We start from the raw sequence: 70513 nt of genomic DNA, 5'->3' as shown, positions 1-70513 counted from the left end.
TACACATTACCAAGTACAGCTGCATACCACCTGGGTGACTCTTACGCATTATCAAGTCCAGCTGTAGCATGAGGTACAACCTTGGCTATCTCTGGAACACAGCTTCTTTGTGCTCACAGAAAACATTTCCCTGACTGAGCAGTGGTGGTGCACGCCTTTAATCCCAGCACTTGGGAGGTAGAGGCAGGCGGATTTCTGAGTTCAAGGCCAGCTTGGTCTACAGAGTGAGATCCAGGACAGCCAGGGCTACATAGAGAAATCCTGTCTCGAAAAACCTATATATATATATCAGATGATTTCACTTTAGTTATGCTGGTCTCTTCTTAGCCACCACTAAGCTCCAGCTAACCAGTATCCATTGTCCCAGTCCCTTGTATCCTTGACTCTAAAGTCAGAGTCATATGTCCAAAGCTGCTGAATTCTGCTATTTGCTAGGGCTGTATCATGACCCCATTCTATTACATTATCACCAGCTTTCTGTTTTTCCCTTTTCTTCACTGCCTAAACTTGGCTGTCCTGGAATTTGCTCTATAGACTGACCTTGAACTCAGAGATCTGCAAGGCTTTGTCACCCGGATTCTGGGATTAAAGGCGTGTACCACCACACCTAGACTTAAGCTTTTCTTCACCTAGGATTTCCTCTGTCCCAGGCCAACCTTGAACTCAGAGATCTGCTTGCCTTTGGATCCTGGGATTGAATATATGTACCACCATACTTAGGCCAAAGTTTTTTCATGGCCACTGTGCCTCAAGATTTGAATCAACAGCCTGTGTCTTCTAAAGATCTAAATCACAAGTGTGCACTCCCTTTCTGAATTGTAGTTCATACCAGATTAAAAGTCTAAATGAAAATGATAACCAGGTAATAATACCTAACCTGACATAACTATTTCTTGTTCAACTGTAAACACAAGCAATAAGCTTAGCTGGGTGGGATCTTGCCCAGAGGCCACCACTCCCTTAATCTGTTTATCTCCTTTAGCACAGGATTCAACTCCATTTTACTTCCTGGTGCCCCTTTATTACTTGAACCATATGTTTTGTATTTTTCCTTTCTAAGCTTGCTGCACTTAATCAAAATGCTTTTCATGAGAGCAAACCAGAAGACAAAGTCTATCCTGGGTTTTTCTGAGACTTCCTCTGTCAATGCAATTAATTAAAATCTCCTTACCTTAGCCTCAGGTAAACTCTTCAGACGAGGGCCAAAAGCAGCCACATTCTTCACTAAAATAGTGAAGAACAGTCTCTAGGCCACATACTAAAATCCCATTCCTCTGAAACCTCTAGAGCTAGAGCCCCACAGTTCCAAACACCCTCAGGAACACTGTCTTCCATGCTTCTATTAGTATGGCCCATGAAGGCCCACTTAAAGCATTCAACTTCTTCCCAAATTTAAAGTCCCAAAATATACATTTCCCAAATAAAAACATGGTCAGGACATGGACTATCACAGCAATAACTCAATGCCTGATACCAGCTTCTGTCTTAGCTAGGGTTTCCATTTCTGTGAAGAGACACCATGACCAAGGCAACTCTTATAAAGGACAACATTTGACTGGTGCTGGCTTACAGGTTTAGAGATTCAGTTCATTATCCTCAAGGCAGGAGCATGGCAGTGTCTGGGCAAGCATGGAACAAGAGGAACTGAGAGTTCTGCATCTTGTTCCAAAGGGAGCCAGGAGAAGACTGTCTTCCAGGCAGCTAGGAAGAGAGTCTCAAATACAACATTTACAGTGACACACCTACTCCACCAAGGCCACACCTCCTAATAGTGGTACCCCCTGTGCCAAGCTTATTCAAATCACCACTGAAGTGGAAATTTCTGGTTTCTTTGGAGACCCAGTTGTGTCATGTGATGTTTTTCTGGAAACTGTCTTATGAGAAGATGTTTTTGCTGAAGCAGACACATGGGAGGATGTTTTGCTGAATAGACATTGGAATTTTTCTGGAAGCAGCCTGGAAAGGTGGCATGTGATATTTTGCTAGAGTGGAAGCTTGAGAGAACACGTGATGTTTGGAAAGGGTATAAATATAGCCCAACAGACAGTGGACAATGTTGTGTGGTATTGGTATGCCTTACCATTTTTTGCTTGTCATGGTTTGTTGTGACTTCATAGAAAGAAACATACCAAAGACCTTCTGGTGCTCCAGCAGCTTCTTGCAGCTTCCTCAGACTTGGGACGATTGTCCTTATAGTTTCTGCTGGACCGACCTGACCGTTGCTGATTCCTGAAAGATGTTTGCAAGTAGATCATGCTGCCGCTGTGGATTCATGTGAACTGAACTGCTGACATCCTGACAACACAGACTGGATTCACTCCAAACAACTATTTCTAACCAAGCCACATCCTCCTTTATTCGATCAACCTTTCCTTTCTACTATCTCTGGTGGGTGGGGGGCTAGAAGGGAGGTTAAAGTATTTAAAAACCCTTATTAGAAGTAGGTTTCAAAAAATCTAAGCCTACACACCATACCTTGTGTGTGTATGTATTCGAGTGTGTGTGTGCGTGTGTATGTGTGTGTGTGTATGAAATTGCATTTATAGATATTAATTTTATCCAGGTAGTCATGAAACATGCCTTTAATCCCACCATTTGGGAGGCAGAGGCAGGCAGATCTCTGTAACTTCAAGGGCATTCTAGTCTACAGAGCTAGTTCCAGTATAGTCAGGGCTACACAAAGAAACCTTGTCTCGAAAAGACAAACAAAACAAAAAGTCTTCTGTAGTAGCCTTTAATTTAGAGCTTTTATTTTTTAAACTTAATTAAAATTTGCATTATTACATTATTTTTTGAATTTATTTTTAATTAATTAATCACTTAATTTTATTTTATTTATTTATTTATTTATTTATTTTTTATTTTTTTGGAGACAGAGTTTCTCAGTGTTATAGCTCTACAAGTCCTGGAACCTGCTTTGTAGACAAGGCTGGCCTTGAACTCACAGAGATCTGCCTGTCTCTGCTTCCAGAGTGCCAGGACTAAAGGCATGTACCTCCATGTCCAGCGAATTTTTTTAATTTTGAGTTTATAAATTTCATTGAATTTATGACTTTATTAAATTAAGCATGTACATGTCTGGGTATGTGCACAAGCGTTTAGGTATCCTCAGACACTAGAGGCGCTGGATTCCTTGGAAATGGCTGCCTGGTGTGCATGCTGGGAGCCAGCCTAAATCCTCTAGAAGAGCAGCACTTCTGAGTCCTCTCTTTACGCCCCTAATTTACTTTATTATTGGTAGTAGTAGTGGTGTTGCTGCATGTGTGGAATCATGTGTGCATGCGTGTTTGTATGTATGTGGGGTGTGTGTGTGTGTAAAACCTAGGGCTTCCCACAAGCTAGGCAAGTGCTATATCAACTAGTTATGACTTCAGTCCCATGCTGAGCTTAATCTTTTCTAAATTCTTTATTCCTCATGTAATCAGCATAAAACTGAAAATGTACACATTGATTTTTCATATTGATAGGCCATGTGGGGGGAGAAGGAAAATGCCAGTTCAAAGATGGTGGATGTAGGAGTGCTGAGCTTTCAAAGGAGCCTCGAGATGGCCCACATCTGTAATCTTAGCACCAGGAGGCAGAGACAAGTAGAGCTACAGGAGTTCAAGGCCAGCCTGCTCCACAGGCTAGGCCTACAGCCAAAGTCCTATCTCAGATCTGTCAAAACAAAACAATAGCAAAAAGATTGCCTTCAAATGTTAATAAAAGGTGAATAGGCCTTGCAAGATGGTAGGCTCCTATAGTCACAAAACAAGAGAACCTGAGGCAGCAGTATTCAAGGCTCGCCTGGGAGCCACAGTGAGGCTGGCTTAAGATAGAAATGGGAGCCAAGGGGAGTCTGTATTGAAGGACCTCCAGATAAGAGCACTTGCGGTTTCTATGGAGGACTGCAGGTCAGTTCCTGGAGATCAGCAAATGCAGCCTGTGGAGACCAATACCTTTTGGTTTCCAGGGATATTTATACATGTGCACCAAAAATACATCTAAAACAAAACACATACTGAAAGGCAGTGTTTCCCAACTGTAGTCCCAGCTTTTGAGATGCAGAAGCAGGAGGATAGTGAGGTTAAGGCTGGCCTGAGAGCTACAGATAAACTCCATGTTAAAAAAAAAAAGTCAGGCGGTGGTGGCGCATGCCTGTAATCCCAGCACTTGGGAGGCAGAGGCAGGTGGATTTCTGAGTTGGAGGCCAGCCTGGTCTACAGAGTGAGATCCTGGACAGCCAGGGTTACACAGAGAAATCCTGTCTCAAAAAACAAAACAAAGATAGATAGATAGATAGATAGATAGATAGATAGATAGATAGATAGATAGATAGGTAGATAGGTAGATAGATAGATAATAAGAAATAAAAATCAAACGGGTGAGATACGGTGTCAAGTCAAGGGAGTGGAGGCTGTGTGCCTGACGCCTGCACAGCACGCACACTTGGATCAGAGTAAACAGAGCTAGAACCCTGCAATCTCCATTTCTCCTACAAACTCTCAAGACAATTCAAATTCTGAGTAGAGCCTGAAATAAAGACATTTCTGGAGGTGCCTAAAATAAAATTCTCATAGTAGGAAGGCCTCTGTATTATAGTCCTAGAAACAGGAATTTATTTTTGTCCCCCTTGTGTTAGATGTTACTTAGCAATCCTTTTCCTCCAGTACCCTGATGCTATGTAACTGGAATTGATGAGTAAAGATATTTCTCCCATCCAAGTGTTAACTAGGCTTGACCCTACTTAGCTTCTAAGTACAAGGGTATGACCATATATGATCAAAGTTACTTCTACGGTGCTTTTTACTTGTTTGTGTGTGGGTTTTTTGTTTTGTTTTGTTGAGATAGGTTTTCTCTGTGTAGCCCTGGCTGTCCTCCTGGAACTCTCTCTGTAGACCAGGCTGGCCACACATGTGCCACTACTGCCCAGCTTTGTGTGTGTGTGTGTGTGTGTGTGTGTGTGTGTGTGTGTGTGTTTAAGACAGAGTCTCAGCCAGGCAGTGGTGGCACATACCTTTAATCCCAGCACTTGGGAGGCAGAGGCAGGCAGATTTCTGAGTCTGAGGCTAGTTTGTTCTATAGAGTGAATTCCAGGACAGTCAGGGCTATAGAGAGAAAATGTCTCGAAAAACCAAAAAAGAAAGAAAGAAAGAAAGAAAGAAAGAAAGAAAGAAAGAAAGAAAGAAAGAAAGAAAGAAAGAAAGAAAGGAAGGAAGGAAGGAAGGAAGGAAGGAAGGAAGGAAGGAAGGAAGGAAGGAAGGAAGGAAGGAAGGAAGGAAGGGAGAGAGAGAGAGAGAGAGAGAGAGAGAGAGAGAGAGAGAGAGAGAGAGAGAGAGAGAGAGAGAGAAAGAAAGAAGAAAAAGAAAAAGACAGGGTCTCCTTAGGTAGCAACCACCTACCACAGGTCTAGGATGACTGCTACGTGCCATCTTGCCAGGGTATTAGGTACTTACACTCTGCTCTGTTCAAACTGTTGGGTATCTTGATATTTTATATGTGTGTTGAGGATTTGAACTCTGGTCCTGACTGCCCAGCAGGCCAAACCATCCCCTATCTCTTTGCTTGTCATTTCTTGAGCTTCCTATAACTCTTTATTCAGAGTTCATTGAGATACATTGTACACTTTATGGTACCTTATCCTCAATTTCAAAGACACATTTTAAGTATAACATTATTCTAAATTATAGTTGATCTACAAAATCAGAAGTGGATTATCATTAGGACTGAAAATTTCAAAACCTGTTAGTGAATTAGTGAGGGTGCAGTAATGAATCAAATATATCACGACACACCACTATAGTTTCTGTCTTGGAACACGGGCCTATAATCATAGCTCCTTGGGAAGCTGAGGAAGGAGGACCACAGGTTCCAAGGCTTTCCTGGGCTACTTAGAGAGACTCTAAAAATGACTTTTTTTTCTGGGGTACTTTTCGGGGTAGTTCACTTGCCTAGCATATGTGAAGCCCTGGGTTCAATCCCAATACATAAAGAGAAAAAAAGAAAAACCCCACAACAAACAACTTTGTGTCTGTACCATAGTTTCAGCCCCCACCCTCAATTTTGTCTTAAATTTGTTTGTTTGTTTGTTTGTTTGTTTAGTGTATAGGCACACATGGCTCCTGTGCGGAGGTCACAGGACAACTCTGGCTTCTCTTCTTCCACCATGTGGCTCCCAGATTTATCCAGTTTGACAGGAAGCACTTTCACCCAGTGAGTTAACTGGCTGACTCCCCAGTTTCTCTCTTGATATACAGATGAGTAAGTCGCTGGAATGGCTCTAGGGACACAGGCTGCGGAAGGTTCCACCTCATAAGACATGGCTGCTCCGGCATTCTGTGGCATCCATCTTGGCGTGCACTGGTGATCTCAGGCCCTGAAATGGCAGCCTCACAGCCACGCCAGACTCTACCGGTTAGAACTCAAAAACAGGATCCCATCTAGCTGCAAGGGTAGCTGGGAAGCGTGGTCAAGCTTCCTCTATTCACGAAGAAGAGAAAATGGATTTTGGTGAGTAATTAGCACCTTGTCATGATTTGTATTCAAGCATCTGAGAAGGGCTAAATCCTAACACATTGAGTTCTTGGTTGTACAGAACATTTTGTATTATCAGTAAGCAGGACCATTAGTGTCACTTCTCTGGAAAGAAGTTATTGGCACTGACAAAGAACATCATTCATGCAATAGTTGTGCCACTGTGGTATCTTGAAAGAAATGTCCCCCTTAGGCTCAGGTATTTGAACACGTGGTTTCCAGCTGGTGGCGACGTTAAGGAGCCTTAGAGCATGGAGCCTCCCTAAGGAAGTTTGTCACTGGGAACAGGCCTTGAGAATTTATAGCCTCACATAATTTCTGTTTCTAGCTGTCTGCTTCCTGTGTGTAACTAAGATGTAATCCCTTAGCTTCCTGCTTTGGCCCACCTGCAGTCGGGCCTCCCCTGCCATTACGAACTCTGCCTCTGGAACAGTAAGCTGGAATAAACTTTATCTACAAGTTGGTTTGGTTGTGGTGCTTTATCACAGCAACTAAAAATAACTAATACAGCCATACTTTAGCAAATACAATAGTATTGAATTCCTACAACACCCCCCCCCCCCCCCCCGCCCCCACAGGGTTTCTCTGTATAGCCTTGGCTGTCCTGGAACTCACTCTGTAGACCAGGCTGGCCTTGAACTCTTGAACTCAGAAATCCTCCTGCCTCTGCCTCCCAGAGTGCTGGGATTACAAGCATGTGCCACTACTGCCTGGGCCCCTACAACACCTTTTTAACCTTAAAAAAAAAAATCAAACTTATTTGGGCTCTGTGTGTGTGTGTGTGTGTGTGTGTTTTCTAGCTGAAGTACAATGTATTATAACTGATCTGGAATGGAATGGTGTATGAGGAAGTATATTTCAGCTTTGATATTGATTTCTTTTTCAGTCATAGGGGCCAGGCAAGTACTCTACCACTGATCTCTATCACTGGGTTTCTTGAGCTCACCCTGAAGCCCCAACAAACTTTGAATTTTTTATCCTCTTCTCTCAGACTCCCAAGAAGCTGAGAGTCCCAGCCTGCAGCACCAGCTCAGCTAGTAGCCATACATTTCGACAAGCACAAGCGCCGGGCCGTGGTGGCTCACGCCTGTAATCCCAGCACTCTGGGAGGCAGAGGCAGGCGGATTTCTGAGTTCGAGGCCAGCCTGGTCTACCGAGTGAGTTCCAGGACAGCCAGGGCTACACAGAGAAACCCTGTCTCGAAAAAACCAAATCAAAAAAAAAAAAACAAAAACAACAACAAAAAAAAAAAACAAAAAAAAGCACAAGCTAGGTTAACTTTTTGTCCACAGGAATCCCAGTCCTACAGATGTGTCTGTGGGTTTTGCATTCATATTGCCATTAGTATTTTCTATTTTTTCCATATTGGTCTTTAAGGTATCTATATCCTGCCACGAGCCCAGGGACCACTTGTCTACTTCCAGAGATCTTCACTGCAATGTTCATATTCCTCGGCTTTAGTCTGCACCGGAGTCTGAACCCTGCCTACAGCAGCAGACTGAAGTTTGTTATCTGAGCCACCCAGTATCCACAGGTCTGTGCAGTCAGACGGGAATGCAATAGGTTGAGTATTCTTGTCTTTAGATTACCCTTCAGAACATTCTAATTTAAGACTAACTACTGGGTTGCTGATGGTGACTAATCCCAGCACTGGGGAGGTGGAGGCATTTGGATCTCTGTTAGAGGCCAGTCTAGCCTACAAAGCAAGTTCTAGAACAGCCGGGGCTCAACATAGAGAAACCCTGTTTTGAAAAGACCAAAACAAACAATGACAAAAAAGATCAACTATCTGGACTGGACTAGAGATGATGGTTTCTTGCCAAGTCTTAAGGTTCTTGTTGGCTTTACCTTCATAAAAACTCACTGCCAATCGCTGTGATGTATTGTTTATTCTGAGGTAGGAAAGAGGGGGCTCCAAAGAGCACTAGGGTTTCAGATGTTAACTCTGCTTCAGGTCAATGCCAACATGTGATGAGGCCCTTATTCCAGTAAGTGCAGCAAACAGGAGAAACGGGAATACAAGAGTCCTAACCTTCCACACAGGCTGGGGCACTGGGGGCAGGATGATCTGAACCTCAAGGTCAGCTACTCACTCAGTGAACAAGGCAGCCTGTTCTGCATGACCCTCCCGACCTTTACTCTGGAGACAGAGCATTCCTTTTCTGTTTGGTTTCCTTCAGCCATTATGAACGTGCCTGGCCATCCACGTACTAGCCCCACATCTCGTCCCACGCGTTTCCCAGTCACACATGCTCTTCTTCAGCCACACCAGCGCTGCGCACACTGATCTAGACACAAAGATTCCATCCGGCTGAGTGAAATGTATTTGTCGACCTTTCTAAATTTAACTTTAAGTACAAGTGCAAGTGACCTGATCCTCAAATGCAAGAGGCGTGTAAACTGCATTCGGATCAATTAGCCAGGCTAGCAGAGACTTGGTGTCCTTCTGCTGGGCAGGAGCCCTCAAGGTCCTGACAGGGTCATCTCATCTGGTCATATGGAAATGATTTCTACACTTTTCTATTCAGGTCGGTGAGATCAATCAGTGGGCAGAATTGCCACCAGGTTTGATGGCCTGAGTTCCATGCCCAGGAGCCACACGGTAGAGGAGAGAACTCACTCTTTTGGGCTGCCCTCTGACATCCACCCACAAAAGTATACATTTTAAAAGACAAAAACAAACAAACAAACAAACAAACCAAAAACCCACAAGTTTATATTCGAGTTACAATCATCTAGAGTGTCCAGAGAAGGCTTAAGGCACTTGCAATATTCTTCAGAGATGGCCCAACATTTCAAATGAAATATAAGTGCTGGAGCGTTGGTGGCTCAACTGGGTAAGAATACTGACTGTGGATTCGAAGGACACCCTGGTTCAAATCCCATCAACAGCTTGATGGTCTATAGCTGTCCAAATTGTAGTTGGGGCTGCAGAGATGGTTCAGTGGTTAAGGGCACTGACTGCTCTTCCAAAGGTCCTGAGTTCAAATCCCAGAAACCACATGGTGGCTCACAACCATCCATATCTGACACCCTCTTCTGGACTGTCTAAAGACAGCTACTTACATATAATAAACAAATCTTTAAAAAAGAAATAAAAAAGAAAATATACTACAAGTTTATTAATTTATCCAAGTGCATTCAGCAGACTTCTAACTCCAGGAGAGTAGTGCAGTGTACACCTTTGAGTAAGTTCAAATAATAGTTGCTATTAGAGAGCAGAGAGTCAGAGGGGCAGATGCTATGGAAGCTAATGAAGAACACTAGCAAATAAAAATGTGCTAAAAGCTCTTATAAAGTTTTATTTGGATCCCCATATTAATATATTTCATTTTATTATTGAGACAAAGTCTGGAACTCACTATGTATACCAGGTCTCGAACTCAGAAATCTGCCTCTTCAGTGTTGGGATTAAAGGTATGCACTACCACACCCATCTCTTAATGTATTTTAACAATTTTTCTATAGTGGTGAGCTTCAATTCCATGTTGATTAAAAACAAATTAATAACTCAAAATTATATTCTTTTTGGTTTCTCATGACAGTACTTCTCTGTGTATTAGCCCTGGCTGTCCTGGAACTCACATGGTAGACCAGGCTAGCCTCAAACACAGAGATCCTCATGTCTCCCAAGTGAGATTAAAGGCCATTTTTTCTATATTCTTTATCTGAATTGCCTTTAGTTAATTATTGTTAATTGACTTCACATTCCATCGTCTTTTTTCATATTTGTTTTACACATATGAATGGGTACTCTGTGTCTAGGAGTTAGATGGCTATGAGTCACTGTGTGAGTGCTGGGGACAGAACCCAGTCCTTTATAAGAGCAATAAATGCTCTTAACCACTAGGCCACCCCTCCAGTCCTTCCATTGTCTTTTTTGCTATAGTTTTCTTGAATGTTTCAATGTAGCCCAGCCTCAAACTCCCAAGGCAGCAAAGGATGACCCTGAACTTCTGACCCTCCTGCTCATACCTTATGAGTACTGGGGTTGTAGGTACGCATCACTTCGCCCACTTTCTAAGATTTATCCCTATTGGTGTTTTGTCTGCATATATGTATGTGTGCCACATGTGCCTGGTACCCACAGAAATGAGGACAGGGGGTCAAATCCCCTGGGACTGGAGTTACAGATGGTTGTGGGCCACCACACAGGTGCTGGCAACCTGACTCAGGTTCTATGCAAGAACTGTAGTTGCTGTAGGCTGTTGAGCCACGTCTCCTGTCTTTTTTTTTTTTTTATAGCCATATTTTATTTCAAAAAAATTTCGTATATATGGGTGTTTTACGTGGATGTTTGTGTACCATGTGTGTTCCTGATGCCCTTAGAGGTCAGAAGGCACCAGATCCCCTGGAACTGGAGTTCTAGATAGTTGTAAATGCCAGGTGGGTGCTGGGAACTGAACCCAAGTCTCGCAAGAGCAACTAGAGTTCTCAATTGCCGAGCGATTTCTCCAGCCCTACTTAATTTTTCTTTTGTTTTGTTTTTTGAGTCAGGGTTTCTCTGTGTGGCCCTAGCTGTCCTGGAATTCACTGTGGACCAGGCTGACCTCAAACTCAGAAATCTGCCTGCCTCTGCCTCCCAAGTGCTGGGATTAAATGTACTACCACTGCCCAGCTCCTCCTTAACTTTTAATATAGGGTCCTAGGCAGCCCAGTCTGCTCCTGCTTCCATGCTGGACCAACAAGAACTATCATGCCTGACTTATTGAAACAGTTTTACCCAGTAGCCCAGGCTGCCTCAAACCAATTGCATTACAGGCAGGAGTCACCATGTTTTTGGTTTTTTTTTTTTTTTTTTAATGACCTGTAGTAACTACTTTTAGTTAGTACTTTTTCTCCATGACCAACTAATTAACAAGATAAATATTCAATAATTAAAGCTCTTTTTAAAAAAGTCACCCAGGCTAACCAGATGGCTCAATGTGTAAAGGTGCCAAGTTTGATGACCTGATTTCAATCTCTGGGCCCCACAAGGTAGGAGGGCTGACTCCTGAAAGTTGTTCTTTGGTCTTCAGACATGTGAAGTAGCACATGCCCCCAGCAACACACAAAAATAAATGTAATGTACCTGTAAAAAAAAAAAAAAAAATCCGCCGGGCGGCGGTGGCGGCGGCAGCAGCAGCGCATGCCTTTAATCCCAGCACTTAGGAGGCAGAGGCAGGCAGATTTCTGAGTTCGAGGCCAGCCTGGTCTACAGAGTGAGTTCCAGGACAGTCAGGGCTATACAGAGAAACCCTGTCTCAAAAAAAAACAAAAAACAAAAAACAAAAAAACAAAAACAAAAATCCAATGCTTCATTAAGCAATAGAAAACTATGAGTAACTTTTTCAGATTTTTGACTTGAACATTCCTTTGCTATTCAAATCAAAATGCAGACATCCTCACATTGTTACCGTGGGTTTCAAAAGAATAATCTACATTTCTAAAAGCTATTTATATGTAAGGACAGAAGAGCACACAGGCAAGCTGGAGCCTTTCCATGTCATTGTCTCTGGGATCCAGGCCGCCGAGCCCCAGGGTAGACGGAAGAGGGTTATGGCTAGGTTCCAGTCTAGATGCTTCAAGCTGCAGAACACGAAAAGTTAAACTGGGCATACATTAGCTTGACTAATAAAAACCAAAGGGCCACCATCTTCAGAGACTGAACAACCCCCCCCCCCCCCCCCCCCCCAGTTCAAACAGCAGCAGTGGTGTGGGTATTTCTAAAACAGGACTTCTCATCATGTGGGACATAGTTGAGCAGGCTCAGCAGTGAACAGCACTCGCTGCTCTTGCAGAGGACATGAGCGCCTGTTCCAGAACCTATATGTTCATTCACAAGTTCCTAGAACTCCCGGCTCCAGAGGGACCCGACGTTCTCGGCTAGCTTCCTTGGGCAACTGCGCACGCGCACACACTACACATACATAAAACCTTCAGGACACACAGAGGCTAAGGACACCCATTGTTTTTGTCTTTGAGAACAGGCTGCTCATTAGTTTGGGATGGTTCTTGGTAGCCCTTGAAGGTGCCCTTCTTTCCTGAAGCCCACTCCTTTCTGTGGAGGCTCAAAACTTGATTTGTATCTCATTAATACCCAGCTGGAATCATACCCTGCTGCAGACTGCCTATTCCTCATCACCTAAGGCCTGTGGCAGGTTCAGTCTGTAATGAGGAACTGCACCAGTTCCAGGTCCATATAAAAATTCTTACCACTTTCCTGAAATACAGATAAACTGGGAGCAGTACCTACTGCTAAAATACACAATAAAAGCATAATTTAATAAGCCTGTAAATAATTACACACATTCATATATATACACGTCTTACAGGGCAAACGGCCTTTCTTCCTGTTTCCTAATAAAACCACCAAAGTCCTATTAAATCTTTCTTAAACTACAAGAGGAACTTCCTTCCTTCGATGTGTCCTGGCAATTGGGAAATTCTCAAAGTGCTTCTATACTTCGGCTTCTATACTGACTGATGTCCCGTGAAAGCCATCTTTCGGTTTTGTGACACTAAATGCAAAAGCTGTTTTTCAAAATTTGTAAAAGGAAGATGCTCCAAAAATAAGTTATATTTAATACTTTCAGTGATTAGATCACTGTTTTGTTTTGTTTTTTTCCTATTCTAATTAGTCTCTAGTACTCTGGTTTCTCTTCATATGAAACTTCCACCTCTTCCTAATTTTGTTTCTGTATATTCTGTTTAGGGGAGGTATATGGGGGGTTGGGATCCCAAGTAATTTTCTTCTGTCCCTGTCTATTGGCTTCTACCTAGCAGAGGTAGAATGGACACGCCCTTCCCTCACTGGAGCTTGAGTTAGTCTTGGAGAGGGCTCTCACAGCACTGCAGATAGGTCCTCAACATGCTTCAGTGTGGAAGAAGCAAACTAGCATTTACCATCCAAAAGAACTTCAAGACTCCTGCTATATAGATTTTGTACACTATAATCCCTTAAAATATTTGTGATGAAAAGCTATTATTTCTTTAGAAACATTATCATATCCAGAAACATGAACCAACACGTTGGCAAAAAGGTAATTTGGAGTTCTTTGTGTTTTTAAAAGGAAACAATACAATTGAAAAAATTCTAGTTACGTAGCCTTTGTAAAAATTAACAAAAACCAATGGGTAAGAAATGTTAAATGAACAAAGTAAAGAAATTACATATTTACCTAGATGACATGGCTTTATTTTGTACTTCCAGCTACTTAGAATAAATATTTATCAACTTTCAAATCCATTTACTGTTTGATCTACAAGAACTAACTAAATAAAATGCTCAGTTCTAATGTATCAAAAAAGATAGAATTACTTTAGGGATGTTTGCGAAAGAGTGTAGATTAAGACACGCAGAAAAAGATAAAGATACTATGATAAAGTTGTGAGGATGAAATTAAACATGTATGCCGTAATTTGTCCATAGCCAGACATCCACGTAGTACATGGGATCCTAGCGCTGCCCATAAGAAGTTGGTAATCCAGTGGGAACTAGGGCTGTAAATGTTTCTTTAAAAACGTAACATGGTCGAACAAAAACAAAACTCAAAGCAACTGGAAGACCTGGAGTAAGTGCCCCAGTTAGCGAGTCCTTGGCAACTCAGAGCCAACCAAACGACTCTGGTGGACGATTAGAATGAAACGTGCAACGCTGTCTTTCAAAAAAACCTATAAAGCCCGTCAATTATGTTCGGCTCTTAGAATCGGCAGTTCCCAGCACCTTCCTTTTCCACTTTTTAATATTTTATACAGTTCTGCATCTGCGGTCTTTCCATTCACTAATTGCCCTATACAAGACCCCCTCCCGCCCCCCGTGGCTCTCGGGGAATTGCTTCTTTTAAGGCTGAACATCAGAATGCCAAGTCTTTGGGGTTGAGATCTCGCCCTCGCTCCTCCGGAGGTAGGAGCGTCATGCACTTAGACTTGATTATTTAATTGCGGGGATGGGAGTAGACCCGGTCTGAGGGGTTGTGCCAAGGTGGGCACCCTGGGATGTGTGTGTGTGTGTGTGTGGTGGGATTTGTCCTTCGTGCGCCCCAAGAATGCGCGCCCTCCTTTGGCCTGCCTTGTGCTCGCGCGCCCCAGGCCTCGTCCGCCCGCCCAGCACCCAGAGGATGCCCCCGCAAGGACCCCGCCCCTCCCGTGTCCACGCACCTGCGGCCCCGCCCCCGGCCACGAACCTTCAGGTCCACGCACCTGCCCTGCCTTCCCTCCCGCCCCTAGCGCGCAACCACCAAGGTGCAGCCGCGCTCCTCTTCGGCGGCCCGGGTGTCTAAAGGGGTCCGTCTCCGACACCACAGCCAAATGGCTGAGCCTCCCTGGCCTGCTGCGCAGGCCGCCCATTGGACCCTGCCCCCAGCCGCCGCCACCACCATTGGCTGGCGTCTGGAGCCTCGCCACTCGATTGGCTCCTGATGCCGCCGCTCCACTCAAGGAGCCGCAGGTCCCGCCCCTACGGCGATCAGGTTAGTGTGCGCCGCGGGTGCTGGGGGCTCGAGAACCGAGCGGAGCTGGTTGAGCCTTCAAAGTCCTAAAACGCGCGGCCGTGGGTTCGGGGTTTATTGATTGAATTCCGCTGGCGCAGGATCCTCTGCAGAAAAAGAGAGCGCGAGAGATGGAGATGGACAAACGGATTTATTTAGAGCTGCGGAACAGGACGCCCTCTGATGTGAGCATTTGCCAAAAATATCTCTGTCGGTCCATTCTCCTACTTTGTGTTATGTGTGCGTGTGTGTTTTGGGGGGAAGGCACTTTTTTATGGAGGGGGGCTCCGGGGAAGTGTGGGGCTTGGGGTCTGACTGCAAATGAATTGCAAGGTTGGATGGCGGGGGTGGGGGGGTTGCAATGCCATCGGAGCATGTTTCGTCCGCCGTCGCTGCTGCCCTTGGTGTCTGACTGACTACCTGTGCGTGTGCTCCCGCGTGTGCGGGTATGGGTGCGAGGGTGTGCGTGCGAGTGTGCACCCAGCGGGGGGCCGGCGGGGCGCACGCGTTCGGGTCGGAGGGAAGGCGGCGATCTCACCCTCGTCCGAGCTCTCAGCTCCCACGACTCGCATCTGGATGGAAAAGATGATCGAGGGGAGGAGAAGATAGGCTGCCTCCTGGATTAAACAACAAAAAGGGGGTGTTATATTTTAGAAGCGTAACCCCCTTTCCGCCCCCTCCCGCGCCTGCCCCCTCCCTTTGCCGTCTCTTTCGCTCGCTCTCACACAATAAGTTTTGGGCTTCGGGAGTCCGGTATAGTTTCTGATCAATGTAGCCCGAGGCCCCCGGGGAGAGTGCGTGGGGACCCGACTGCTGCGGAGTTGGGAGATGGCTCGAGTTTAAAGCGCGTCTTCGTTCTCTGCGGGGATGAGGCGAGAGGTGGGGAGCCATATTTGTAACTTTGTCGTGTTCGTGAACGCGCCCTTTCTCTCCCTCCCTCCCTTTCTCTGCCTGCTTCCTTCTCCTTTCTCTCTCACTCTTTCCACCCCACCTTTGGGCCAGATGCTGTCTTTTCTCCCTTCTTCTTCGCGGAAAGGGAGGGGGGTACCTTAGGAAAAGGGGGAGGGATTGTGGAGTGTGCAAATGCTCAGATAATCCTCGCGCCTCCCCAACCACGAGCGTCGCTAATGTAAGTTGCCCGGAGGCTGCGTCCCGTTCTGGCCCCCGGCTCCCTCCCCAGATGCCAGCCTTGGCACCCTGACGCCTCATCGGCAGCAGACACCCCACCTTCCCGGTCCCTGCTTCTCCTGGGGTGGGCTCCCTGGCGGCCATTCGGCGCTTGGTTAATAAATGGGCCGAGAAACTTTATCAGAACCCGAGCTGCCTAGAGCTAGTGCCGCTGTGGGGACCGACCCAGTCTACATTCTTGCGGGCACGGCTGGCACGCAGCTCTGGGATGGGCAGTTCGTCTGGCCGTAGCCGTTATGGATTGGGCAGCGGCGGGAGTATGGCAGGAGGAAACTTACACCGGTGGGAACGGGGAGGCTGGGCGCGAGCCCACTGCAAGGGAAAGGGAAGTGAGGGTGGGTGGGTGATTCGAAAGCTACTGTTTATTTTTGTCTCCCTCTCGCTTTCACACACTCGTGTTGTCTGCGAGTTGACCCAGTCGAGAGACCCTAGGGTCTGGAGTGGAAACCCTCGGCAACTTCGCCTCTAGGCCCGGCCGTGGAGAGCAGGGGCTCGCAGGCGGGAAGATCGCGGGTCTAGCCTGAGGGTCTGGGGCTCGGGCGAGTTGGGGGCTCGCGCAGCACGTTGTGCTGACCTGTCGCCCCTCCAGCCACTTGGTCCCTAGAATCCTGACAAAGGCAGGCCTCGTTTCCTCTTTTCTCCTAATTCCTCCTTCTAAACCTGAGTAAGACTTTTGAAAACAAGCTCCTTTCTGCCGTCCGCCCATCCTCGCGCAGCTGTGCACTGGAGACGTGCTACAGCCTTATGGCGCGCAGGGCGGAAGGAGGGGGCACCCCTAGCACCAGGACTTGCCGCGGGGCTGCCTGGTTCGGCCGGTGCCGTCCCGACCCAGCCAGGGTGCTGGTCCCGAGGGTGGAGGGGACTGGGTGTGGTGCTGGGGGAGGGGGCCGAACGCGACTTCCCGCGTACTTTCCCGGAAGACCCTTGTACATAGTTGGGGGGCTTAAGGGTCGCGGCGAGTAGCTGCGCAGCAGCGCCGGACCCGACCGAGCGGTCCACAGTACTAGCTGACCCGGAGCGAAACGGAAAGCGGGTCGAACCGGCTCTTTAAACTTCCCCGAGTGTGTGCGCTGGGGGAGGGGCGGGCGCTCTGGGCTGGGCGCGATTTCTCACGCTTCGCCCCCTCGCCGTGAGTCCGCTGCCCACTCGCCGGCCTCCGGGCTTATGGCGGGGTGGGGCGCGCGGGTGGCGGGGGAGGGGGCACTTGCTGCGCATGGGGGAGGGGAGGGCAGAAAGCTCTCGAAAGAGGGACAAAAGGGGTGGGGGAGGAGGAACTGGCTTTTTGTTGTTGTTTTGCTGGGGTTTTGTTTTTTTCAAATAAACGTTTTTGGAAAACAGATCGTTCCAGGGAACCTCCCTCCCCAGAGTCCCCCCCCTCCCACGCACACACCTTCTGCAACCTCTCTCCCAAGTCGCTTCTCGGGGACTGGTGGCCGCGACGCCGCCGTACTAGGACGAGCAGCCATGTTTCCCGGGGCGCCGGAGGCCCACCCCTCCCCCACGGCGGCCGCGGACCGGGCTCCGCGGGGACCGTGGCGCCCAGCGGCGGGGGCCCGAGCGCGCACAGGCACAGCCGAAGCTCCGCGGCGCGGGCCTGGGGATCCGGTCTGGAGAGGGCGCGGCGGGCCGGGGACCCTCGACCTCCTAGGATCTGCCGGCCCGTCTGCTCTCGCCATTTGCACTGCTAGGCCACTGGGAGACCTTAGCCCCAGGATGCCCTGGCATTCTCCGGGTGCAGGGGCGGCAGTTCCCAGCTGTACGCTGGTGACTCGCCAGTCGGGCGCCGAGCTGCCATTTTGTCACCGTGGCTGTTGTCGCGCTGGGGGGGGGGGCGCTGTGAGAAGCTTGCGCCATCGCCCCGACGGCTGCCCTCTAGCGAGGTGGCTGCTGGGGGAGCTGGCCCCTGGGACACCCCCACCCCATTTTTGCATTCGGCCTTATAGGGGCTCCCACCCATGGTGCTAGGATCGCGAAGCTGTAGTAGCCCCGAAAAGGTGACGGTCTACCTTATCGGGCTCCCCCCTTAACTCCCTGCCCCCCTTTTCGGCTTTCCGCCGTGGTTCCTGCTGTGCTCGACACGTAGTGAAAGGTGGCCTTGAAGGCGAAACGATCACGATGGTATTTGCGCCTTCAGCGGAAATGATAGGGTGGTGTATGGGGGTGGGGGTGAAACTAGAGGGCGGGAGGGGCTCAAGGTCTCTAGTCTGGTGGCCCTAACTAAGGCCGGGGGTGTCAGCCTTCTACCCAGGAGGGACGAGTTGTCGGGATGCGCTGGGGAAACGCCCTCCGGGGCTGTGCTCTCTAGCAAGGTTGGTCGAGTTTCAGGTGGGTGTCGAAGCACCCTGCAGGCTGGGGGAGCTCTCTCGCTCTTTATCCAATCCCCCACCCCGCGCCCTTTTATTTTTCCTTCGTTTTTGTTTTGGCGGGGAAGGTAGATAACTGCATAGTAAATGCTACCCTAAACCGAAAGAGAAATAGGATTTTCTTTAAAAAAAAAAAAAAGAAAGAAAGAAAAAAGAAAGTAAACTGTCTTTTTGTGTTGCCTTCAGACTCAGGCAGTTTGTTCCCAATGCTGGCCCTGTTGTGGGATTCAAAGCGTGTGGTAGGCACCTCGCAGGCTGTAGGCTGGTGTCTGCATGCGGAGACTAACTTCCATGCAAGTGTCGGGCGGGCAAAGGCTGCCATCGCAGCCAGCGGCTACTTTGACCTCTGGAATGCATTGCAATTTTTTTCCCTTCCAGGTTGACTTACTGCCTAATTGGGTTCAAGCGAGTGGCCCAGCGGTTTGCTCCAGTTTATGCAAGCCAAGCAGGGATTGGGGGCAGAGAACTGAGTGTGGCCTTGGTGTGGGGTGATCAGTTGAATCTTGTGACTGGCAGCTGCTGAGGCTTGTTTTGGATCTGAAGGTTCCGTGGTGAGGCTGGCTTCTGAAGCCACACAGACAGACAGACAGACAGACAGACAGACCTGGGCTTGAGTTCACCAGCTGCAAGGAGGTAGGATCCTGCCAACCTGTGATCTGGGACAGATTACCTTAGTTTACCTCCAAAGTTTTGTACATGTGTCCTTCAAGACGGGACAGTTCTGTTTATCAGTAAGTGACTATTGGCTTGTGTTGGCCCCATAGCTGGTGCTTGGTATAGTCGCAGATACTGGGGATGGGGAGTGGCGAGGAATAACTTAGGGCCTCTTGGAGGTTTAAAATAACAACTCCAACAATAATAGCAGATGCTCACATAGCTCCTTACTGTGTCTGGCATGTTGCTAAGTGGATTACAGACATCAGTTAATTTATCCTCACAAGGGCACTATGTTAAGTACTGTTGTTATTCTTATACTAAATGCAAGGAAATTGAGTCAGAGCTCAGATCACCGTTGGACAGTGCAGAACTGGGGTTCTAACTCTGTTACACTCAGCCTCTGCACTGCCTTGAAGCACTACTGCTTGTATTTTTGCAAAGCACCACGGGGAAGGGCTTTTTCTCCTCCAGCCTTGGAGTGAGGCCACTTATTAGCAAGGAGGGTGGGTTTGGGTTTGTTGGTGTGGAGGACAGAGGAGCAAGGCATAGCTTCCTGTTGAAGCTTTAGGTGGAACAGACAAGGGGGTGGGGGATGGGGGAGAGGCATTTTAAGGGGGAGCCTTGCCCTGGTTTCACATATTAAATGCACACTGTTGATGTATCTGGCCTTTTACACTTTTCAGGTAATGAGAAGACAAGCAGGAGCCATTCTTAGCAAGTGGTTATTTGGGGTCTTATATAGTTCGTTTACTGTTTTTTTTTTTTTTTCTTTTTCTTAGTCTTTTCTGGAGAAAGAAAAGAATCTCAGGATAGACTAGGCAGGACCTTAGTGTTGGGATGTAGCTAATACCAGTGCTAGTAACACTGCCTAGAGCTGCTTGCCTAACTCTGCCTGCAGTTCCTTAAAGATAGCAAACGTTTCGGTTCTGGCTACGGATCACTTAGGACTCAGAGTCAACCTCCCAAGGCAGTCTGTGGACAGGAGAGAATGCAGGTTGTGTGGTTCTGAAGTTGCCCAAGGCCCAAACATGACCTATGTTACCAGAAAATGCAAATTCCTGGGCTCCACCCCCTGGGTATGGGTTTAGTACCAGGTCACCGAACAGCAGCAGCTAAGTGGTTTATTTTATGCTGCTGAGCTGAAAACAATTTGTATGTATGTATAACCACTAACAGATTTGTGAATCTGGAAGCAAACCTTTGAATCGCCCTCCTCCCTACAAATCTCACTCATCATGTTAACAAAGTTGTATTAACGAAAAAAAAATTGTACTTATTTGAACTTGATCAATAAAAGAATTAGAGGGAGATGTGTATCATTTTGTTATAAAAGCACTTGTGTTCTCAATTTTGCGTTTTGAAGTTTACTACCTGGAAAGTTAGTTCTCTTTGTTTAGCAGGCAGGGGAGGTCCCTGGGGTCCCGGGCTTTGTTCTTTTAGGAATGTGGCAAGTCCTACATTTGATGGTGCACTGTGAATTTTCCAATACCTTCTGTATATGTGTTTAAACTACTTTGATCCTCATAGAAATGGGCCCCAGTTCTCCAGCCTCCAGAAGAAGTTGCTCTCATTCCTGGCTCCCTGTGGAGTAGCCCTCTCTGTCTCAGGTAGAGAGGAGGAACTTTTAAGTCGCTAAATTCCAGGCTTTGAGGCCCACTGAAGGCAAAGCTGCTGTGTGCCCAGTGATTGACAGCAGGCTCAGGACGATCACCAGAAACCCCAAGTTTATCCATCTCAGGCCTGCTGCTCTTTCAGGGTGCGTGTTTCCTGGGGAGGCAACCCACAGCAAGGCAGAAATGGCTTTGGGTTCAAAGCCTTTGTCTAATTGTAGCTTCTTAATGCCTGAGCTACGCAGCAGTGTCATACCCTGTCCCCTCCCTGGGCTGGGGCCACGGCCACGGTAGCGGTCTCTCAAGGTGACTTCCTTGGGACTTCTGCAGTTAGCCATCTTTCTTCCTTGCAGCACTCAGTACTAACTCACCGCACTGAAGAGCCAGGAGCGGTTCACACCGGCCGTTTGCTCGCCTCTCTTCCTTCTCTGTCAGAGCCCAGAGCTTGTTGCTGAGTGGCTGTGGTGGGGCTCCTGATGGAATGAACTCGGACCAGCATTCTGGCCTGACTTCTGATCCGGAAGAAGAGGAAGCTCATTGCTTTGGTGTCTAGAAGGGCATTTCCCTTGGGGACATCCCCTTTTGGGCTGTGTCTCCTGGGACCTACTCTCCATCGGGGCATAGCACCTGCTTCCCACAGACAGGTAGAAAAAAAACATGAACCTGACTTGAGTCTTATATTACATTGGAATATAAGTATACAACAAATACCGAGTTAAAGAGAGGACTGCTGGCCAGAACAGAGGTAGTTATTCAGAACATTTAATAGAATTGAAACCAGGTAAACACAGCACCCAAGGCTTTCATTGCATCCAATTCCAGACACGGAAACAGTCTCCTTGTATAGAACCACTTCTCCGGGTGATACAGGTGTCTTTCTTCTGTGCATCACACCCTGTCCCTCTGCAGTACTCCACAACACCTTGCGGGGAGGTCCCCTCAAACTGATCTTGGTTTGCTCCATTTGTGCAACTGCCCCTCCCCCCCCACATGCCCAGTCTACCTACCATTTCTTTACCAAACTGGCTCCAGGCAACAGGTCTAAAAGATGACCCTACTGGACTAGTTACTGAGTCCCTGCCTTTCTCCCAGAGATATTTGCATTTTGAGAGTCTGGTTTAGTGAGGGAATTATTGAGAACCGTTAGAGACTTGGATGTTCTTCTCAGCTTGGTCATTAACTTGAGCTGGACAAGTTGTTCAACTTCTCTCCTTGTCATCTAAAATGGAGTGGGTGGGGGTAGGGCTGGGGTTGTAACTCAGTGACTAGAGTTCTCAGCTAGAATATACAGAGCCCTAGGTTCCATTTTCCGTACTGCATAAACCAGATGTAATGCCGGTGCTTTGCAATCCCAGCACCTCCGAGACGGAGGCAGGAGGAGCTGAAGGTCAATTTCCGCTCCATATCAAGTTCAAGGTTAGCCTGTGCTACATGTGACCCTGTCCAAATAAATAACCCGAGGTGCCCAGTGGTGTCCACACTTTTTGAACCCACTAGCAACAGGATTCACACTGTTGCTCAGCGCATTATTTTTAAAACCATGAACACTTTTGATTCATTGAAAATATGGTCGCTTAGACTCAGAAGTTGGTTTCTGCTCTATTACTGTCTGGAAAATACGAAAGGTTGGGGATTAAGGTTCCTTCCACTGTTTGGCCTTTGGCTGTGGGGATGGAGCTTGCCTTCCTGAGCCTTGTGTATTCTCTGCAGCGACACAGCTGGGCTTTTCCCAATGTCACGGCTGCTCACTGCTGGACCCCCTGGTCTCCAGCTGCTCTCTGGTCCTCCCCAGACAACCTCATGGTAACAGCAGCCCGTTAGCTTGCGTGCATGTCCTAGATGGTACCTGCAGTCATCGGCTGCGCCAGTTCTCCTTGCTGCCGTGTCCCCTAGCCCTTCTTTCTGCCGCTCGCCATGAAGAGCGCCCACACGTTTCTTTCACTGAGTCAGAACGTTTTAGAGAGGGGTGCCTGGTGTGTGCCTGTCTCTCACTTCCAACCCTGGCAGGTTGCCTCACAGTGTGTGCTGGGGTCTCCAAAGTGAGGCTGTCAGCACCCACCACCAACAGTCTCAGGCCCCAGGAGTGTCACTGCTGCTGTGCTAGAGTGTGCAAGCTGGCAGGTGCTTAAAAAGGGAAAGTGAGGCTGGGAAGATGGCTCAGTGGGAAGACACCTGCCACAAGGCCTTGACCTGAGTTCAGATCCTCAAAACCCACATAAAAGCTGGAGGTGTGGAGGTGTGACATGAGCATCTGTAAGCCAGGGCTCCAGACAGGAGACTACAGAAAATGCATGGGCTGTGTCCCAGACAAGGTGGAACTGAAGAACCAGCACCTGTGGTTGCGCGCGCACACACACACACACACACACACACACACACACACACACACACAGAGAGAGAGAGAGAGAGAGAGAGAGAGAGAGAGAGAGAGAGAGAGAGAGAGAGAGCGAGAGCGCCAGGCAGTAACCACGGTCCACGGTGGGCCCGGGACCAGCTGCAGCACTGCAGAGCAGCCCAGCTCTTGGCCCTGCACTGCCTTCCCACCTTCCCACTGTGGTTTCTCTAGAGGTCGATGTGTATCCACTGGCCTCTCTGGAAGCTCCTTTCTCTGCACATCTGCCGCTTCAGGCATCCACTCAGATCGCCTCCTGGTTCCTGGTGCATATGCATGTATGCCATGCACCTAGAGGTCGAAGGGCAGTTTGGGGAGTTGCTTCCCTCCTCTCACCGTGAGTTTGGGGAATCAAACCGGCCGTCAGAGTTGGTAGCAGACTCCTCCGTTTACCCATGGAACCCCGTCTCCCCTACTATACTGGTTCTCTTTCTATATAGATTCTTATTGAGCTGAAGATGCTTCTTTTGTTTTAGAGCACTGGTCCTAGACAGGGGAAGCAGTTTGGCAGCCGAGACAGGGGGATCACAAAGTTAGCCTGGGCTGTACAATCGAAACCTTGTCTCAAACAAAACACACCTCCCCCCCTTGCTTGAGCCGGATCCCTCTGTAGCTGCCCTCTGAGGCTTCCGTGTACTGCCTTTTAGATCACTGTGACTGCATTTGCCATCCTCTAAGTAGCTTTGCATCCTGGATAAGGCTCTGGGAATCCATCAGCTCTTACATGAGTCAGGCAGTATTTGGAGTCCTAGACTTCTGTGAAAAAAACATTCCGTCTTTCTGGGCATGCTCCTTATGGTTCTGGCTACTTCTCTGGAGTTTCTACTATTTTAAATTCAGTTGTATGTGGGACCCAGGTCCCCTTATTCTATACCTCTTCCCTAAGACATCTTCTCTTTAGTGGATGTGTACAGATACCACATGCTGCCTGGGCTGGGTCGCACTTTAGCTGGGTTGCACTTTAGCTGGGTATCTCAGCAGTAGCCTGTACTCAAGTCCACAGGGAACCCATGGCCTCTGTACCCACCCCCACCCCCCTCGCTTATGCCTACCACAGGTTCTATTTACAACACTGTTTGAGCCTATCCCAGAGAACTTCCCTATGCCACAGTTCTAGTCTCTTTGAAGCCAGGATTCCATCCTCAGCCAAAACAACAAAACAAAACGATCCTATCCAAAAACACAGATGACGGTGCCTTTTTTTTTTTTTAATCCTGTGTGTAAAATTCACCGTTGGGCTAAAGTTTAAAAATCCTTAGTAATGCAACTCAGCCTCTGCTGGCCTTTTAACTGGTCTTTCTCTTCTCCTTCCCAAGCCACTCCCACCACAGTTTGTGGTTAACTCTCTCCTCCCCTTCCTTCCTGGGAAGATCTAAGTCAGATTCTTTTGTTGTAAAACTTTCATAGGAGTTTCCCTTGTAACTGCACCTTCTATTAATTAGCATCTCGTTTCCCCTGGGAAGTCAGTGTGCTGTGTGCTTTAAGGTACCCGGGTTTTCTTCAGCCTTCGGTTTCTATCCCCAGTGCTCAGCACTGCACCCACTGCATTCTCCCAGTGTTGATGGAGTCAAGGACCCGTGCACAGGTGGTCTGGTCTCTTGCTTGATTGCTTTCTTTCTTTTTCTGTCTGTCTGTCTTTCCTTCTTTCCTTCTTTCCTTCTTTCCTTCTTTCCTTCTTTCCTTCTTTCCTTCTTTCCTTCTTTCCTTCCTTCCTTCCTTCCTTCCTTCCTTCCTTCCTTCCTTCCTTCCTTCCTTCCTTCCTTCCTTCCTTCCTTCCTTCCTTCCTTTTTCTTTCTTTTTCTTTCTTTTTCCGAGACAGGGTTTCTCTGTGTAGCCCTGGCTGTCCTGGAACTCACTTTGTAGACCAGGCTGGCCTCAAACTCATAGAGATCTGCCTGCCTCTGCCTCCTGAGTGCTAGGATTAAAGGCGTGCACCACCGCGCCCTGGTGACTGATCTCTTAACACCCACTGGCAGCTGGAAGCCCTGCTGATCCGAAGTTTCTGATTGAGGTGCCTCAGGGAGGGTGAGGTGGAGTCTCTCTGCATTCTTCCTTACATCAGTGGACTTCTAGTTTTTTCCACGTTTTCTTTTAAGATTCTTAGAGTTAAAAAATTAGACTCCACATGCTAGACTTTCTACCTCCCATTTGTTTCTCCCCCATCCAGTGGATGCTGTTTGGTTATTTTACTTGCAGGTCCCATCTGAAGGATGGGTGCAGCCAGCGTTCCTGTCACATTGATCTAGCTAGTCTCATAGTCCCTACATAACCTAAGCGAACCCTGAACTCAAGGCAGTTGTTCTGTCTCAGCTTCCCAGGTGAGAAGACTACTTGGGATACAACCCCAATTTGTGGCCCTTTGGCCTCAGCTTTGGAAATGCTGACATTATAGATTTGTACCCCCATGCTCCTTACCCCTCTCCTCTTTTTCTGAGACAAGGTGACCTTGCTATATTGCCGTGCTGGCTTGGATTTGTGGATTCATTGTGCCCCTGCCCGGTCTAACCAAGTAGTGTGTGCCAATACACCCGGCCACTGCTCCCTCTGTTAATTATGGATTGTTTGCATATGAGTGTGTGTTAAATATCTCTGAGAACATAAATGAGACATTTAAAAAAGTATTCAAAGTAGTATTTCTTCCCTGTGCCTAGTGGGTTATCTTGTTCAGTTTAACAGTTCAGTTAAAAAGTCAGTGTTCAAATTTTTCTTTCTTTCTTTCTTCCTCTCTTTCTTTCTTTTGTTCTTTCTTCCTTCCTTCCTAACTTTTTTTGGGGGGGGGGGTTGGTTTTTTGGATTTGGTTTTTTTGAGACAGGGTTTCTCTGTGTAGCCCTGGCTGTCCTGGAACTCACTCTGTAGACCAGGTTGGCCTCGAACTCAGAAATCCGCCTGCCTTTGCCTCCCAGAGTGCTGGGATTATAGGTGTGTGCCACCACCACCTGGCCCTAACTTCTTTTTTTAAAGAATTATTTATTTTATTTATGAGTACACTGTTGCTGTCTTCAGACATACCAGAAGAGGGCATCGGATCCCATTACAGATGGTTGTAAGCTACCATGTGGTTGCTGAGACTTGAACTCAGGACCTCTGGAAGAGCAGCCAGTGCTCTTGACGGCTAAGCAATCTCTCCAGCCCTCCTCTCTCCTTTCTCTCTCTTTCCCTTTCTTTTTCTCTCTCCCTCTCTCTTTTTCTCTCCCTCTCCCACTCTCCCTCTTCCTTTCCCTCCCCCATCTCCCTCTCCCCCTCTTTCCCTTACCTCCCTCCCTCCCTTCCATTCTTCCTCCCTCCTTTCTTCTCTTCTTTCCTCCCTCCCTCCTTCTTTTCTTCAGACAGGGCTTTACTACTGTTTACTGCTGGCCTGGAACTCCCTATGTAGACCAGGCCACCCTTGAACTCACAGAGATCTGCCTGCCTCTGCCCTCTAAGTGTTGGGATTTCAGGTCTATGCTAGCACACCTGGCTCTCTTGTTTTATTTTTAATTTGGTTGTAAAAAGTCCATGATGTAAAAGAAGTGTCTGTATCATGCCAACCGCTGTCTGTGTGCTAATCTCACCCCTAGCCTAGAGGGCAGGATGGAGGCTGGTCACAGTCCCTGCTCCTGAGCCAGCTCATCCAAGGCCACTGCTCATGGCCGCTTGATTGGTTAGTCTGTGTGTGCAGATCCACCAAAGTCCACTCTGATGCTCTTGAGGGTTCCAGGGGATCTGCCCTGGGTTCTCCCTGCAGATAGCCTGAGAAGCCAGGAGTGGGCATAGTGAGAGGATCCATTTCCATAGCAGACACTCAGGGCAGATGGATACCTGGGTGGTTTTGTCTTGCTTTTCTGTGTCTGAGAATGCCACCAGGGAAGGAAGGATCTTCAGCAGATTGGAAGATCAGCGGTGGGAGGGGAGAATGAGGCTCAGATGATTGTGTGTGTGTGTGTGTGTGTGTGTGTGTGTGTGCAGGACTCTGCAGCCAGCCATAGGGCCCAGGCCTAGATTCCTCCATTGACTGTCTCCTGATAAAGTTAGTCTATGGGGGTAAGGGGACTGGCAAGATAGAGGCAGGATCTGTTAGTAAATCAGTAAATTTAGAAGGAGCAGACATTTGGGGGAAGGGATTCAGTCCCATTTTCTGCAACTGGTCCACCATCTTCCCTTCACCTCACAGGAGACCAACATGGTATGGCTGTGAGGGAAATCAGAAGACCCCACACTCATATTCCCTGTCTGTCAGCTGTGTCCAACATACTGACATTGGAATAAGGCTGGGTTGTTCTCCTAAGCCATTTGCACAGCAGTCTTACTTGCTTGCATTCTCTTGCTGTGTCTTGAGTGGCTTGGGAGGGGCAGAGATCTGGGAGGACTAGATTGCAGAGGGCCGCGATGCCTGTGTCCTGCGGTGGAGCCTGGGTGATAGACCAGAGGAAAGACTGTGGTTAATGACTCAGATTGCAGCCTCATCTGGCATCAGAACTACCAGAGGAGCATCTGAGGGACTTCCCAGGCTCTTCCCCCAACTGCTGAATCTGTCTCCATGTGATATCCCAATGCATGTGTTTTTAAAGCCCTAGGGGGGAATGCTAAGGCACACTGAAGCAGGATGCAGATCTTCAGAAGATAGGAAGAAAGATGTTAAAGGGAAGTAAAAGAAAATAGAACTAAAGAATGGTCCAGGCTTTAATGTGCTGGGCTGCGAGGACCCATTTCTCAGTCTCTGCCCGTCCACGCGGTCTTTAAACACTCCCACTTTGTGCTTCTCACGCTTGCGTCTGTGTGCCTGTGTCCCATGAGGCTGTTGCTACCAGAGGATGACCAAGAGTGCGCCTGGTGAGATGGCTTAGCTGCTGAAGTGCCTGCCGTGTAAGCGTGAGGACCCAGATCTCCTTATAAAGAGCAATGAGGGCATGGCTGTGTCTGTCTGTAATACCGGTACTAAGGGTTTGGCAGAAGCAAGAGGAGCCCTGAGTGCACTGGCCGGCTTAGCCTAAGGTTCAGTGAGAGACCCTGCTTCAGGAAATGTGATGGAGAGTCATAAGACATCAGGTGTTAATCCACACCGTGCCCAGAAGGAGCTCAGTGGAGTGAGGAGACCCTCTGCATCTGCCCGGGTGGCATACAGGATGTGAGGGCGTGGTCTGGTCTGTCCCCCCAGTGGATTCCCATAGTGTCTCATGGGGCTGTGCTGGTTGCTCTCCCCGGTGCACCTGGTCAGTGTTTCTTTGTATACTTGCCAGGGAACATACCAAGGTTATGTGGAGTCCAGTGTGACTCCCCCACAGCTGGAACAGGAAGGTCCCCCGGTGACAGAGGTGCTTCTCAGCTTCTGCACACCTGCTTGTGAGAAGCATCTCCATCCACATGCAGGCCTGGGAGGGAGCTGGCCTCCCTCTGCTGCATGCCTCCGCCTGCCGTGAGGATGGACCTCGCAGGCTGTGAGTGTGCTAGCCTCCCTTGCCAGCTCCGAGAGGCTGGGGAAGTATTCTGCAGAGGCTGGCCCGAAGCCACAGCAAGCAGCTCCACTTCTCTGAACACCAGCTAGTTGGTGGCTCTGTTACAGACATGCTCATATGTGTCTTGGGTGAATGCCGGTGTATCTGTTCCTCCGGGGGTGAGTCTGGGCTGGTTTCTGGAGCAACACTCTGGGCTGCTGAGTGGGATGTGGTGGGGCGGCGGCAGGAGCCTGATTGGATTGCACACTGTCCTAAGCCACAAGGGTACTGGGTTCAGGGCATATGTTTGCTCTCTGGGAGCATTCAGGAATTTTCCGTCTACTTACTCTGGTGGCCTGTGTGATCATTGATAGGGGTGGCACCGGACATGTTTACATCTGCCCCTGTGCTTGAACAGTGACCATAGACCCCGTCTGAGGTCTGAGGGGGTGGGGTGTTCACTGCACCAGAACACAAATTTGTATCCTGAATACGTTAGGTCCGTGAGAGTTAGAGCATGGATGTCCCAGTGGTAAGCAGCCCTTGGCTGCTGATATTTGACATTAACCAGTTTTATGCAGCTTACTGGGCATTTCCCAGCGAGCAAACAGCAGGGCAGGCCTGGAATCCCCCTCCTCTTCCCCCTCCTCCCTCCTCCCACTCCCCCCCCCCAGCCTCTGCTGTTTCCATTCTTTCTTTCCACACACAGAAATTGAGTACCTGCTGGGTTTGTTACAGGCTGTCTGGATACGACAGTTACGAAGACAAGCACATCACCTGTCCTGAGCACCCAGCCTCAGTTCACAGACAGTCTGTTCATAAAGCACAGCAAAGGCCCCACCAAGCGCCACGAAAACAACACTGAGGTTCAGGGAAGGCTTCATGGAGGAGGTGACATTTTAATGGACAGCATAAGAGCACTTGAGACCACAGGAGAATATGATATGGATTGACGTGCCTGTGACACCAGAACTGAGGCAGGAGGATATGGCCAGACTGAGACCAGGATGGACTTGAGAGAGTTTCAGGCTAACTTGGGCAACTTAGTGATACTCTATGTTGATTATGAAGTAAAACAGAGCTGCGTACAGCGGCAAAGTGCTTGCAGCCAGAAAAGTCAAGGTGGGGGTGTGGGAAGGGGACTAGATGGACAAACATGGATGGGGTGACCTAAATGAACTGATCAAGTGTGGGAAATGGGAAATTATGTTGGGGCTTTGGACAGGACCTTGTCGTGGTAGAATATCTTGTTATTCTCTTAAGGCTCAGACCTTGAATGATTTATATTATATATAAAGAGAGTGCACTGTAGCTGTCCTCAGACACACCAGAAGAGGGCATTGGATTCCATTGCAGATGGTTGTGAGCCACCATGTGGTTACTGGGATTTGAACTCAGGACCTCTGGAAGAGCAGTCAGTGCTCTTAACCATTGAGCCATCTCTTCAGCTCCTGAAATACCTTTGTTAATTTACCTTTTCAGCTATGACTGGGTGTTTTTGGCGAGAGTGGACTCTGACTACATCAGCCATCCTTCCAGGCAAGACTACTTTTAAGTTGGTCTCCTCTTGTCTGGATAGAGATGCCATTCATTTTGGTAACCACTGGCCTACCCTCTCTCCGGTCTCTATTGTTTTTTTATTTTAGGGGGGGTTACTTGTTTTTGTGAGACAGGGTTTCTCTGTGTAGCCCTGGAACTCACTCTGTAAGACCAGGCTGACCTCGAACTTAAAAATCCACCTGCCTCTGCTTCCCAAGGGCTGGGATTAAAGGCATGCGCCACCACTGCCTGGCTGTTTTTGGTTTTTTGAGACACGGTTTTTCTGTGTAGCCTTGGCTATCTGTCCTGGAACTCATTCAGTATAGACAGCTGGCCTTGGATTCACAACAGAACTCAAGTGCTGGGCTTAGAGTCATGTGCCGCCACGCCTGCCTGGCTCTACACTGGTATTTCTGAGGTTACAGTGGATCCGGATGACACCCATTATTGCTCTGATTCTGCGTACACCTTTCCTGTCTCCACCGGTGGGCAGAGGTCCAGGTGCTCTCTGTTTTGAGGTGCTGGACAGTACTCTCTGCTGCTGTTAATCTGCGCGTTAATGCAGGACTCGGAATGCCCCTGCACTGGTATTTATAGGGAGAGAACTTGACCAGCTTGTCTTAAGAGCCAGAGTGGGCCACTTTGGTCCCCTGGATTTTACCCAGCAAGAGTCTGAAGGGTGCTCCCGGCTCCAGCGAAGCTGTTAGCGCTGAATCATAATACTGCGCTGCCGTCCTCTGGGCTTCTAGGCTTGCGACTTGGTTCTGTCTACACTGTGAGGGAAAGTAATGTCTTTGAGAATTGTGTTTTGTTTGCTTGTTAGTGTTCCATGCCTGTGTGTCACTTACCTTATTGAAAGGACAGAACTGCTACAAAGTATTTAAGATTCTTCCTACTAGCGGATGGGGCTAGAAAGTTTGAGTGGGTAGCTTGATCCAGGTCATGGCTACTGAGGAGCTATCCTCGGTGCACGGCCAGGTCAACTTTAGAGCTGTGCACGCAAACTGAAACCTTAGCTTTGACCTGCACCTTCCAACCAACCACTCCAGTGATAATCTAGATAGAGGTCCTCTAGTCTGTCGGTCTGTCCAGCTGTCTGCAGCCTCCACCCTCCTTTCCTTCATCTTTGCCTCACTATGAACTTGGGTTCTCCTGGAGCTCTCCAGATGTGCCAAGGTCTTAGGGAAGGGCTTTTCCCTTTGTGTCTCTGACATACTTAATAGAGTAAGGTTTATGCTCACGGGTGAGAAGCATACCCAGAGGTTTGGACCTAAGTCTGGAAAGTAGGAAAAGATGCATAGTTTTCCAATCAGAGTAGGCTAAAGTGTAATTAGGGGCCTAGCGCCTGCCTCCTCACACTGGAGCCAGAGATCCGATCTGTGGCTGCACCCCTGTGAGTTGGCATGGCAACCGTGTAGGCAGAGCACCTCCCTACCCTGTTCAGCTAAGCCCTCTCCTGGGATAAGAGGCAGCTTGCTTGCCCTTTACTAAGTGCCCAGGGTGAGTTTGGGGTGGTGCTTGTTGTTGGGTACTTGGTAAACATTACCTTTTGGACACATCCTGAGGTGTAGGTTGGGCCACTTGTTGTTGAGACAGGAAGACTGGCCCAGAGAGGTCAGATTGGCAAACTGGACCTCGCTTTTGTGTTGTAATGGCTTCTTTTTTGCCATTCCAAACTAGACTCCTGTGGGTCAGGAGGCAAGGACGCCATTTCCACTGTGGCCCTGTCTCCTGTTGTAGTCTCCCTGGTTGTGGGATAAATTGAGGCCCTTAGATTTGCAGGACTTTCTTTGTGGACTGTGACCCTACAATCAGGGTGGGATCTGATTTAAGTACTTATCTCTAAGCCAGTGGCTACAAAAGGACATGTGCCAGTGTATGGGTATTCCGTGGTTATTTATACAGCTAAAGGTCAGAAGCCCCCAAAGCACCCCTACCCCCAGAGTCAAGTGTTATAGGTTAGTTTGACGATAAAGGCAAGAAAACTAAGATTCCAAACTTCTAAACACACTCTGGAGATAGATAGGTGGAGTAGTTACTGGGCCAACAGGGAGAGTGGTGGTAGGAGGATTCGCTGAATTCTTGTAGTCTGATTCCGAAACAGGATGATGAATGTATTTCTAGTTCATCATCAACACCAACATCACCACCATCATCATCCCTGGAAAACAAACAACAAAAAGGTGGGGTTTGGACAGGTATCCTATTGTAGATCACAGCCTTGGTTCTGGACTGGGGTTGTAGCTCAACTGTAGAGTTTGTCTAGCATGCCGAGGTCTTGGGTTCATCTCCATCCAGCTCACCTGGATGACTGAGGCAGGAGGATCAGAAGTTGAAGGTCTTTCTTCTTCAGTTGCAGCAGAGACTTTATGACCGCCCGGCCTACATGAGACCTTGTCTCAAAACAACAAACAAAATATGCCTGGATCCTTAGTAGAAAAGTCTAGAGCCAAACCAGACCGACTCCATCTCATGTGATGTCTCCATTGTGTGGCGGAGGCTTCTTCTACCAGAAAATGTAGCTGTTCGCCCCTTCCATCAAGTCCTTCTGCTTATGTGCCACCAAGCAACTGTAAAGGTCAGAGGTCAGCAGTTCTCCCTGTCTCCGTGTGGGGCCCAGGGATTGAACTCAGTCCATCAGGCTGACTTTTTACCCACAGAGCCATCTCTCCTGTCCTCCCACAAACCACCCAGCTGCAGAGTGTGACCACGTCTGCTTCCCACTTAAGAGTTAGTTGTTCCTTCCATTGTAAGAGCCCTCCCTGGTCAGATACTCTCAGGTTCAAGTGTGTGCAGAAGACCGGCCTTGGGAGTATTCACTGGCCACCCTCCAGTGCTGTCCCCTGTCATTGTTGGGTTTTTTCCCGTTTTCCTTTGAGCATCAATTGGGTATGACACAATCACCGACTTAGGATCCAATTCCCTGCAGAAGGCAAGCACGTAGGAGGGCCGCCATCACATTGGTTGTCTGCCTTGCTATTTCTTACTGCCTAGCTTCGTGCCTGGCATGTGGGGCCTGTGGTCTAAGCAGGTAACTTTCCTCCAAAGGGGGGGCAGCAACATTTTTAGAAGTGACCCAGGACACATGCTTAGCCGGCCTCAAACGCTATTACTCATCCGTATAACGGTTGCTCAGCACAGTTGGTATACAAAACTCTTCTTATAGGCTGCTTAGGGTTCCGATTAGCATAGGTCTCCCACCTTCCTGCCTAAACATCCCTAGTTCCTTGTCCATCACCCCAGTTCTCAGATGGCCTTCCCACCCTGGTTGTCTTCTTCCTTCCTCTCAGTCTGTCCTTGGAGTTCTGGAATTTACAGTTTGGTCTGGTAGGTGCAGCTAGGGTTTGGGACACTGCCACCAAGTAGCCTCGGTTTTTCCCCACTTGTCTTAGAGTTTTTGTTACATTTTCCAGGCAGTTAGTTGTGTGTTCAGGCATGGGTGACATGCAATACATATGGAGGTCAGGGCAACTTGCAGGAGCGGGCTGGTTCTTTCCACATGTATGCTTCAAAAACCAAACTCGGGTCATTAGACTTGGTGACAAGCACCTTCAGCCACCAAGCGCCCCCCACTCCCATCCTTGGTACCAGAGCTTGACTCTGAAGCATGTTAGTGCCTGCTAGGCAAGCACGCCACCAGTGAGCCACACCCCCACCCGTGACTGTCTATTTCTCTCCACACAGCCTGAAGAGCTTAGCTTTGTCTGTGTGGGCTGCTGTGACTGGGGGGGGGGTGCTCTTTCAGAAACTGATCTCCCCGGCATTATCACCTATTTCCAGCCAACCAGCCCCTCCCTGACTCTCACAGTCCTAAAAGTTGTAACATTTTGTTCTTTAGCATTTTAAGATTAAAGCAATTGCTAGGCTGTGGTGGCACAGGCCTTTAATCCCAGCACTCAGGAGGCAGAGGCAGGCGGATGGATGGATCTCTGATTTCAAGGCCAGCCTGGTCTACCAGAGCAAGTTCCAGGACAGCCAGGGCTACACAGAGAAGACCCTGTCTTGACAAGAAACAAAACAAAATTTAAAGCAGCTCTAGACCCGTGAACAACAGCTAACTCAGTCTGCATTCTATTTTTAAAATAATTAAGTATAGGTCAGTTTCCACCAGTAAGACTGGGAGGAGAAAACTGCAGTCTGGAGCTAAGCCAAACCTGCAGCGCCTGGCTTGGCTTAGTTTCCCCTTCCTCCCCTCCCCTCCCTTCCCCCCTCTCCCCTCCCTTTCTTCCCCCTTATTGCCTTCCTCTTCCTCCTTTGCTCCTTCTCCCTGTCCTCCCCCCTCCTTCCACCAGGAGTTTTACCATAAGTATTTGATTTGTCCACTTAGGCAACTTGAGTGCATCCTGTTAGGCTAAGGGGGAAAGGGCTGATTAACTCCCTTCTTATGCATAACCGTGGCTAATTGGTTCTTCTGCATGGTTGCTCCCCAAATCGTCCATTCCCCGTTGGAGTTTGGGTGCTGGGACTTTTCAGCACCAGGACGTGCTCAGCTCCTGTGATTGAGGAGGCTGCTTGTCAGATCTGGTCGGCCGCAGGAAGGGCAAAATGTCTTCTTTGAGGCTATTAGACTTCTTGTCTGTGTCCATGCCTTCTGGGGTGTGTAAGGCGTGGTCCAGAGGAGCTGCAGCTCGAGTCTGGGCACTACCCTCTCCGTTCCTTTTATTTCCCCCTGGATATCTGAGCCCTAGGCTGAGAGGATAGGGAACAGCCCAAGGTTTCCATCACAGACTGAGTCTGATCTTTGCATATATAATGGTTGGTTTCCAGCTCATTATGCGGCTGAGGATAGCTTAGACCTCTTGATTCTCCTGCAACCTCCTGCTGAGAGCCGGGACCACGGGCACTTCATCAGGCATGGTGCTGGGGATCAAACCCAGGGTCTCCTGTGTGCTCATAAACAAGCATTCTGCCAACTTAGCTCGATCAGCATCCCGTAGGCGTGTTTGTCTGTTTGTTTGCATTTGCAAAGCCAATTGGAAGTGCGGTAGATCTCCAAACCAGGGCTGCAGTGTACTGGCTTGTGAGTCCAAACACTTTGTGCCTTTTGAGATGGGTCACAGCAGGGTCTGGGGTGGCCGCAATCCTTGAACTGCCAGTCCGTGGGTCTCTGAACAGTGAAACCGGAGACGTGATCTCAGTCAACATGTCAAGGTAGAAAGCCCAGGGAGTGTGCCCAGCTCTCCTTAAGAGGCAGCCATGAGTCCACTAGTGGTCACAGCTTCACTCAGGTCTAAATCTCCTACCTGATTTCAGCAGCTGGTCACTGGTGCCCCTCAGCCGGCACAGCTGGTCTGCCCAACCATGGTTCTAGTGGGATGTCCTGCCTCAGAAATCAGGGAAATCAGCCATCTAGAAGCTTCTCTAGAACGATTGGCCACCTCCAGCCTGAGGTGGGCCAGTTCACATGTGACCACTCAGTTGAGCCCCTCCATGCAGGGAGCCTGGGATGGCGGACTGAGTCTTTAGACCTGTGCTCCCTCTCAGAGGGACTTGGTGGACAGGAACAGGCAGGCTCCTGGGAATGGTAGGGGAGGGGAAGTAGTGTTCCTGTGACATGCAATGTCATGTGGGGTGAAGTATAGACAGCTAGCTCCCTTGGGAAGAGGTGTGGGGTTGGGGGCCTAGGTATCCTGCTTTGGGTTTCCACTTGATTTCCGTGGCCATGAAAGGTTTTGGGGGAGGAATAATGGTCCCCACGGACACCGGATCTGTGGCCCCAACCCAACAGTGCTGCAGCTCTTTCGAAAGAGCAAATCAACTGCTGTAGGTTTTATCAGGAATTACAGGGTTGGTAAGTGGGGTGTGAGGCCTGGGGACTGGTGGGCCCTGTCCGTTCCCCCACCTCAACGGGGGCTTGGGTGCCTGCTCTCTGAGATGACCGACTACGGAACCTCACAGCCTGGGCCTCTGGGAACTGACTGCTTTTATAATGTCGGTGTGTAGAAAGAGCCTAGATGATGTTTCTCCACTTTAGTTATTTATTACCTAGAATAATGAACAGTCTTGTACCTTTGCATGCTGTGTCCTGAGTTCTTCCATGTCTAAGGTCCCTGTGCCTCCTTTAGGGAGTCCTGCCTGAGGGGATGTTTATGGACATGGAATTTTAGAACCTTATCTCTATTCCAGCCCCACTGCCCAGTGTGTAGCCTGGAGGATGGGGCAGAAGCCCAGAGTGGGGCAGCAACTTCTACGGAAGGCAAGCATCTGTTGCAGTGTGTGAGTGCTTTTTGACTAACCAGCCATCTCTTTCACCACTGTACCTTCCTGACAGCCAGTCAACCCCCACAGCCGCTCTCTAGGCTGTTTCCAGCTTCTTTGGTTACTTTCTGTTACCGGAAAGTCGAGCAGGACCAGGGCAGGGCTAGGGCCAGAAAACCAAGGAAGGCTTGATTGAGATGGAAGGCAGGAACGAGACTTTAAATGGAGTGACACTTGGGGCAGGAGTTTGGCTTAGCAGTCAACAGCGCTTGCTGCTCTTGTAGAAGATCCCGGTTCGGTTCCCAGAATCTACTTGTGGCTCCAGTTTCAAAATATCACAACTCTTCTGGCCCTGGTGAGCTTGCATACAGTGCAAGGAATGCAGGCAAAGTACTCATAACACATTTTTTAATCTTAAAAAAAAAAGATAAGAGGAACGCAAAGGCTGGGGACGGAAGCTAGGTATCCTTTTGAGAAGCTCGGCCAGCACCGGGCCTTTCTGGTGAGTGGACGCCTCCCTAGCACCGACGACTTGACGACTCCTGCAGGGGACGCACAGGCCAAGTCACCCGACCCCGCGGGGAGGAGAGGGGAGGAGCCCGGACGAGAGCGAGTCACCGGGCAGGCGGGCCGGTGCAGCCTCAGCCTGCCCTGCCAGCTGGACCTATGAGCCAGCCTGATCTTCCTCGGCCCGCCCTCCTGCCTCCAAGTAATGATGATGGCGTCACCGCTGCCCGCGCCACGTGCTCCCCCGCCGCCTGCCTGCCCGCAGAGCCGCTTTGTACGCAGCGCAGCGGCAAAAATCCGAGGAGGCCCAGAGAGGCTTTCAATTCTTGGGGGAGGGTTTTGTTTGTTTTTAAAGCGAAGAGGACTTTGCCCCTAGCTAAGACTAAGGAAGATCCTGAGAGGTCGAGACCCCAAGCCCTGGCTGCTGGGCGCTTGGTGGATGGGCTCTAGGTTCCCTTACTTTTGGGGGTGGGGCACTGATTCTGACCTAGGACAGAAGGGGTGGTGTGGCAGAAGAGAAAAATAAATCACCCAGCTCAGTTCCTCGCTCTCTGCCCAGCCCCACTGCACCTGAGTCCACTGCTGAACAATCAGTTTCTCTGGCCCACTTCACCCCATACTGTGGGCCACATTTTAAAATTTTAAGTAATAAGAGGGCTGGAGAGATGGCTCAGCAGTTAAGAGCCCTTGCGGCTCTTGTAGAGGACCTGGTTTCTGTTCTCTGGACTCAGATCCGGCTCCTCACAGCCCCCCCCCCCCCCCCCCCCGTAATTCCTCCAAGAGATTGCCCGCTCGCTGCAGGTCCCCCTACACAAGTGGCATTCTCTCACAGAGACACATAAATAAAGTGTGCTGTTTGTTTTCACCGCGTGTGCCTATACACACAAAGTATGCGTGCCCTGAGTAAAGTGGGTTTTGTTTGTTTGCTTTTCGTTTTATTTGTATTAATGTGGATGTGTAATTAACGTGTACGCAAATGCCTGGGGAGACTAGAGAGAGCGAGGCATCGAAGCCACTCTCCTCCCCAGCTGGAGGTACAAGCAATTGTGAGCTTCTGACCCCCGACCCTGGTGCTGGGTGCCAAACTCGGATCCGCCACAGGAGCTGCAAGTGCACTGCCTGCTGAGCCATCTCTCCAGCTCCTAAAATGTAGTCCTTGCAGTGGGCTATGGCGGGAAAAACACTGACTTCCACTCCCTAAGGTCTCTGTAACTTTCAAAATATCCAGCCTCCCCCCGCCCCCAGCTGTGTCCCTTCCCTCTCAGAATCTGATTGAGTTTCCGTAGGTTTCACCGCACAGGTCGGTCAGTAGATTTTACCGTTAAAACAAACGCAAGTGAACGTCTACTATCTCTGTCTCCAACCTCGGTGACTCACACGATTTGGCCTTCTAGCTAGGAATGGGATCTGCAGCAGGGGGTGGCCCATTTAAAAGTTGACCTAGTTAAAACCCAGGAGCACCAAAACCCACTGGGTCAATTTGATTTGAGTCTTCTGTTGGAAGCCTGGAACCTGGGGCCTAAGTTGGTCAGGGACTGACAAGGTTGAATCCAAACTACATACATTTATCCAATTCCTGGTCAGTAAAGGAAGCGCAAGTCATGTCTGGAGGTTGGGGTAGAAAACCAGGCAGACCAAGAGGTAGAGGCTGAACGCACAGCTCCAGCGCAGGATGGCAGGCTTGGGGTGTTGGGCAGGGAGCCCCTGGCAGGACAGCTTGGAGGACTGGGCACTGGCTGGGAGGGAGGGAGCCTTTGGTTCCATGCTGCCATCTTCAGTGTGGACCCCACAGGAGAGCAGGTGGGTAAAGGGGGTGATGGGTAGCTTTTTATTCCTTCAAGCTGGCAGAATTCTAGGCTGGACTTTTGTTTAATCCAGCCCTAGGTCGTTGGCACTAGGATTCTGAGAGGAAACTAGAAGCCCAGAGAGGTAAGAAGCACGAAGCCAGTGGTTCCCACTCTTCTTTAGCGCAGTGAGCCCAACCATAAAATTATTTTCATTGCTACTTCATAACTGTAAATTTGCTACTGTTATGAATCATAGTGTTTTAAACATCTGTGTTTTCTGATAGTCTTAGGCGGACCCCTGTGAAAGGGTCGATCAACCCCAGAGAGGTGGAGATCCATGGGTTAAGAACAGCTGAGCTAGATAGAGAAATTTGGGCTAGAGCCTGGTCTGTCTGGCTCGAGTCCGCCTTCTGCCCACCCTGAGTTGCTGTAGAAGTTCTGAAAAAGTAAGGAGCGGCTCCCAAAGTGTCCTTCCCCCTGGGTCGTGTTTTTAGAAAGCTGTCGTAGACTGAAGCTGTCCATTCCAGCATCACAACCATGCCACATACACACATAGTTGACTGTCATAGAATTCCATGTGAGGCTTTGTTTTGTATTTTGTTTTTGAGGCGAGTCTCACGTAGCCCAGGCTGGTCTCAGACTCAGTGTGTAGCCGAGGATGGTATTGAACTTGTAATCCTTCTACCCAGTTTATGTAGTACTGGAGAATCAAACAGGAGACTTAGTACACGCTAAGGAAGCATATTCTACCTACCAGGTAAGTTCCGAGGAAGGGGCCCACTGTTTTCATTTTGCACTGGGCTGTAGTTACATAGCCATTCCTGACGAGGCGGTGCCTCTCCTTGGTCTCTCTGGGTACCTTGTTTCTGCCCTCAGTGGCCTGCTGGGGTTGTTTACCCGCTTGCTATGCTACGGATTCCCAGTGTGCCACCATCTTTCTTTCTGGCAGACTCCTCCTCTCCACTCCCCATCTCGGTTCACCATGGATTCTGTGACTTCAGCCAACGATGCTGCAGGAGTGTCCTGTGTAGGGAGAACTGGAGCCATGCGTGCTGAGGTGCAGCGTCAGTTTGTAGGGTTGTGGCTGACCTGCTTCATGGGCGTAGGCACAGGCACCCACCCAAAGCCGTTTGTTTCTCTGAAAGGTAGAGCGTGTGCATTGATCCCACCTGCTACAGTGCACTGTGAAAGCGCCTTGGATCCGGGCTGTTGGGTGCGCACATGCGCCCTCTCTCTCTCTCTCTCTCTCTCTCTCTCTCTCTCTCTCTCTCTCTCTCTCACACACACACACACACACACACACACACACATACACAAACATGTACACACACACACACATACACATGTACACACACACACACACACATGTACACACACGTACACACACATGTACACACACACACAGTATTCCCTGTAAGTGCCTGGCCCAGTAAGAGGGGCATTTGCTAAGCACTGCTGTCCTGTCCCTTCCCTCTAGGCTGATTATGGGGAAGGACAGTCTCTGACCTTTAGGAGGATCAGATGCTTAATACACGATTAAATGATTCATGCGGCCTCTGAGCTCAGTGCCCAGCCTTGGGTTCTAAGAGCCCGCTACAGGGATGGCTTTCTGGGAGGAGGTCTTGAACTAGATTTGGGTGTGAGGTTAGATGATGGGGGAGGCTAGTAGGCCATTACCCAGCGAAGAGCGTTTTAGAAGCTAGAGTTTGCAGTTTATATATAGGTTAAGCCGGTGTCACCGTCCTTTTCTTAAGGAGGTGTAATCTTGGACTCCAGAGAACAGAGATGGTATCATTCAACCCAGATTGGGGGGGAGGGTCTTGCATCCAGGGTGAGGTCAGTCACCAGTAGCCCAGGCTATCGCGTAACCACATCCTTCCCTGAGGTCACGGCCTTTAAGACAAACTCGCCTGAAGTAACTCAGCAGCCGTGACTAGGACTGCAGTGTTAGAAGAAAGGTCACATCTGAGAACTTTGTAAGGACCAGACTCGGTGGTTTTGAAACAAACAAGTTGTGTTGAGTGAATGTGTTTGTGTTTATCATGAAGTTCACCTTTCACTGGTTGGTGAGGAGTGTAGGCAGACCCAAGCCTGGGGTGGGGCTCTCGGGGTAAGGCTTACGAACACGGAACACAAGAGCCAGGCCAGGCCAACTTCTTAAAGAATGCGTGGTGCCTCCCTGCTGCCTACGAAAAGTCTGCCTCCTCCTGGGTGTGACCTCTGGGGCAATGAAGATGGCCTCCTGCCTGGGGCTGGTCAGTCCTGTGTAAGCCGAGTAGTCCTGGTGTCTGGGGCTATAGAGTAACTAAGTGCATTGGGATGTTGTTGTTGTTGTTGTTGTTGTTTTAAGGGCTGGTTGTTGTGTTTTAAGTGCTGGTGGAACTGGGAGGGAGTCTAAACCCAAAGTACAAATTTTCAGTTTAATTTTAACTTGTAGTTCGCTCACACTCAGGACTTGGCAAGGGAAGTGGGTCTTCTATTTTTTTTTTTTAAGCACAGCACTCCTTGGATACAAAAGGGATGCTCTCACTTGGAAGGGCTAGAGGGAGGCTGCCAAGGACGGAGGAAGTGGGTTAGAAATGATAACAGTTGCAGGGTGAGTCCCCTCAGTCGCAGGCCTTGGGAGACGGGTGGGGGTGGAGGGAGGGAGGAGGCAGAAGACTCACATGTGGGATGATGGCTGGAGTTTTCCGCTTTGTCAGGTTTGAGCCACTGTGAGGCTTGATCTTTCTACACGGTCCTGAAACCTTCAGGTCTTTGCTCTGACCCTTCCTAAACAGTATAGACACCCTTACTCCCTGTCAGGAAGGAGGTGCAGAAAAGCAAAGGAGTCTGGGAGAAGTCTGGGAGAGGCTACCTGAGACTTTCCCAGAGGGAGAGGAAACAGCCCCTCCTCCTTGGGGCCCCACACCCCACTGGAGGGGATCACATAGCCACCTGAGCCAGGCCAGATTGAGCTCTGCACCTTGGTGACTGAGAAAGTGGCGCGATGCTTCCCCAGATGGTGAAACAGGAAAGGGCGGAGGGAAGTCATTACAGCCATGGGGGCTTGGTGTTGAATGACATCTGGGCAGGCACGGGCCCTGTCTGTACCTTGGGATATCAGCGATGCCCCTGGGGACCCTGCGTTGGGTGTCACCACTTTGCTTAGGCCTCCGCCTGCTGGGCCTGCATCTCCGGCTAAGTAATTCTTTTTCATACTCATTTTCTGAGACAAATTCTCATACCAAACTTGGCTTTGTAGCCAATGGTGACCTTGAACACAGTTTGCATGCTACTGGGATCAGATCCGGACACTACCGGACTGAGCCAGGTTGTCAGACCCACACAGGCGCTTCTGAATGTGGACGCAAATGGGACTCCCGCTCCAGGGTGTAGCTAAGGTGTGTGTAATAGTTAAAATGTGACTGTTATGGGGAGGGCGGTCAGTGTGTGTGTGTGTGTGTGTGTGTGTGTGTGTGTGTGAACAGTAGCCATGATGACAACTTATATATTATATTGTCCCTGAGAGAAGGGACTCCCAGTTTGGGTGTAGTATTGGGAGGTGGTGGGACTGGTCTGGTCAGCTGTTTGTAGAAAAGCAAGGCAGTCTGTCTTGTTAGCAGGAGTTGGGGAGGAATTGAGGAGGTGCTGTCCCCCCCAAGTGCCCCCCCCCAACATAGAGGCAATTTCCCCCTAGAAATTCCCTTGACTGTCCAGGATGACTTTCCCTATCCCAGGTCCTCTTATGCTTGCTAATGACATTAAGGGGAGAGGCTGTTGACTACTCTAGGAAAACCACTTCTGTCTGCAGTCTCGGTGGATCCACCGGGATCTGCCTTTGGAAGCAGGGATTCCCCAGAAACCAGTTAAGGATTAAGACCGGACCACCTCACGCCCCACAGCCGCTCTCCCACCATCTGCTTGCTGTCCATAGCCAGGCCTCCTCTACAGCTTTCTTGCCTTAGGGTGAAGGGCTCCAAGAGCTTCATTCTTAGCCTCTAACTGTGAGTGGATTGACCTGCACCCGAGGCCTCTTAGATCCATCGGGAAGATGGAGCACAGCCAGGGAGGGCAGAGGCTTGGAACTCGTGATTCAGAGAGGAAGGTGGTGTTCCTGACGTTCTTTCCTTCACGTAGAACTGTGAATTCCCGTCAGGCTGTCCTGCATGGAGCACTCACTGTCTCCACAGGGAAGAAGAAAGGCAGGGCTCTGAGACCCAGGTGTTTCATAGTCCCTGGCTATTAGCCTGGAGTGGACCCTGTTGTCTGTCCCTCTTCCCTGTAGAGTGGCTGAAATCAAGCAGTCTCTGGAAGACCAGAGGACTCTCTAGGCAGGGTGCTCCTAGAGGAGCTGTGCAGGGTGCTCCTAGAGGAGCTGTGCAGCCATGGGTGGGGACTGGCTCCTGGGCTGGTTATGCAGGGTGGCTGGGGAGGAGGACAGTGGTGACCCTGTGAGCCTCGTGGGCCTGTGGTGAATCCTCCCATGGATGGAGGGACAGCATATCCAGTCAGTATTTTTGATGTTTCCCAGAGGCTGGTTCTTATGTGGAGTCCTGGGGTACAGGGGTGCACTGGGCCAAGTGCCATTGGGAGGGGCCAGTCTTCTCTTCTTAGACTCCTTTCAGTCGGTCCTGGTGCCATGGACCTCTAATCCCAACTGCTTCAGAAGCGAGTCAGGAGGATTACAACTTGAAAGCCCTTTAAAGCTATGTACAAGGGAAGTTTGGGTCCAACTTAGGTAACTCAGAGGAAGCTTATGCGGAAGTAAAAAGGGATGGGGGGGGGGAAGTGAAATAAAGTGGGCGGTGCTTGCCTGCCTTAGCGGCTGTGAGCGCCTCGGGCCTCGGCTCCACCCTCGTTCCACAGTAAGGCTCCTGATATCACCAAGAGACTGGGTTCCCCAAGTACCTGGCTTGCCCAGGGGTATCTTGGTCTGCCTGCCGATTCCTTCGGTTGTTTGTGACTTTCCTGAGACCCGCTGGTTTCCCCCTGGCCTGTCATCCATTTGCTGTGCTCACTGGAGCCAGCAACTGCCCCAAGAGTGCCCCTTTTTTCATCTCTTTCCACTCTGTCAGAAACAGAGAAATACCTCCCACCACCCCTCTCTCTGTCTTTGGCCGAGGAAATGGGTAGGAACCCTCACATTTCAGCGTGGGCTGTCTTAGGAGTACAGGTTTTCTCTTCACCCGCGAGGCAAGGACCAAGGAACACATCCATGAGCCGTGTAGTCCAGGAACTGTGCCTCGCATCTCTGTATACTTAAGCTTAAAATAATACCGAGTGTTCAGGGCCACGCAAGGCTTGTGGTGGCTCTGTTCTTGGACAGCACAAATATTTCCTTTCTGGTGGGACATCTGCCGGACAGTGCTGTCTAGGCGTGAGGATGTAGAGAGGAGGGTTCTCAGCTGTGCCGCCCCTATGGTGGAGCAGGCTGGGTACCTGATGACAGCGATAAGGGCCGGGCCTCAGTGGACAGGCTGAGGCGGGAGGAAGGAGGGAGAGCGAGCAAGCGTAAGTGTGTGGTGTGCGAGCCATGAGCATTTGGTGAGGGGGTGTGGGGGTGTGGGGGGCAGGGACCACAAGGTGGGGGCTGGGCGTGGGAAGTGAGCAGCCTGCCTCCCGTGGGTGTCTGGCCTGGGCATTTGTGGGCAGGGATACCAGGTGCCACTACCACCACCCACCATTGGGGCTGTGCCTGTGGGCAGTGGGGACTGTGGTTTTTATTGTATACTGGGGTTGAAGAGTACATAGTAGGGGCTTGTTCACACACACACACACACACACACACACACACACACACACTTGGTGACAGTGAAGCCTACTGGTTATGCTCCCCGCGGCAGCTCCCCAGTTCTAGGGGTGTACTTTTCCAACATTCTCCTATCCAGGTCTTGTAATGGTGGAAAGACGGGTAGGGTGGTCATCCTTTGCTCCGAGGCGGTGCTCTGATCTGGATGAGGCGATTGGTGGGACGCTGGGGTTGGAGCACCTCTCTGCCCCCTTCCCTGTGCCCACTCACACCAACCTTCCCTTTCCAGGTGAAAGAGCTGGTCCTGGATAACTGTAAGTCAATTGAAGGCAAAATCGAAGGCCTCACGGATGAGTTTGAAGAACTGGAATTCCTAAGTACAATCAACGTAGGCCTCACCTCCATTTCGAACTTACCAAAGTTAAACAAACTCAAGAAGGTAAACAGCCTGGGAGCTGGGAGGCTCTGGGTGGGGGTGCTTTGTGCTCCCAGAGCATAATTAAGGGCAAGGCCAGGGGCTTGCTCCGACTTGCTGGCACGGTCCCTGGGGATGTTCCTTCCCGCTGTCTGGGGAGAGTAGCCCTGAGCTCGGTGTTAATGCACTTTCCCTTCTGCCTCACACAGCTTGAATTAAGCGAAAACAGAATCTCAGGGGACCTGGAAGTATTGGCAGAGAAATGTCCGAACCTTAAGCATCTAAATTTAAGTGGCAACAAAATAAAAGATCTCAGCACAATAGAGCCGCTGGTGAGTCTCCGGGGTCCTCCCCTTTCCTTGGGGGCGATGGGAAGCCCAAGTGTCACAGTTATATTTATTTATCACTGGTTTTCTTTGACTTTCATCCTGTGCTGCGAGCTAGCATTTCTGCTTAGTCCATGGAGAATTCAGTTGGACCAAGGTCACCCGGCCAGAATGGGCACCCAGCATGGGGCAGGGAAAGGAGCCTGGTCTGGTGTGTGCCCTTCAGCCTGGGTTGTGGTATGTCTGGGCTCACAGCCTGACTGGCTTGCCACCCTTTGAGGAGAGAGGAACAAATCTCGATGTAAGCTGACTCTGGAGGTAGATCGGCCATCACTTCTTCCAAGGGTTAGGAGTTAGTACCGTCACGGGACACAGGATTTCTGGAGGCTGAGGCTGTGCCCGGTGCTGGCCTTCATTTGCATATGGAGAGAGAGTGTCTCTTGGTGACCAGGGCCTCAGAGACAGGATGGATGACACTTCTGGTTCTTGTTTTACTCATTTTCCTGTTAGGGAAATTTTAGTCAGAATGACAGTCTCTGCGACCAATGTCCCAGGTGCATCGGTTCTTTTGGCTTTTAAGGAAATGGCCTGAAGATGTGACAAAAAGAATCCTTTGCAAATAGAGAAAACTTACAGAGCTTGACTTGAGGAAGGGCCAGGCACACAACAGTGGTGGCTGCCCGAAGTCTACAAGGCACTCATCAGTCTATGGACACGCTGAGGTCGTGGGGTCTGGTGGCCTTAACAGTAAGCTGTCATTGCTTTTTCAAGCTCAGACTTTACCTGATTTGTCTGTCTGTCTTGCTAATAAAGCACACTGACCATAGAAGTTCTTCCAGGTCTTCCACTGACCTAGGAGAAGGCAGAGCTGGCTTCATCCGCCTGGAAGCCCTGACGTCATCATTTTGTCAGGAAGAGAAACCTCTTCAAGGTTCTGACTCACTTTTGTTGGGAGTGTGTATACAGCTGAGTCTCTAAGGTCATTCTCAGGCAGAGTGACAGGGTCACCACTGAGGAGCAGGCATGCACACGTTCCCACTTCCCTGCACACAGGCCACATGTGTTCATGTGGCTTCCCGTCCTGGTTATTGATATGATGTCCTCTCTCCTCCCAGGGTTGGAACCAGTTCTGGGTTGTGGGGGCCGCCTCACACAGACCAGAGCTCACATGTCCCCTTTGCCTTTGGCCCCTCTACTAAGAATCACTTGGGTCTATGTACAAAATAGTAGAGAGTCGAGTGACTCAGAAGGGTCACTCTTCCTAGTTTGACCTGGTCCCTATGGCAATGGGGACTCTGTGTGGGATCGGTCCTTGAATGGGGTGAGAGGTCAGGATTCAGCTGCATTTCTTGCTAGCTGTGCGGTCTCCTCACTTCCTGGGCCTCCTCACTTCCCGAGCCTCTCTCTCTTTCTTTCTTTCTAAAAAGAATTATTTATTTATTTTATGTATACGAGTACACTGTAGCTGTCTTTGGACACAGCAAAGAGGGCATCAGACCCCATTACAGATGGTTGTGAGCCACCATGTGGTTGCTGGGATTTGAACTCAGGATCTCTGGAAGAGCAGCATTGGTTAGGACTGGTCTGACCTCAGTAGGTAAAGCGCTTGCTGTGCAGACATGAGGATCTGTGTTCACACTTGATCTTGGCCAAAAGGCCGAGAAGCGGTGAGGATCTGTGTTCAAATCCTCAGAGCCCAAGTAATAGCTGGGAATGGCAGTGTATCCGAGGACCCCCAGTACTAGGATATTGTCCTCATGCAGTCCCAGGGCCTGGGCCAGCAGTCTAACCAAAATGATGAGTTCCCGACTCAGTGAGAGACTGTTGCAACATGCATGCATACATACATACATACATACATACATACATACATACATACATACACACACACATACACACATACATATAAGATAATGAAGATAACCAGACTTGACCTGTAACTTCTACGAGTGAGTGTGCATGCACACTCACACACACACACACCATGAACACACGCACAAGGACATACCTGGCTTCCTTTTCTCGGAATTCTTGGGCTGTCCCTGCTTTCTTTCCTAGGGCCTTTCCCCCTGCCTGCCCCCTTTCCCCACTGGGAAAACTCTTACTGTTGACTACCTTACCTAGAGCGTGTCCCCCATGTCCCTCCTCCCCCCGTCCCGCCCCCTTTCCCCAGTCACCTTTACTTACTGTTGACTACCTTTCTCCTCTTGCAGAAGAAGTTAGAGAATCTCAAGAGCCTAGACCTGTTTAACTGTGAGGTGACCAACCTGAATGCCTACCGAGAAAACGTGTTCAAGCTCCTGCCCCAGGTCATGTACCTCGATGGCTATGACAGGGACAACAAGGAGGCCCCTGACTCTGATGTCGAGGGCTACGTGGAGGATGACGATGAGGAAGATGAGGATGGTAGGTGACCATGGGGATGCTGGGATGCAGGAACTCACTCTAGACAAGCTGGCAAGCCGTCTGCCACCTCTGCCACCGAGGGAAGTGGGACTGGTGGCCTAAAGTCCCCCAGGGAAGGATACTATGTATATCTCTATAGTGTGACTCCAGACTTGGGAGAAGAGGCCAGTTGTGGGGGTGCGCTCCCCAGGACCTTTTCTCCATCTGGGAGACCAGGGTCTTCTGCTAGGGAGGCTGTGGCGCCCTCTGGTGGTTGCAGCATGCAGGACCACTGGCCAGCTTGAGACCCTTCTGTGGCCCCAGGGAAGTTGGGGGCTGTAGTCAACTTCAGATCCCTTAGGAAGGAAGGGAGGGAGGGAGGAAGGAAGGAAAGGCCCTCCCCTCCCCTCCCCCATCCCCTTGTCTCACAGGTTCCTTGCAGTTTGCCCCCTGCAGCTCTCCTGCAGGGCTTTATAACCCAAACAGAAGCACTCAGACAGTACCAGTCCATGCAGACATAAGATTCTGTTGTCCTTGTTGGTCTGGGGTCTTCTGTGAAATGTTCATATATGTTCATATATGTTCATATAGTCTGTCAGCCTTGGCAGAGATCCTTTGCCCAATAGTAAGTGTCCCCCTGTAGGACACGGTGTGGTGTTGTGGTGTGTGGCTCGGGTCTGTGGTACAGCCCCGGGCCAGTCCTCAAGCCTGCCCCCCCCCCCCCCCCACACACACACCAGTTGCTCCACTACCCAGGCCACTGGTGTCCTTGAACACGGCATTCCTCTTAAGAGGGAGTCGTTGTGTTGATGTGGCCTCTCTGTTCCCCTGGGACCCCAGAGCTTTTTGCTCAAACCTCCTGTGTCTCTGTGGCCTTCCCCACGCCCAGGATCTTCCACATATCTGACTTGGATAACACGAGTCACTTTTTGTGCGTTTGGCCGTGTGGACGCCACCTGTGGGCGTAAGAGCAGTCGGGCTCTGAGCTCTGGTGGGGGTGGGGCAGACACGGACCCCCTTCATCACAAGCCATGCTGTCTTCTTGCCGCCCATCCCCCACAGAGGAGGAGTATGATGAATATGCCCAGCTAGTGGAAGATGAGGAGGAAGAAGATGAGGAGGAAGAGGGGGAGGAAGAGGACGTGAGTGGAGAGGAGGAGGTAAGGAGACCGGAAGGACCCGGCACCTGGGCAGCCCCGCCTCCGACCTGGCACACGGCAACCCAGGAAGGGTTGTCTATATCCTTTCCACTGTGGGGAAGGGAAAGGGTCCATTTCCAAAACCTTTCCATCACACACATCAGCTGACCTTTTGGGGAAGTTGTTTCAACGTGCAGGCCACCTGTCTTTGAGGAGGTCAGAGGACAACTTTTGGGAGTCAGTTCTGTTCTTTCACGTTGTTATTTCTGGGGATTGGACTCAAGTTGCCAGGCTTAGCCGCAAGCACCCTTACCTTGCTGAGCCCTCTAGCCAGCCCCTACCTTTTGTTTTGTTTCTTTGTTTTTTGTTTTGAGACAGGGTTTCTTTGTGTAGGTCTGTCTGGCTGTCTTGGGACTTTGTAGACCAGGCTGGCCTCAGCCTCATAGAGATCCACCTGCCACTTCCTGAGGGTTGGGATTGAGGGTGTTAGCCATCACTCCCCAGCCCCTGCTTATTTTTGTCATAGCCGCTTCCAGCCCTGTCCTGAGCTGTGTGCGTTTGGACAGATTTCTTGGTTTTTCTGGGTTTCTTGTCATCTGTGAAGTAGAAACCGTGTCACCTCTCTTCACTGAGTTAAAGTACCACATGGACAGATGGGGTCTGGCGAGGGCACAGCAGCCACGAGTCTCAGGCGTCCTCACCTTGTTCTATGTGTTTGGGACTTGAGTTTGGATACTCAGGATCTCTCAAAGCAGCCTAATTTTCCATGAGTTGTTTAGAATGCTGAATCTGTTCTTTCCACTAGTAACTGGTACGGCAGAAAAGGCTCACAGTGCACACTCGTAAACAGGTGCCGTCAGGCACACATGCGCAGTACACAGGTCATAGGCCCTCCTTCTCCCGGTTTTCTGCCTCCTTGCTTGTAGTACACAAGTCCACACACCACCCAAGCAGGTTTAGAGGCCTGCCTACCCCAGGGCTCAGGAGGGTGGATGCCAGCTGCGGAAAAGCCAGGCTCCCATCTCTTCCTGCAGTTTCTCTGTCTTCTGGGTTCAGGCTGACAGCCCCACCTTTAAGGGATACTTGCAGGAGGGAACTTCTTTCCTTGAGGACAAGGCAGTGGAACATACTGGCTGGTGGACTGTCCCTTGTGCCGTTCCCGCCTGCTGTCATCAGAACCCCACATGTGGATTTTGTTCTGTTTTTCTGTAATCTCATTGACCATCTGCCCTTTACCAGTTATCAGTGAAAGAGCTCTTAAATGCGCGCACACGCACACACACACACACACACACACACACACACACACACACACACACACACACACACAGTCTTAGCAAACAGACCAGGAAGAGAACTATTAAACGATATAAAAGCGAAAAAGAATCCATAGACACCAGGCCTTCAGGTAGCAAGGCTACCAGCACGGAGCCCTGGGAAAGACCCAGAACAAGGACCCTGGGATGGGAGGATGAAGTCATGGCACTGGCTGGATCCCAAGCAAGTTGAAAGTGAGGTGCTCATGGGCCCTCGAGTCTGTCCCCGCACCCCAGCCCCTTCAGCTGCCTAGGCTCGGCTGAGGGGCAGGCCCAGGAGAGCTAGGCTTGCCCACTTGATTCTGGATTTGCCGAAACTGGGGTCTTTCCCTGAAGCTAAAACCATATTGAGGACAGATACAAGAGGGTGGCCTACTTTCAATGACAGGGCATCTGCCTAGGGAGCCTGGGCTCCTGAGAGCCTGCACACTAGCAAGCTGCCTTTGTGTTTCTAACATGGGGCAGTCCAAAACTGCCCCACACCTCAGGTAACCCCCACTGGCTTACTTAGTGTGGCAAATGTCTTAGGCCGAGTATTGAAAGTCTTCTGACTCAAGTGGCTCCTTGATACAAAACAGTAAGAAGCCCTACTGAGTGCTCACCTTGAGCTGCAGGCCTTACTGTGAGCTCTGAGATGGGATTCAAGGCCTTTCTAGGCAGGGACGTCTTTCTCTCTACCTCACGTGTGTATGGGGGTGGGTATAGTGTATGCGCTTGCGTGTGCACCGTGTGTGGAGGCCAGAAAGAAGTCAGGGCCAGTTTTATTTCTCTGTTACAGAAGTCAGTGTCAGTTACTCTCTCCGCCTTATATTTTGAGTCAGGGTCTCTCCTTGAACCTGGAGCTCACTGATTAGGCTAAACTGGCTGCCAGGGAGTGAGCTCCAGGGTTCCATCTGTCTGTGTCTCCGAGGTGCTGCCGGGCCCTGCTGGGGTGGAGCTTGGATCGGTGGGACTGGGGAGCTGCCTCCCCAGAAGCTTCTACTACCCTGCTGTCTGTCTTTGCCCCTAGGAGGATGAGGAAGGTTACAATGACGGGGAGGTGGATGATGAGGAAGACGAAGAAGAAGCCGGTGGTACGTCAGCTTTCTTGCTCTCCGGTGGCAGCCTGACCCCCACCCCTGACTGTAGGCCTTGCTTAGGCTTCACGGGGAGGACAGCAGGGGGGGGCGGGGCACGGGGGGCACCCCTGCTGCCTAGATGTGCTCTGGTTCCCAGTGGGGGCGGGGCTGCCTGAAAGATGGCCACCCGATAACCATCCCTTTCCCTCCATTTTTCCAGAAGAAGAAGGGAGTCAGAAGCGAAAACGAGAACCGGACGATGAGGGGGAAGAGGATGACTAGGGAATTAACCTGTGGGGAGATTCCTGCTGTGATCTGACTGTTTTTACCCATATCCCCTCCCCCTCCTATTCCTGCCCCCCGAAACTTATTTTTTTCTGATTGTAGCGTTGCTGTGGGAATGAGAGGGGAAAAAGTGTACTGGGGGTTGCTGGGGGTGGGGGTGGGGGGAGGGGAGGAATAAAATACTATTTTTACTGCCACACTTTATTTCCCCCCCTCCTTTTTCCTTGTGTCCGGTTCTGTCCCCATAAATGCAGTAGCTTAGTGCACACCGAGCAAGTGTTCGTTCTTACTCTCTGGAGAGGATGGCTTAGAGGTCTAACATTTTCTGGTATGTCCCACATCCCCAGAGTTGATCAGGAGGCCGAGGTTGGCCTCCGCCAGGTGATTCACGGCCCGAGAGCTGCTGGATTCCAGCCTTCTTCACTAACTCCTGTTCTGGTTCGTGTGGTCGCTGCCAGAGGCACCCAGCACCCCGGGTTGTAAATAGCAACCGAAAGGCGTATTTTGGCACTGGTTTGGGGACAGTCCCCGTCTCTCATCCCTTTTCCCCCTCCACAGATGGCAGTGGGCCTTGCTTTTTGCAAAGAGAACTCTTGTTACTCTGAGACTGTGATTCCCGAGAGCCAAAAAGAAAAAACAAAACAGCAACAACAAAGGAGGGCAGGCTTAGGAGACGCGTGTGAGATGGGAAAGAAGTGAACCTTTACGTTTCAACTTCTTTAAAAAAAACAAACAAACAAACCTGTTTTTTCTGGTTCTGTAAAATATTAGAGCAACTTGTTTTGCAGGGATGACAGGGGAACTCGGCGCTCCAGCTTAGAACCTTCTTACAATCTAAGCTCTGAAGGCTCCCTGCGAGTCCTCTGGGTTTTTGTTCTGTTTGTTTTCCTTCTTGCATATATCGGAGCACGGAAAAAGAATGCAAAATCATATTTTCTTACCTGGCGGGCCTCTGAAGTGGCCGCGGGTTTCGCCTGGTGGATGCTGTGTGCCGCCGGCGCCCCTCTTCCAGATGGCTTTACAAGTGACTCGCTGTTTCCTACCCTGTGTCTCATTTGTACAGAACAACTGCAACTCATTTTTCTCCCACCCTTCACAAGAGCCAAACTTTTGAGTTTTATGTCTGTTTGTCATTGATAAATTTCAATAAATCTTTTTTATACGATTTTTTGGAGATGGCTTCTTTTCAGTCTTTAAAGCCAGTGATCGCCTAGGATCAGCTGCTGGCCCTGGAGGGAAGTCTTGTTATGTCACCGGCGATGGAGACTTTTGTTCGCAAAGCAAGCCTGGTGGGATATGTTCTACTTAAAGGCTACATTTTTTTTAAGTGGAGGAAGGAGGAAAAAAAGGGCACAAGACAAATAAATAAATAAATAAACAAATAAAGCACCCAAAAGGCAGACCAACAATAAATAGCTCTTGTTCTTGTTTTTAAAATATCTTTGATTTTTTTTTTCCGTATTGTAAAAGAATGTATGCTTAAACTCAGGAATGTATAAAACATTATTTAACAAACCCTAGACTTAACAGCTGGTATTTATTGTATTTTTTTACTTATGGTCCTGGGTCTCTGTTTTGGGGGTTTTCCGAAGTGCTCAGGTGGTTCCCTACTAATCCCATGGCTGGGTTCTGATTGGATTTATTGTAACCAAATAGGTAGATTGTTGGATTATTTCCAGTTTCTCCTGCAGCGTCCTCCTGCAATCACACTTAAAATTTTAAAACCTATTTCCATCGTGTGTGTGTGTGTGTGTGTGTGTGTGTGTGTGTGTGTGTGTGTGTGTGTGTATGTGTTGCATGTCAGGGCAACTTTGGAGAGTCAGTTTCTCTTCCCATTCTGCAGGTCTCAGGGATTGAACTTGAGGCTTCAGGCTCCATAGCAAAGACTTGTACTCAGTGGGCTATCTCCATCTTCCCAACCCCAAGTGCTTACACCTTTCATTTTTCTTTAAAAACAAAACAAAAAAACAACAGGTTGACTGGCATCAACCTCAGAGATCCACCTGCCTCTGCCTACCAAGTGCCCCTCACAGATTCTTCATGCTCAACTCTTAGACAAGATGCTTGGTGGGTCAAATCTCTCCTAGCATTTTTGTAGTGGTGGTGTGTGAGATTGCTGTTGTGGACAGTGACAGCAGTCTGGGTGCACTGGTTGTACACCCCTCTTCTACAGCTTCACACCCCATAGCACGTTTTTGCTAGCTTGCAATCATGGCAAGATTCCAGCGACTCTTCTGCGCTTCTGAGAAGACCCGAGCCTCACCTCACCCTGACACCTGCTCTTTTAGGCTGGCTACCTCTGGCTGTAGAAGCAGGGTCAGGTCTCCTGCCGACTAAGCTTTGTGGTCACGAGGAGCGGAGGTGGAGGGTGTGGGAGGGGGCAGGCAGACATGTCCATACAGGAGGGTACAGAGAACGTGGAAGTGATGTGTCAAGACAGATGCCTGTGGACCCCAACCCCCTCCATGGTGGTTTCATTGGCATGGTGTGAGTATTGAAGAACGTGTTCTGCGGGAAGCCTCTGGGGCATTCCCTTTCTGTGCCGGGCCAGGTATTTCCATCCACCTTTGAGGAAGGTTGATGAAAGTTCTGAGGAGCTGCTCATATAAACACGAGGACCTGAGTACCGTCTTCAGCATCCGTTGTATAAAGCTGGATGTGCCGTGTGCTGCTTGTAACATAGCACTGAGAGGCAGACAGGCGGATCCCTGGGGCTCGCTGGTAAGCAAGCCTAGCCGATGTGGCAGGCCCCAGGTCCTACTGAGAGGCCCTGTGTCAATCAAGATGAACGAACAGCTAGGAGCACCCGCTGAGGTTTACCTCTGGTCTCCACACGTGAGTAGTCTCTTCATTCCCCTTGAACTGTTCCCCCCATAAGTGAGGAAGACTGAGGCTGAGTACCTTGAACGTAAAAGGTAGAACCCAGGCCTGTCATACTGTAATACCAGTTTTGTGGACCGGAAAGGAGGAAGGGTGAACCGCTTCTGAGCTTTGACCCTGTGGCCAGCCAAGAACTTCAAACGCAGCCAGTCCAGCTGGTTCCCTTAGCATCTCAGGGTGACTCAGTGTCACACAGAAGAGCCCAGAGGAGCTGAGCTCATGTCTGGTCCCAGAGCCAACTTTCTTGTCCTTATACTAAGTCCCCCTAACAGACTGTATCCTTGACTGCTTCCTCAGCTCACAATGACTGGGGTCGCCAGTGTGCTAGTAAGTGCTATATGGATGAGTCCCAAGAGGCTGGCAGAAGTCACCCAGTCCTAGCTGTCCACAGTGGCACCCACCTGTAATTCCAGAACTTGGGAACTGGAGGCTAGAGGATCAGAAGTTCAAGACCATCCTTGCCTATATAACAGTTTTTGGACAGCCTGATTACTTGAGAAATTGTCTAAAAAACAAAAGCCACCTCCTTCACCCTCTAACTTGATGAGGTTCAGGGAAGACAAGGGGTGGGCCCAAGGTCACGCCACAGGGGAGTGGAAGAGCCCAGCCTCAAGCCCAGGATAGCTTTTCTAGGCTTTGGTACATTCCTCTGTGGTGAGGGCGGAGAGATAAAGTGCAGTGTTATCAGCAGGAGCCAACGCTACAGGTCTTGTAGGGCAATAGGACCCGTGACCAGCCCTCCACATTCCCTGGGCAGTGGGTTTCCGATGCCAACTACCAGGGGAAGTTCATCTAGTCAAGCCATTGTCTGAAGAAACGATGGCAGGCGTGATCTGTGCTGTGGCTTCCAGGCTTTAGGTTTTCAGAGTGCCACTCCCTCCAGTCTCCCAGATTGCACAAAGATGGAAACAGAGCTTCAGAGGCAAGGTGACTGCAGCTGCTGAGTGCCTGAAAAGCCCAGGTCTCTGACACCAGAGACATGGCTCGTATCCTGTGTTGGAAGTGCTAGCAGATGCAGGCCAGAGGTGAGCAATTCAGGCTCTCATTTGCTGACTTGCAAAGACTATTTATATCCTGGTTCCAAACTCATTGTTCACATTTGGAAGGATTCCCACCCTGGGTCCCTAACAAGCAGTTCCTGTGGCAGGCTGGGCATAAGCAAGAATAGGACAAAGAGAGGCTGGAGATGGAGACAGATCTGAAGCCAGCCAGGAAGGCACAAGCAGGGTAGAGATTGGAGAAAGCCAAACCCAGAGGGACATTATCACTGGGACCCCAGGAGCAGACACAGGAACATAACAGTGTGGCACCATTGGACTGTGGATGGACCAGTGGATGTGAACATTCTCTACTCCAGATGTCCAGTTGGATGATGTCCCATGGTCACTCTCAAGGACAGCAGGTGTCAAGGAGCCCCTGCCTGGTGTCCAGAGACATGTGGGTAGTGGTAGAGACGGTTTTGTTAATGTTTGAAAGACTTAATGTTTTAAATTGTGTGTGTGAATGTGTGTGTGTGTATGTGGAGGGGGGGGGGGCTATATTCACGTGAGTGCAGGTGCCCAAGGAGGCCAGAACAGGAAGTTGGAAACCCTGAAGTTTACAGGGAGTTGTGAGCCACACAGAGCAGAGACTGGGAGTCAAACTCAGTTCGTCTGCAAACACAGCAGTATGTACTCTTTTCTTTTTTTTTCTTTCTTTTTTTTTTTTTTTTTTTTGGTTTTTAGATTTGGGTTTTTCGAAACAGGGTTTCTCTGTATAGCCCTGGCTGCCCTGGAACTCACTCTGTAGACCAGGCTGGTCTCGAACTCAGAAATCTACCTGCCTCTGCCTCCCAGAGTGCTGGGATTACAGGTGTGCACCACCACTGCCCGACTAGCAGTGTGCACTCTTAACCACCTCTCCTGGTCCACAGAGACAGTTATTAATAAGACCATTCTTAGGTCATGCACGGTGGCAAACACCTTTAGTGTCAGCACTCAGGAGGAAGGTGGATCTCTGAGGTTCAAGGTCAACGTGATCTAGCCCACTCGGGATTTCACAAAGTGAAATCCAGTCTCAACAAACAAGCAGAAACCCACCAACAGCCAAAAGCAAAACACACAAATCTTGCCGCACAGAACTGGGAGGAGCCTGATTGTGGAGGTGCATCTTCCAGGAAAGGACAGCCTGTCGCCAGAGCCAGGAAATCACGGTCGCTGGCATCCCACGGCTCCATTTGCCTCGGCCTGACCGATGCAGAGTGGGTAACCCCCAGTGGTCCTTGAACAAGACTAGAACTAGATAGAACTCACTAGAACTCTATTTGGTTCATAATCATCTCTACAAAGACTGCACACGGAAGTGCTCGGTGAGGATTAGCTGCTTAGCACCAGGCACAGTACTGGATGCTCAGTCCCAGCGTTCCCAAAGATTTCCTGCCTGGAGTCCCCAGGGTTTGTCCGATAGCCAGGTCTTGCCCCATGGGAATTCTTGTTTATTCTAGCTTGGGACCTGGAAAACCCAGGACTTAAGGTTTTAATAATCCCCAAAGCAGTCTTGCCCTAGGGGAAGTTTGGAGAATGGTGTATTAAACTGATTACTCCCAATGACCTAGAGAGAAAAGTTTGATTGTACCACATTCATTCAGTTAAGGGCATCGAGACTCAGAGACATTGAATGATCCAACTAATTTGTCACACAGCCAACAAGTAGCAGAGTTGATCTTCAAACCTGGGTCTACATGATTTTCACAGTTCCTGCAGAGAGTAAGTGGGAGCAACGGTCTGCAAGCCTCAAAACTGGGAGATACTGGGAAAAAGCAAGGGGAAAAACAGAGTGAAAACTCTGATGTGCCAGCGAGATGACTCAGGGGTAAAGGCATTTGTTGCCAAACCTGGAACCCTCTTGGTCCAAGGTGTGAGCCAACCGTGAGGGCTAAAGGGAAGTCTAAATTACTGAGAAATCTATAAAACAAAAATGCCTCTATCCTGTAACCTCCACTTGCCCAAGGACAGATAGCTTCCTGGAATGCTGGGGGCATTAAGAAAATGTCTATGGGGGCTGGAGAGATGGCTCAGCGGTTAAGAGCACCGGCCTGAAGGTCCTGAGTTCGGGTCCCAGAAACCACATGGTGGCTCATATGTAAGACACCTACAGTGTACTTACATATAATAAATAAATAAATAAATCCTTTAAAAAAAGAAAAGAAAGAAAATGTCTATGGTGTCCTGAATAGGTTTGGCCCCCAAATAGACTCAGGTGTTTGAATGCTTGGCCAAAGGGAGTGGCACTACTATGAGGTGTGGCCTTGTTGGAGTGGGCGTGGCCTTCTTGGAGGATGTGTGTCACTGTGGGATCAACTTTGAGGTCTCCTATGTTCAAGCTATACCCGGTGTGGAACAGTCTCCTGCTGCCTGCAGATCAGGATGTAGAATCCCTGCTCCTTCAGCAGCAGCCTGCAAGCTTCCAGGCTTCCTGGTGATGGACTGAACCTCTGAGACTGAGAGCCAGCCCCAACTAAATGTTTCCCTTTAGAAGTGTTGGCTTGGTGATGGTGTCAATTCATGGCAATAAAACCCTAAGACCATGCCCTATACCTGGCATACTAATCTTATGGAAGCATTTTCTCAATTGAGGTCCCCTCCTTTTAGATAACTTTAGCTTGTGTCAAGTTGACATAAACATAGCTAAGACAGAGTCACTTCAGGAGTTGATGATTTGCTGTTTCATTTTTAAAATATTTATTGGTTTATTTATGTATATGAGTATGCTGTCACTGTCTTCAGACACGCCGGAAGATTCCATTACAGGTGGTTGTGAGCCACCATGTGGTTGCTGGGAATTGAGTTCAGGACCTTTGTAAGAGCAGTCAGTGCTCTTAACCACTGAGCCATCTCTCCAGACCCCTAATGATTTGCTATTTTGTTTCCCAAAACTTTCTTCAAAATAGCCATTATCTATTCAAGGTCACCTAGCCAGAAAAGGCATCAGTGGCAGCCAGAAACCATAACCTCCTGCTCTGAATACAGGACTGTCCCCTCAGTCCTCAGGGCCAGTGCGGCTTACACTTAAACACAGCAAGATTTGTGTGTTCTTCACTAAATTGATGTGTTTCCTCAAGATTTGAGCTCTTAGACCCAGCACAGTCCTCTCTCTCATCTCTGCCACTCTCTTTGCTTCCAAACCAGTGACACAGTATTCCCATTATCCCTGGGGACAGATGTCTCACAACAAACATGTTCTAAAACTCAAATATGAAACTCAAGAATGAGTCTCTTGCTGCTTGCAGAGGGCTGGCTCTTCCCAAGCATCAACAGTCGTGTCTGATGCTTGAAAAATCAGGTGAGGAGCTGGGTGGTGGTGGTGCATGCCTTTAATCCCAGCACTTGGGAGGCAGAGGCAGGTGGATTTCTGAGTTCAAGGCCAGCCTGGTCTACAGAGTGAGTTCCAGGACAGTCAGGGCTACACAGAGAAACCCTGTCTCGAAAAACAAAAGAAAACAAAAACAAAAAAATGATGTGGCCTTGGACAAGCTACCTTTCACTGCCCATCTCTAGAAGGCTCAGGAGGTCAGGGCCTACATTCTGCTAGGGATGTGCAGAAGAAAGAGTTGCGGATGTCACCAAGTAAAGGGGAAGCATTGGATTTAAATACAAGCTTGACTTGTGATTGCTATTCTTGGTTGTCAACCTGACTACATATGAAATTAACTAAAATAAAAAACGAGGGCACACCAATGAGGAATTTTTGCTTACTTTCAAGTAGGAAGATCCACTTCAAATCCAGATCTTCAGGGGGAGATATGATCCACATCTTCAATAACATACTCTCTGTTGGAAGTCCATGCAAGGTCATGGAAGTAGGAAGCTTTTGCTCTCTGCCTGCTTGCTCTCACAAGACCATGTCCCCCTTGGCATTAGAGCCTGCTTCTTCAGGATTCCAGAGTGTACTGAAGGCCAGCTGAGGCATCCAGCCCCATGGACTGGGCAGCAGCTAGATCCTTGGACTTTTGGTTCACAGCCCAACATTGTTGGATTAGCTGGACTAGAGCCTGTAAGTCATTCCAATAAATCCCCTTTGTATATACAGAGAGATTCATTCTGTAAGTTTCATTACTTTAGAGAACCTTGACTAATACAGTCCTCCATCGAGACAGGACACACCTCATCGTTTGTAACGGGAGAGCAAGAGAAAGGTCATTGATCACCTAAGTGGGTTGATTCACTGGTGGGGACTTGGAAGGCGGGTACCTGCTGGCTTTTGAAGAAAATATAACCCAGGATCATCAATAAGACACAAGTACAGTGAAGGGTGGGATGGGGGTAGGGGACTGGGGTGGGCACAGAAGGCATGAGGAAGTTGTTCTGGGTGGTGGAAAAGCAACCACTAGGCAACAGAAGCTTGAGTGTGGCTTTAACGTGGCGCCTTTGGGAGCTGGGGCCATAGCTGAGTGGGTAGCATGCACAAAGTTCAGGTTCCTGCCCTGTAAGAACTGGGCATGGTGGTGCACACCTGTAATCTTGGCACTTGGGGGATGGAGACAGAAGGATCAGAAGTTCAAGGTCATCTTCATCTGCATGCTATGTTCAATGCCAGGCTGGGATCCATGAAACCCTGTCTCAAAACAAACAAAGCAGAGGCAGGCAGATTTCTGAATTCAAGGCCAGCCTGGTCTACAGAGTGAGTTCCAGGACAGCCAGGGTTCTACAGAGAAACCCTGTCTCTCAAAAACAAGCAAACAACAAACAAACAAACAAACAGTAGCCCCCTAAAGTAGACTGTTTGGAAAGTTATGAGGGTACAGTTTGAATTCTAAGCTGGTTAAGAAGGTGACTCAGGATTGACAGGAAAGAAGAGAGAGAGGGTCAGTAGAGGAGCAGCAGGCCAGAGGTGGAGATGTCCAAGATGGAGAAGGGAGCCTCATTGGAGGTGAAGGGTGTTTCCCTAGCACTTCTGAGGTAAAAGCAAAGACATCAGGAGTTGGCGGTCAGCCTCAACCAGTTGCTAACCAACCTCTCGAGTGCTGCAGCCCTTCCCCATCTCTCCGTCCACGCTTCCCCCCACATCCACGTGCCTCTCCCCTTTGAGGTGAACAGCTTTGCTCAACCTCTCCCTTCCACGGTAGCTTCCTACCTCAGCACAAGCCCAGAAACAACAGACTCAGCTGACCACAGATCAAAAGTTCTGAGACCGTGAGCTAAAGTAAATATTTTGTCATTTTTAAGTCACTCGTTTCCCTCAGATATTTGTCACAGTGACAGAAATAACATAGACTCCAAGGCAGGGGTGAGGAGAAATGAGGCAGTCATGGAGAATGAGAAGGCTTCCTGAGTCCAGGCATAGGAGCCCACGAAGAAAGACGGCCCCCTTTGTGGTCTCTTTACTTGAAGACTGTGAGGGAGCAGGGCCATCCAAGAGAGGCAGAAGCCACCAGGAAGGAGCTTCCTCAGGCAGTCTGAGATGGAGAAGGCCTGCCCTCTGCTAACCCATGAGCTACATCAAGTGTATTAGTTACTTTCTTTGTTGCACTAAGAGCCAATGAGGAGGACTAGAAAGGAAGGCTTATTTGGCTCTCAGTTTGAGGGTACGGGTTGTTGGGTAGTCATGGCAACAGGAGTGTGAGGTAGCTGGTAGCAATGGATCCACAGTCAGGAAGCAGAGAGAACAACTCTGGTGCTCAGCATACTTTCTTTTTATTCACTTCAGGGCCCAGGGCATAGAACGGTGCTGTCCACATTTAGGATAGGTCTTTTGAGTTAATACGGGGAGAAGATGAAGTCAGGTCAGTCCTCAGGCTGTGAGTCATGGCACCCAGAATTTTACTTTGGAGGTGACTCTAAATTCTATCAACTTGATAATCAAAATCAATCATCACATCTGGTTCCTCAAGGTTGAAGTATAAGGACAGAAAAAAAGTAACCCTTGTGGGCAGAGCAGGTGAGGGGCTTCCTACTAATGCTTGAAGACCCAAGTTCTGTCCCCAAGACCCACTCAGAGAGAACCAACTTTAGCAAATTGTTTTCTGACCTCTTCATGTACACCGTGGCATGCTTGTATCCCAAATACACCATGCATGCACTAAATAAATACATAACTATAGTAAAACAAGAAAATAGCCTTTGTTCTTGTCTGCAATTTTGACACAGTTTAACTGGGCACTGTGGGCAGGAAATGTGTATGCCCTCCCATTCCAGTGGGACAGGTGTTTATAGGTTGCTGTTGGTTTGGTGTTCTGTTTGTCATTTCTGAGTCTCTGGAGCATGTTGGTCCATCCATTCTCCTAGACCAGTTCCAGAGGGAAGTTCTGTGTTGGTGCACACACACCCTCTTAAACCCGTGCACTCGTCAGGTGCCCCCTCTACTGGCATTCCTTCAGCTGGCATTCCAGACCTCATCACCGGAAGTCAGGAGGCAGCCACAGCAGCCCAGCTGTAAACAGAACATAAAGTAGAGAGAGACTGACAACAAATGTCAGCTTTTGTCACTCAAACACACGGCAGCTCCTTGGACATCCAGTTAGCTCCACAGTTCTCTGCATGTTCCAGGCCAAAGTAGGCAGTTGGAGCCAATTACCATTTGCAACAGGAAACCTTGCCCCAGATTGGACAGTTTCTGCTTTACACAAGGAATGAAAATAGGGACACCATCGCTCCAACGTAAGGTCGAAAAGAGGTTTATTGTAGCCATGAGGGAGAGAGCATCCAGAGACAGCTTGGGGAGAATCGGAAGCTGAGGGAAGGAAGCAGAAGCCTAGACTTCCGGCCCGAGAGTCTTAGGGTAGGGGGCGGGGTGAGAAGAGCTGGGAGGAGCCACGGGTACTGAGTGAGACTTGTCCTGGGTTTCTTTGGGCCCTGACAGATGGTTAGCTCTTGGTGCTGTGACAGATATCCGAGAGGAGTGACAAAAGAAGGCACATTCACTCTGGCTCACAGTTTCACAGTCTGGCCAGCTGGATCCCTAGCATGTAGGCCTCTGAGGTAACACAATCTGGTAGATAGGCAGGGTGGAACAGAGCTGCTCACCTCAGGATGGGCAGGAAGCAGAGAAGAGATATTTGAAAGTGAAGGAGACAATATATGTCATCCCTCAAAGACCTGTCTCCAGTGATCTACTTCCTCCTAGTGGGCCTCACTTCCTGATGTCTATGCCTCCACACGATGTCTGTGCCACACTGTCAATTAGGAATCTATCAACAGGTAAGCTCCCTGATAGAGCCAACGCCCTCACGACCCAGTCACTTCCTGGTGGTTGCATCTACCAGCTGGGGATCAGATTTTTCCATATGAGCCTTTGGGAGACATTCATATTCATATCATAACAGACACCAGCCACTGCTCCAGTCACCTGGCCAGGGACTCCAACCTTGACTCACAGACCGTCCAAATGGTGCAGAAAGAACCACTGGGAGCCCATCCCAGAGGAAGCTGTGGGCACGCTCGCCTGTTTGTCAGTTAGTTTGTCTGAGGCAAGGTCTCACACATTCCAGGGAGGCCCTCAACTCGCTAAGTAGCCAAAGACTACTTTGACTTCTGTCCCTCCTGCTTCCTCTCTCCTAGTGCTGGGATTACAAACGTGTTCTGTTAATGTGGTGCTGGGGATTGAAGCCAGGGCATCACGTGTGCTAGGCAAGCTCTCGACCAGCTGAGCCACACCCCACCCGATGCTTGCCTCTTAATGGTTCCTAGACCCACCAAGAAAGCAGAGCAGATTTATAGGTTTGTTTTGGTTTGGGTTTTGTTATTTTGTTTGGGGTTGGTTTTTGTTTTTGCTTTTGTTTTGTTCATTTGTTTGTTTTTTGACTGGGTTTCATTATGTAACCCAACTGTCCTAGAACTCACAGGACAGAACTTAGAGCAGGCTGGTCTTGAATGCCTAGAGATTTGCCTCTTATTAGCAAACCCTCAGGATCCTGTGTCTCTACCCTACTCGGTGTAGTACATTCCACTACACCTGGCTTTTATGTAAGTTCTGGGGACCTGATTTCAGGTCGCCATGCTGATGCACCAAAAACCACCCACTAAGCAAGCTCCCTTAGCCCACCACGGATTGTGTGTGTGTGTGTGTGTGTGTGTGTGTGTGTGTGTGTGTCTGCGCGCACACACACACATACTCATGTATAGTGTTGGGGGTGGAACCCAGAGCCCTGTGCACACTAAACTTACATGTTCTACCACTGAGCTACATCCCCAAATGCTCACATGAAGTGTAATAACAAGCAAAAGTGACGTACATGGTAGGTAGGTGTCAGACACTGGCTTGCCACTAGGAGCACAGGGATGGGAATGTTTTAGGGAGGGTGGACCTGGAGTGGTGGAATTGCTCTACATCTTAATTGAGTGTGGATTATACATGTGTATGCATTTATCAAAATTCATCAACCATGTAAGATTTAGGCATTTCACTGTGTGTAAACTAAAAAGCCATACAACTATAAATAAACACTGAGCCACAGCTAATGATGTGTGTGCAGAAGCACTCGGAGATGAAGTGGTGCTGATTTCTGGAATTTATTTAGTAATGCATAAAAATTATATGGATCAATGTACATGTGATAAAGTAAGTATAGAAAAAGGTTAATTATAGAATGGAGGTGGCAAATATATTATCGGGCTTTGTGTACGAAAAATGCTGTAATTAAACACAGCACAGAGATTATATGCAAAACCAAGATCACAAACTGATAGCCATAGTCAATTTATAATGAACATGAGCGTGTTTTTACAGTCAACTAAACTACTTCGACGTGATTTTTCATATTACTAAAGTGAATGGGGCTTGTGAGACAGTTTAGGGAATAAAAGTGCCGGCTCCCAAGCTCGATCTTCTGGACCAAGGTGGAAAGAGCAAAGTTGTCCTCTGACCTGTACTCATGCACCATGGCAGCCTCTCTCTCTCTCTCTCTCACACACACACACACACACACACACACACTAAATAGAAACTTTGGACCATGGTTGGGATATAGTGACTAACACAATCTCAGCACTCAGGAGGCAGGCACAGGCAGATCTCTATGAGTCCAAAGCTAATCAATTCTACACAGTGGGTTCCAGGCCAGCCAGAGCAACATAGTGAGATTTTGTCTCACCCAACCAACCAACCAACCAACCAACCAACCAACCAACCAATCAATAAACCCATCAGTCTCATATAACTCATATAAGAACATAGAAACATAATTCTTCTTTCACACAAGTGTGTAGCCTCACACTTGACTTAATCTGACTTCAAAAGCTTGATTTTCAGTCATCAGCGTCCCCCACTGTATGCATGTTGCCTGTATAGACTGTTGTCACATGCTAGCCTAGCCTCCCCAACTTTCTCTACACCAAGGCTTAGGGAATATTGTCTTGGGCCATGTTTTAAATTTTCCTTCCTGGTCTACAGAGTGAGTTCCAGGACAGCCAGGACCAATCAGAGAAACCCTGTCTCAGAAAAAAATACAAGCCGGGTGGTGGTGGCACATGCGTGTAATCCCAGCACTCTGGGAGGCAGAGGCAGGCAGATTTCTAAGTTCGAGGCCAGCCTGGTCTACAGAGTGAGTTCCAGGACAGCCAGGGCTATACAGAGAAACCCTGTCTTGAAAAAACCAAATCCAAAAAAGAAAAAAATACAAACAAACAAACAAAACCAAAATCTAAATTTTCCTTCCTTAATGTGGATTCATTGAAGTGTGCCAGAGATTGATGGTTTTGTTTTACTTTTTGAATATTTAATACTAGCAAATCATTTTCCAGAACGTTTTGAACTTATTTATCCCATGTGGTATATGAGAGGGTCTGTTTGCCTATGTCTGCATCTTGGCTACCTTTGGGTTTCCTTTACATTTATTTGTGAATTTGACTTAATTTTATTTTTAACGCTTATAGTCTTTTGAATGCTGATAAAGTTAAATAGTTCATAAAGTTTTATTTATCATTACTAGTGTATGCACACAAACATGTACTCACTGTATGCATGCATGAATGGGAATTAGAAAACAGTGCTTAGGACTCCGTTCTGCCTTCTACCATGGTGAGCCTTGGGAATTGAACTCCCCTCTCTCTTCGGGGCTGTGTGGTATGCACTCTTATATCGGCTGAGCCAACTCTCTGATCTGAATTAAATATTTTTGAAAGATGTATTATTTTTAAATAACATGTGTCCTTCCATGTGTGTGCAGGTGTCAGAGGAGGCCAGACCTGCTGTATCCCCTGGATCTGGAGTCACAGGTGTCTGTGAGCCCCCGATGTGTGTGGGTGCTGGGAACTAAACCCAGGTCCTCTGCAAGCTCCTAATCACGGAGCCGTCCCTTCACGCTTCTTACAAATTACTATTTTTTATTTGGGCTATTATTCGTGATGTTTCTGTGTGTGTGTGAAGCTGGGTGTTGAACCCAGGACCTTAGATACAGTGAGCCACACAATAAAAATTCACATGGCTCTTTGAGTTGCCTCCCCATCCCTTTTCTTCAGGTGTGGGGTGTGTAGTGCTTTCCTGAGGCTCGTGGGAGTTTTTTGTGAGGTAACTGTGTTAATCCCATGCCTCATGGGTTGGTACCATTTGTTTCTCCCCATTTATTGATCATCTTTAAATTCATTTTGATTTTAAAGTAATTGTAGATAATATGATATTTCATGTCAGGAATGTATAACCATTGCACTGTAGGTGAATATTTATTATCTCCTGGTTAGCAAAAATAGAATGAGCTGATTTTAACTTTGGTTTTTTGTACTAAAAGAGCCTATTTTAGTCATCTGTAGTTTCACACAGACTTGGATATATGAGACTTTTGTCTATACAATGAAGAAAAATAAAATTAAATCCAGTTAAAATACAGATATTTGAAATATACTACAATTTTTTTGTGAGCCTATTTGGGTGTCTCTTCATTATATACTTCATCAGGTACTTAAAATGTGACTTTAGTGGGACTGGAGAGACGTTTCAGTGGTTAAAAGCACTTGCTGCCCTGCAGAGGACCCTGATTAGTTCCCAGTACCCACATGACATCTTAGAACCATTTCCAACTCTGGTGCCATCTTCTTGCTTTCAGGAGTACCAGGCAGGCAAGACGTGCCCCTAGGTACATGCAGGCAAAACATTCTTATACATGAAATAAAACTGAAGGCTTCTAGCGGGCTCAGGTTTTTCAAGACAGGGTTTCTCTGTGTAGCCCTGGCTGTCCTGAAACCCATTCTGTAGACCAGGCTGGCCTCAAACTCAGATCCTCCTGCCTCTGCCTCCCAAGTGCTGGGATGAAAGGAGTCCATTACCATGCTTGACCCAAAATGAGTAAATCTTAAAACAAAAAAAAGTGGCAAAACCCTGCAGGACACTAGCATGGGCCTCCTTTGCGGGGAGGAATGGAGGGAGAGAGGGAGGGAGGGAGGGGGGGGAGGGAAGAATGGAGGGGAGACAGAATCTTATGTTGTCCAGGCTGGCCTTGAGCTCATGACCACAAGGGATGACCTTAAAATTCTTATCCTCCTGCTTCCACCACACAAGGGCTAGTCCTAGTGTGTGCCACCATGCCACCATGCCACCATGCCTAGTGTATGTAGTGCTGGGTGGATCCCAGGGCTTCCTGCACACTGGGCACTCTACTGACTGTTACATCCCCAAGACACGTGGAGCAGCTCCTAGGAGCATCTTTATTTGAAAGCTAGTCTCTCTCTCTCTCTCTCTCTCTCTCTCTCTCTCTCTCTCTCTCTCTCTCTCTCTCTCTCTCTCTCTCATGATGTATCATGCCAGGATACTGATCTCTCAACTCTTATAACTTTGAATAAAACTGGAAGATAACATATCATGGTCTCTGGGGCAGTGACAACAAAGAATCTTTGCAACCCAAACCCTTCTTAAAACTGGACTTTTATATTCTTTTCTGGAGACTGAAAGAGATTTAGCATCTCTACATTTACCTGACACCATGGCTAGAATAAAATAAGTACAGGTACTGGCAGCCCAAACTCCGGTCCTTGCCGGTGGCATTTGGAGTGGCTGGGGCTGGAGTGCAAGCGGCAGTGTCCACTTGCCTGGCACACAGAGAGCTGTGCCTCTCATTCTCAGCAGCGAATAAACTAGGCATGGCGGTGAATACTTACAATCCCAGCATTTGGGAGGTGGAGGCAGGGAGGCAGCCTGGGCTACTTGCAATCTAGTACTCCACCAGCATCACCACCAAAATCTTGATGGGATATCTCAGTGGGCAAAGGAGTTTGTTACCCCATAAAAAAAGCCTGAGTTTAGCCGGGTGGTGGTGGCACACGCCTGTAATCCCAGCACTCTGGGAGGCAGAGGCAGGCGGATTTCTGAGTTCAAGGCCAGCCTGGTCTACAGAGTGAGTTCCCGGACAGCCAGGGCTATACAGAGAAATCCTGTCTCCTAAAAATCAAAACAAAATAGCAACAACAACAAAGAATTATTTATAAAAAAAAGCCTGAGATTGATCTCTTGGAGCCGCATAAATGTGAAAGGACAGAATATGTTCTGCAGAGTTACCCCTGACCTTGTGCCTGTGCTCGCACATCGGGGACACCACACACACACACACACACACACACACAGAGTAATAAATTTTTTAAAATGGGAAAGATGCTGTTTTGAATCTTGATATTTAAGCAATTCAGACCCTGAGAATTGTGAGGCAGAGGATGTCAGAGACTCAACACCACTGAACCCCTAGGGAGATGAAGGACTTAAAAGACAAATCCCCATTCCAACACAGCTGGCGTCTGATGGAGGTCTGATGGAAAGGCAGATTTCCTCGCTCGTTAGCCATGGTGCTGTGCTTCTGTTGGCTTGATCCCCGGGACCCACGTGTGAGGCGGAGCCATGGGATTGCAGTTTCAAAATCGCGGCATGTGTGGTCAGGCTTAAGGGAAGCATTCATCTGTTGTCCCTCGATACTTCAAAACAACAAAATGAAATCTGTCAGAGGCTTAAAAGATAAAAATCAAAATATCAAAACAACAAATGGATACAGGAGCCTCATTGACTTTGGCAGTGTCTGTGTGTGTGTGTGTGTGTGTGTGTGTGTGAGTGTGTGTCTGATTACCAGACTTCCATGGTGGAAGGGAAGACCCAAGTCCCTTGGGCTGTCTGTCCTCTTATCTGCATACGCATGCTTGTGTACTTTAGCAGGTGAACGCAAGCGCGCACACATAGTCACTGACTAAATAAATGTAGTAAAAAGAAAAATATATGTAAGATCTGCATATCATGCAAGTCAATGCCTTATACTTGGTAAATGCTATGGACCTAAATAAAATTCCAAATGCTAGAGATTGTAAAACATGTTGTTATTTTATATACTAAATAAAAAATCTATGACAGGCCTTTGATGGTGATCCATCTTCATTTCTAGTAAAGCAGCACATGTCTTCAGCCTGATGAAGGGAAGGAAGGGTACTAAAGTTTCCACTCTCGGACTCTAATGGAGAAAAATATATCTTGGATATTGTTCTGGGTACAGAGAGAGCCTTCTTTCTGTTTTAAATGGCGATACAGTAATCCACTGTGTGGGTAAGCAGTGAATTATTTAACTAGTCCTCTGTTGTTTTCCAGGCTGTTACTGCTACGAATGAAGCTGTGGTGTACTCTCTGTAGCCACGTTGTCTGGTGAGCCAGCTGCAGTACCTGGATGAGTCACTTCCAGACTTGGCATCCTGGGGTCAGCAAGCATCCCGCCCTGTCTTGCTTGTCTGTTTGTTTATACGCATGGTCTAGCTCTGTAGCCCGAGTTGTATAACCCAGGCTGAGCCTGAGCTTGTAATCATCCTGCCTTAGCTTTTCGAGTGCTAGGCCCATCTCACGGCACCGTCTCTTTCTAGAAAACTGTCTTACAAAAGTGCTCACGGGAGCGGCCAGGCACGTGTAGTGATAAGAGCTGGCAGGTGTGGAAGGTACCTGCTCAGAGCTTTACAGATACAAAGCTTGATCTGTGGGGCAGGGGCTACCAGCCCAGTTTTACAGATAGGGAAGCTTGTCGTGCACAGGTTAAAATGATCCCACTGAGAGAAGCCGCAGAGCCAGATGCTCGGCTGAGGGCTGCACTCTGCAGTGCAAAATTCCAGGCTGGAGAGATGGCTCAGTGGTTAAGAGCTGCCCTTCCAGAACACCCAGGTTCGGTTCCCAGCACCCACATGGCAGCTCACAACTGTCTGTGACTCCACTTCTAGGAGATCTGACATCCTTACATAACTTAATGCACATAACTTAAAAAGGGAGTTGGTGGGCTGGAGAGATGGCTCAGCAGTTAAGAGCACTGACTGCTCTTCCGGAGGTCCTGAGTTCAAATCCCAGCACCCACATGGTGGCTCACAACCATCCATAATGAGATCTGACGCCCTCTTCTGGAGTGTCTGAAGACAGCTACAGTGTACTCACATATAATAAATAAATAAATCTTAAAAAAAAAAAAGGGGGAGTTGGTTACTATTATTATAAAACCATGCTGTGGAAAATAGTGGAACCGTAATGAAGAATATGGTAAATCTACATTTGGGGGCTGGAGAGATGGTTGAGAGATTAAAAGCACTTGCTGCTCTTGTAGAGGACCCAGGTTTGGTTTCCAGCACCCGTGGGAAACTCACAATCACCTATAACGTTTATTTGTTTGTGTGGGTAGGCGGGTGGGTGGGCATCACAATGCTCACATGGAGACCAGAGGAAGGCTCTGTGGACCAGATTCTCTCCTTTCAGCTTTGCATGGGTTCCTGGGGATGGAACTCATGCTAACAGACTTGTTCTCTAAGTTCCTTCACCCTGTGAGACATCTTGCTGACCTGACAAAAATTTTAAAAAATTAAAGGCTGGAGAAGATGGCTCAGTGGTTAAGAGCACTGGCTGCTCTTCCAGAGGCCCTGAGTTCAATTCCCAGCAACCACATGGTGGCCCACAACCATCTGTAATGGGATCCGATGCCCTCTTCTGGTGTGTCTGAAGACAACTACATTGTACTTAAAAAAAAAAAAAAAAAAAAAAAAACTTAAAGGGATGGTTGGTGTATGAGTTAGCAGTACACATCTTGCTTAGCATTTCTGAGGTTCTAGGTGTGGTTCTTAGAACCACAAAAGGTCATTAGATTCACAAGAGACCCTTTTTTAGACAGAGACTCACTTTGTAGCGTTGGCTGAAACTCATTGCATAGACCAAGCTGGCCTTGACCTCACAAAGATATGGCTGCCTCTCAAGTGCTGGGATTAAAGGGTGGACCACTAGGTCTGGCTCATAAATATCAATTTAAAGGGAAGCTGCAGACCAAGTGGAACCCTTTCCTCCCCTGCCCATCTCCCTCCCTTCCCCCTCCTCTGCCCTCTCCCTCCCATCCCAGCCCCTTTGTTTTCTTTTCTTTTTTTCTTTTCTTTTTTTTTTTTTTTTTTTTTT

General features: G+C 48.9%; 2 protein-coding genes across 4 annotated transcripts; one reads left to right on the top strand and one right to left on the bottom strand.

Moving 5' to 3' along the window:
* The first annotated feature begins 14960 nt into the window (after nucleotides 1-14960).
* On the top strand, nucleotides 14961-52454 carry Anp32a (acidic nuclear phosphoprotein 32 family member A). 3 transcript variants are annotated; one of them, XM_052188097.1, is made up of 7 exons: nucleotides 14961-15166; nucleotides 44655-44804; nucleotides 44990-45112; nucleotides 47320-47512; nucleotides 48554-48651; nucleotides 50956-51019; nucleotides 51225-52454. In XM_052188097.1, exons 1-7 carry the CDS (start codon nucleotides 15113-15115, stop codon nucleotides 51284-51286), a joined length of 744 nt encoding a protein of 247 aa, XP_052044057.1. In that variant the 5' UTR covers nucleotides 14961-15112; the 3' UTR covers nucleotides 51287-52454. The 3 variants fall into 3 exon arrangements, with proteins under 3 accessions (XP_052044057.1, XP_052044059.1, XP_052044058.1); XM_052188099.1 differs by lacking the exon at nucleotides 14961-15166 and adding an exon at nucleotides 15693-15860; XM_052188098.1 differs by lacking the exon at nucleotides 14961-15166 and adding an exon at nucleotides 41973-42017.
* Nucleotides 15114-18128, bottom strand: LOC127688942 (collagen alpha-1(I) chain-like). Its single transcript, XM_052188100.1, is given in 3 exon segments — nucleotides 15114-15598; nucleotides 17560-17872; nucleotides 17874-18128. Coding segments are annotated over 3 exon segments (528 nt in total). The 5' UTR covers nucleotides 18024-18128; the 3' UTR covers nucleotides 15114-15533.
* Nucleotides 52455-70513: the final 18059 nt, after the last annotated feature.

Source organism: Apodemus sylvaticus, chromosome 7 (genome assembly GCF_947179515.1).
Source record: "Apodemus sylvaticus chromosome 7, mApoSyl1.1, whole genome shotgun sequence".
In the NCBI taxonomy this organism is placed as follows: Eukaryota; Metazoa; Chordata; class Mammalia; order Rodentia; family Muridae; genus Apodemus; species Apodemus sylvaticus.
The sequence above is the reverse complement of the archived record's forward strand: the minus strand, read 5'-3'. Positions and strand labels throughout refer to the sequence as shown.

Coding starts and splice junctions, on each gene's coding strand:
- Anp32a (XM_052188097.1), top strand. CDS start 15,113: ATGGAGATGGACAAACGGATTTATTTAGAGCTGCGGAACAGGACGCCC. Junction 15,167..44,654: donor GGAACAGGACGCCCTCTGAT/GTGAGCATTTGC, acceptor TTCCCTTTCCAG/GTGAAAGAGCTGGTCCTGGA. Junction 47,513..48,553: donor CGATGAGGAAGATGAGGATG/GTAGGTGACCAT, acceptor CATCCCCCACAG/AGGAGGAGTATGATGAATAT.